Source organism: Amblyraja radiata, chromosome 16 (assembly GCF_010909765.2).
Source record: "Amblyraja radiata isolate CabotCenter1 chromosome 16, sAmbRad1.1.pri, whole genome shotgun sequence".
NCBI lineage: Eukaryota > Metazoa > Chordata > Chondrichthyes > Rajiformes > Rajidae > Amblyraja > Amblyraja radiata.
The window spans coordinates 4,140,196-4,201,143 of record NC_045971.1 but is presented as its reverse complement, the minus strand read 5'-3'; the positions used below and the strand labels follow the sequence as shown (position 1 = coordinate 4,201,143).

The 60,948-nt window shown below is 49.1% G+C and overlaps 1 protein-coding gene across 1 annotated transcript; it reads left to right on the top strand.

The window, feature by feature from the left end:
• Window positions 1–784: 784 nt before the first annotated feature.
• On the top strand, window positions 785–53,455 carry socs7 (suppressor of cytokine signaling 7). Its single transcript, XM_033034921.1, has 11 exons — window positions 785–1,713; window positions 26,208–26,272; window positions 31,853–31,957; window positions 34,426–34,548; window positions 36,228–36,343; window positions 37,056–37,224; window positions 43,043–43,171; window positions 44,810–44,945; window positions 46,079–46,231; window positions 47,758–48,489; window positions 51,934–53,455. Exons 1-9 carry the CDS (start codon window positions 833–835, stop codon window positions 46,197–46,199), a joined length of 1,845 nt encoding a protein of 614 aa, XP_032890812.1. The 5' UTR covers window positions 785–832; the 3' UTR covers window positions 46,200–46,231; window positions 47,758–48,489; window positions 51,934–53,455.
• Window positions 53,456–60,948: the final 7,493 nt, after the last annotated feature.

Below are 60,948 nucleotides of genomic sequence, written 5' to 3'. Positions count from 1 at the left end.
TGATTTGAAATTGTTATCCCTTATATTTTAATGGTTGGTTAGAAATTGTTAGCCCTTAGAATATTTCGATGGTTGGATAGAAATTGTTAGCCCTTATAATATTTAAATGTTTCATGAGAAATTGTTAGCCCTTATAATATTTCGATGGTCAGTTAGAAATTGTTAGCCCTTATAATATTTCGATGGTTGGTTAGAAATTGTTAGCCCTTATAATATTTTAATGTTTCATGAGAATTTGTTAGCCCTTATAATATTTCGATGGTCGGTTAGAAATTGTTAGCCCTTATAATATTTCGATGGTTGGATAGAAATTGTTAGCCCTTATAATATTTTAATGTTTCATGAGAAATTGTTAGCCCTTATAATATTTCGATGGTCGGTTAGAAATTGTTAGTCCTTATAATATTTCGATGGTTGGTTAGAAATTGTTAGCCCTTATAATATTTTAATGTTTCATGAGAATTTGTTAGCCCTTACAATATTTCGATGGTCGGTTAGAAATTGTTAGTCCTTATAATATTTTAATGTTTCATGAGAATTTGTTAGCCCTTACAATATTTCGATGGTCGGTTAGAAATTGTTAGTCCTTATAATATTTCGATGGTCGGTTAGAAATTGTTAGCCCTTATAATATTTTAATGTTTCATGGGAATTTGTTAGCCCTTATTGCACACATTTGAGTGGAAAGGGCTGGCTCGGTGGCAAGTAAGTGTGTATGTGGGCAGGTAAATAGTTAATGCAACAATCGGGCAGCCCACAGACAGAGAGAGGGAGACATAGAGAGAGAGGGGGAAGGAGAGGAGGCATCAGCAGCATCAGCAGCATCGCCAGCATGAATCCGCAGACTGCGGCTGGCTTCATGCTGCTGCACGTTGTGTCTCCGGACCTGCAGGAGGGACAGGAGGAGGAGGAGGAGGCGATGGCTGTGTCCGGCTCGGGGCTGGCGCTGAAGCCGCTGCCCTTCGACCTGAGCCGGAGCCGCCGCCCGGCCGCGCTGCTGCAAGATGCCGCCTGCCGGCTGCAGCACCTGGAGCTGCCCGGCGCCAAGGGAGCGAGGCCGCAGCTGATGGTGTTCCGCAACCTGGAGCCGCCGGCGGCCTTGACCGTGGAGGTGGCGGGGGGCAGCGAGAGGCCCAAAGCCTCGCCCTCTCCCGGACTCTGCCCCCGGCACCGACGCTGCCCGGGCCGGGCCCGCGGTGGCCGGAGAGACGAGCGGGTGTCCGACCTGGCCCGGGACTTCGGCGACTTCACGGTGGGGCCGGGGCCGGGGGGCGAGGACGCGGCCTGCGAGTGCCCGGGCCTGGGCCTGGATTTGGGCCCGGCCACCACCACCTCCTCCTCCTCCTCCTCGGGCCCCGGTGAGGAGACGAGCGACGCCGTGCTGGTGCTGGGCGCGATGGAGGAGCCGGGGGCCGAGGCCGGGCCTGGTGACGGCGACGACTGCCCGCTCCGCCTGCTGTGCCGGGGCCTGGGCGGGGAGACGGAGCCGGAGCCGGAGCCCGAGGCCTCGGCCTCTCCCACCGCCACCGCCGCCCCCCCCGCCGCCCCCCCGGGGGACCCCGACCACCCGCTGGCCGCCCGCTCCCGCCGGAGCTCCCTGAGGAGCCGCCTCACCAGGCTCTTCCGTGCCCGCAGCTGCAACGGGGCGGCCGAGGCCGGAGCCAAGCGACACTCGCTGCAGCTACACGGCCCGGCCGAGGGCCCGGACATCAGGTACCTACCGTCTGCTGAGGAAAGACATTCCTGCCATAGAGAGGGAGTACAGAGAAGGTTCACCAGACTGATTCCTGGGATGTCAGGACTTTCATATGAAGAAAGACTGGATAGACTCGGCTTGTACTCGCTAGATTTTAGAAGATTGAGGGGGGATCTTATAGAAACTTACAAAATTCTTAAGGGGTTGGACAGGCTAGATGCAGGAAGATTGTTCCCGATGTTGGGGAAGTCCAGGACAAGGGGTCACAGTTTAAGGATAAAGGGGAAATCTTTTAGGACCAAGCCATTTTTCACACAGAGAGTGGTGAACCTGTGGAGTTCTCTGCCACAGAAGGTAGTTGAGGCCAGTTCATTGGCTATATTTAAGAGGGAGTTAGATGTGGCCCTTGTGGCTAAAGGGATCAGGGGGTATGGAGAGAAGGCAGGTACAGGATACTGAGTTGGATGATCAGCCATGATCATATTGAATGGCGGTGCAGGCTCGAAGGGCCGAATGGCCTACTCCTGCACCTATTTTCTATGTTTCTAAGCTGGCTCGCCCAGAGACTGAGACCCTTCGGCCCTTCCTGCCGCTGGGGAGCATGTCCCCTGTGTCCACTGTAGAGCAGAGGGGTCCAGGAGAGAGTTTAAGAAGGAACTGCAGGTGCTGGAAAATCGAAGGTAGACAAAAGTGCTGGAGAAACTCAGCGGAATGCAGCAGCATCTATGGAGCGAAGGAAATAGGCAACGTTTCGGGCTTTCAGCGTGTCCAAGCCCTTAACTATGCTCCTGGATAGACACAACATGCTGGACAGGCAGCATCTCTCCTCAATCCCAGGTACACAGAAATGCTGGAGAAACTCAGCAGGATGCAGCAGCATCTATGGAGCTAAGGAAATAGGCAACGTTGAAATAACGGAAGGAAATAAACCTTCAGGGTTTCGGCCCAAAACGTTGTCTATTTCCTATAGTGGAGATTGTTCAACTCTTTGCATGAAGCGAAGCAAATAGACAACGTTGCCTATTTCCTTCGCTCCATAGATGCTGCTGCACCCGCTGAGTTTCTCCAGCACTTTTGTCCACCTGGGATCTAGGAGAGATGCTGCCTGTCCAGCATGTTGTGTCTATCTAGGAGCATAGTTAAGGGTTTGGACACGCTAGAGGCAGGAAATGTTCCCGATGTTGGGGGAGTCCAGAACCAGGGGCCACGCACACACAGTTTAAGAATAAGGAGTAAGCCATTTAGAACGGAGACGAGGAAACACTTTTTCCTCACAGAGAGCGGTGAGTCTGTGGAATTCTCTGCCTCAGAGGGCGGTGGAGGCAGGTTCTCTGGATGCTTTCAAGAAAGAGATAGATAGGGCTCTTAAAGATAGCGGACTCAGGGGATATAGGGAGAAGGCAGGAACGGGGTACTGATTGGGGATGATCAGCCATGATCACATTGAATGGCGGTGCTGGCTCGAAGGACCAAATGGCCTACGTACTCCTACACCTATTGTCTATTGTCCATTGAACAGAGCTACATGATCCCCCCTGGACCATGGTGGAGTAGAAGGCTTTAAAGTAGTCCATTGACCTTCATAATTTGTGGTATTGAGTTGTGAATGTGGACGCTAGGAACTGCAGATGTTGGTTTTAAACAAATAAACACACTGTCCTTGAGTAGCTCAGCAGGGGCAATCAGCATCTCTGCAAGGCAGAATCTGAAGAGGGTGTAGGAAGGAATTGTAGCTGCTGGCTTACACTGAAGACCGACATAAAATGCTGGGGTAACCCAATACAATATACAATACAATACAATACAATACCTTTTATTTGTCATTTGAACCTCACATGAGGTTCAAACAAAATTTGGTTTCTGCAGCCATACAAAAAAAGAATCAAGACACACACCAACACAATTCAATTCACATAAACATCCATCACAGTGAGTCTCCTCCTCACTGTGATGGAAGGCAAAGACTTGCCTCTCCCCTACTCTCCATTCCTCTCCCGAAGTCGAGGTCAAAGCCCCCGGCGGGCGCTAGCAAGTCCGCGGCAATTTACAGCCGCGCCGGGCGTTGTAAGGCCCCCCTCCAGGTCGCTCAACCCCGCAATTCGGGCGGGAGAAGTCGCCGTTGCCGGTGCCCCGCAAAGCGGTCTCCCACCGGGGACCCGCAAGCTCCCGGTGTCACCATCCACCGGAGTCGGGTCGCAGCAGCTCGCCCCCGCAGCTCTCCACACTTCGAAGCTGGCTAGCTCCACGGAGGTAGGTCCGTAGGTCCACGGCTCCACAGGCTCCACAGCTCCACGGAGGTAGGTCCACAGCTCCACAGCTCCACAGGCTCCGTGACTTGAGCCCCCAGGTCGCTCTGGTTGGAGGCCGCTCCACGGCGCTAGGCCCCAATGGCAACGGAGACCCGACAGGGAAAAGGTCGGGTCTCCATGCAGGGAAGAGATTTAAAAGTTTCCCCCACCCACCCCCCACACATACACATTTAAAAACCCATTACAAACTAAACCCTCAACAGGACAAAAAAATAAAAAATACACAGACAGACTGCAGAGGCCGCTGCGACATCGGTCGCGCCGCCCACCACTCAGCAGGTCAGGCAGCATCTCTGGAGAAAAGGAATAGGTGAAGTTTTGGGTCGAAAGTAGGGTACCCGGGTACTGAAATGAGTCTGAAGAGGGGTCTCGACCCAAAACGTCACCTATTCATTTTCTCCAGAGATGCTGTCTGACCCGCTGAGGTACTCCTACTATTTGTGTCTATTTAGTGAAATGAAACATCTCCTATCCATGTCTTCCAGAGTCTGAAGAAAGGTCCTGACCTGAACTATTACCTATCCCGAAGAAGGGTTTCGACCCGAAACATTGCCTATTTCCTAGGCTCCATAGATGCTGCCTCACCCGTTGAGTTTCTCCAGCATTTTTGTCTACCTATCCATGCCTTCCAGAGATGCTGAGTTAATCAAGGATTTTTTAATTGAGTGGAGAAGTTGGATTGTGGTGGCGACGCACTTGTGTTCAGTTTTGGTCACCCTGCTATAGCAAGGATGTCATTAAGTTGGAAAGCGAGCAGAAAAGATTTATGAGGATGTTGCCAGGACTCAAGGGTTTGCTATAGGGAGTGTTTGACTCAAGAGTTTAATCAGGCTAGGACTTTATTGCTTGGAGGTCTGGGTGTGCTCTTATAATTGCATAAAATCATGAGGGGAACAAGATGAATGCACAGTCTTTTACACAAGGTAGAGGAATCGGGAACTAGACGACAGAGTTTAAAGTGAAAGGGGAAAGATTTAATAGCAATCTGAGGGGAACGTTTTCCATACAGTGTGGTGGAATGAGCTGCCAGGAGGTAGGTGAGACAGGTACTACAAAAGCATTTACAAGACATTTAGCCAAGTACATTGATAGGATTGTAGAGGGATGCGGCTAAACATGGGTAGATTTCACTAGTTTAGATGTGGCAACTTGGTTAGCATGGACGGGTTGGGCTGAAGGGCCTGTTTCCATGTTGTATGACTCTATGACACTGGGCTGGGGGGTCCCAACCAGTGGTGGGGTCTTTCCGACAAAGTATTAGACCAAATCCCAGTCCTTTAAGTAGATGCAGGAGATAGCAGGTGTTCATCCATTCATTCCACCAATGCTGCCTGCTTGCTGAGTTGCTCCAACACTGTTTTACTGAAGATTTCAGCATCTGCAGTTCTTGTGTCTCCGTCCTCAGTGTTGTGCAGTCATTTACCCCACTGTTGTTCCTTGTCGCATTTAAGATCGACATTCTTGGTCAAGTTTTTGACCGGAATATACTGCTGCATTTGCCACTACATGCAGCAATGTGTTACATAGAACCGTGCAGCAACCCTGTGGCCCACAATGTCTGTGCCAAAAATGATGCCACGTTAAACTAACCTCCTCTGCCATATCCCTTTAATTCCCCGGATATTCACCTCCCTGCCTAAAAGCAGCTTAAATGGGCCTCTGCCTCCACCATCATCCCTGGTAGTGTGATCCATGCACCTACCACTCTCTCTGTGAAAACAACACTAGCCCTGCACATCTCTTTTAAACGTTGCCCCTGTCACCTTAAATTGATGCCCCCCCCCCCCCCAACTCTTTTGACATTTCCACCTTGGGGAAGAAGATTCTGACTGATGTGCCACTCTATTGCCGCTGCATGCAGCAAAATGGTGCATCTACCAATGCATCTCATCCGCTGCAATGGACTTTGAGCAAGGTGGAGCAGGTTCCATATAAGTGCAAGCCTTTTTTTGATAGAGCCGTCACTTTTCAGTTGCAATGCTTGATAGATCCATCGCCAGGGGTGGTAATTGGGGAGGCTGTGAATTGAAAGTTATCACAAAGGCTACGACTTCAAATCTGTTCAAAATAGTCAAATGGTTACAATACAGTGAATGGGGAGAAATTGTTTCCCGAGCAGGAGAGTCGATAATGAGAGGAAGCAAGTTTAAGGTGTCTGGCACAGGAGATATCTCACACACACTGTGTAGTAAGTTGTCATTTGGAACGCAGTGCATGAAAGGGAAATAAATGTAGATTGGATATTATTCAGAAGAGGCAGGATAAAAGTTGAAAGGGAAAAACAGAGATGTGGACAAAGAGCAGGAAATGGGATTAATTGGAGCTCTCCTGAAGAGGCACAATATTGGACTGCAAGTCCACCCCTGCTGCATCTTTCAGCGAATCTTTGGCAAAGCCCTGTGGAACAGCTGTGTTTTCATGATGAGCAGTGATCTCATGCACTGTCTCCTCTCCAAACAAACCTGTCACCTGCAGGAATGCTGTAAGATTTCAGCACAAGAGTTTTGTACTTGATCCAGCAAAGAAGAGCCAACCAGGCTGGATTTTCAGTTTAGATTAGAGATACAGTGCAGAAAGGGGCCCTTCGGCCCACCGCGCCGACCAGCGATCGATCCATGCATATTAACACTATCCTGCACGCACTGGGAACAATTTACAATTAGACCAAGGCAATTTACCTACAAACCTGCACCTCTTTGAATTGTGGGAGGAAACCGGAGATCCGGAATTCTCTGCCACAGAGTGGAATTCTCTGCCACAGAAGGTAGTTGAGGCCAGTTCATTGGCTATATTTAAGAGGGAGTTAGATGTGGCCCTTGTGGCTAAAGGGATCAGGGGGTATGGACAGGGATGGGATACTGAGTTGGATGATCAGCCATGATCATATCAAATGGCGGTGCAGGCTCGAAGGGCCGAATGGCCTACTCCTGCACCTATTTTCTATGTTTCTGTCCCGGAGAAAACCCACGCAGGAGAACGTGCAAACTCCGTACAGGCAGCACCCGTAGTCAGTGTCAAACCCGGGTCTCTTGTGCTGTAAGGCAGCAACTCTACCACAGTGCCGCTGCCAGGGTAAAAAGCAGCTCGGACAGTATCTTGGCAGAGACAGAAGTAATGTTTTGGGCCAAAGGACAGTTGTCAAACACTTAATCTTAATTAAGTTGATGGCCAAAAACTTGGCAAAGAAAGCCAGCCTTAAACCTTGAGAGAGGTGAGGGTTTGTGGATGGAATTGTAGTACTTGGGTCGACACAGAAGAGTTGCTTCAGTCTGAAGAAGAGTCCCGAATTGAAACGTCACCTATCCTTGTTCTTCTGGCATGCTGCCTGACCTGCGGAGCCACGCCAGCACCTTGTGTCTTCTTGAATCCCTTCCCTATTGGTTGCAGTTCTTTAAAATCAGCAAATGAATTTTTTTTTTTTAAATCTGTAGATGCTAGAAAGCTAAAATTAAATAATTTTGCATGTTGGAAATATGCAAAAGGGAAGGGTCTCTGCTGTGAAATGTTACCTCTGTTTCTCTTTCCACGGAGGTGGCCCGACCTGCTAGCTATCTGCACCATTTTCTGTCTTTAATAACAATGGTGAACAAGAGATGTGTTTAAGAAGGAACTGCAGATGCTGGAAAATGGGAGGTAGACAAAAATGCTGGAGAAACTCAGCGGGTGCAGCAGCATCTATGGAGCAAAGGAAATAGGCAACGTTTCGACCCGAAACGTTGCCTATTTCCTTCGCTCCATAGATGCTGCTGCACCCGCTGAGTTTCTCCAGCACTTTTGTCTACCGGTGAACAAGAGATGATAGTTGTAGCACTGCACACTTTGTGGAGGGTGGGGATGGGGGGGGGGGGGAGGCAGAGCCGGAGTAAAGGAGGGGTGACGAGGCAGAGCCGGAGTAAAGGAGGGGTGACGAGGCAGAGCCGGAGTAAAGGAGGGGTGACTCCACAAAGGGATTTGGTAATGCGGGGTGGAGAATGAGGGTTGTAAAATCAGCTGCTTCTGCATTCCAGCTGAAGGAACCTTCTGAGTATCCCCGGTGTGAGTGAAGGAGATTCATGTGTATTAAACGGTCCATTTTCAACATCTTACTAGTGCATTTTTGCACGTGGCGCAGAAACAAATAAAAGCCGGTGAACCATTTGCATTCTTCTGCCTCCACAATGACAATTTTCTCTACGAAGTTGGGTTTGTGCCTGGCTGTAATTTACTACTCCAGACTTGGGCAGTAACAGCACCTTGGCATTTGCTACAAGCTGTTTAAGAAGGAACTGCAGATGCTGGAAAATCGAAGGTAGACAAAAATGCTGGAGAAACTCAGCGGGTGAGGCAGCATCTATGGAGCGAAGGAAATAGGCAGCGTTTCGGGCCGAAAACCGCCTGAAGAAGGGTTTCGGCCCGAAACGTTGCCTATTTCCTTCGCTCCATAGATGCTGCCTCGCCCGCGGAGTTTCTCCAGCATTTTTGTCTACCTTGGCATTTGCTACTGTGAGTTTGGGATAGTGTGTGGTGTGGGTACTGGCATCGCACATACACAGACTAATGTAATAGAGGTGGCCTTGGGCTCTCGTTCCTGAAGGACACTGCTGTATTTTTTTTACAACAGCTTTTGTGCTCATTCCTGTGTTGTCAGCTCACCAAGGAGAAGGTTTGTGCTCTCCAATTCCCCCTGGCAGAGCAAGGGTTTTATTGAATTTGATTTGTGGAATCAATTCTGGAAGGAGAGTGTTTTTTAAGGAATTGGGCCGTGGTAAATCTGAGCATAAAGCTGTAGAATTGTGACGACCTACCTGAATTATTAATGTGCTCTGGAGAAAAGGTCTGTGTCTTCTTACCGGGTTGGGTCAATGTGTGTCACCAATATCAGTAGGTTGTCTCGTAACTGCCCATTGAAGTGGGCAAACAAGCCGCTCAGATGAATTATTTTTCCATTATTACCTCACCACTTAAGGGTTCAATTTCAAGGAAGTCCATATCAAGTGTAAGCTAGATCATTGAACAATCCAGTTTTCCTGTAACTTGTGTGTAGGAAGGAACTGCAGATGCTGGTTCAAACCGAAGATAGATGGACTCTAAACGCTGCAGAAACTCAGCAGGACAGGCAGCATCTCTGGAGAGAAGGAATGGGTGACGTTTCGTGTCTGAAGAAGGGTCTCAACCCTAAAGGTCACCCATTCCTTCTTTCCAGTGATGCTGCCTGTCCCGCTGAGTTACTCCAGCATTTTGTGTCCAACATTACCTGTAACTTGTGCTCGTCAGCTCTCTGCGTGTCATCACTCACCTGTAGGCGAGGGGCATTTTACAGTTGCCTATTAACGTCTCGCCTGCACAAGGGAGGAAATGCGAGTAAGTGGGGGAAATCCATGCGGCCACGGAGGAAAATATGGAAAGTCCACAAGACACCACCCGTGGTCGGGATTGAACCTGAGTCGCTGGAGCTCTTTGTCCCTCTGTGAGGTAGAAGTTGCAGCAGATTTCTACAAAGATAAATGGATTCTCAAGGCCATAAAGGGAAGGGCAGTAACAGCCGACATTGCCAGTGATGTCTATAACGTGAGAATAGACAAAGAAGTTGCTCTGATGGGACATTAACTCTTGCTCGTCCAATACACTGAATTCTGAGCAATGGAACTCTCCAGTTCTCATTGAGCTGAGCGCACGCATTACCTGCATTGAAAGTGCTGCTCTGCCAGTTCATGGATGAACAACTGTAATCAAGCTCCTCAGAAAGACACAAAGTGCTGGAGGAGCACAATCTTGGAGGACGTGGATAGGTGATGTTTTGCATCCGGAACCTCCTTCGGGGACCCGATCCAAAATATCACCTATCCGTCTTCTCCAAGGATACTGCCCGACCCGCTGAGTTTTTCCAGCACTTTGTGCCTTTCCGTGGTAAACTAGCATCTGCAGTTCCTTGTTTCTATCCGTTGATTCCTTGGTCTCTGTAGTTCACCTGGTTGAATTTCCTATTACTCAGACCTGTGGCAGTGCCCATTGTTACTGCCACGCTCAACTGAGACCAACGTCTGAAGAAGGATCTTGACCCGAAACGTCACCCATTCCTTCCAGAGATGCTGAGTTACTCCAGCATTTATGCGTCTACCTTCAACTGAGACCTTCTCGCCAGAGTTTATTGAAGTTGTGACATTTTATCGTAGTACCTGGATATAGTTTTTTCAAGGTAATCTGCGTATGACTCGGGATTGATATGATTATATAAGATAAGAAAAGATCTTGTGCCTTTGGACAGTCTGTGGTCGAAGTTTAGTTATTGTCATGTGTGCAGAGGTACAGTGACAAACTTGTTGCATGCTATCCAATCATCGGAAAGACTACATGATTACAATTAAACCTTCCACAATGTACAGGTACAGGATAAGGGGAATAACGATAGACACAAAATGCTAGAGTATCTCAGAGGATCAGGGAACATCTCTGGGGGGAAAAGGAATAGGTAACCCTTCAGTTTCGACTCAAAACGTACTTAAATCCTTCTCTCCGGAGATACTGCCTTCACTCGCTGAGTTACTCCAGCATTTTGTGTCTATCTTCGGTATAAACCAGCATCTGCATTGGTTAGTGGAAGGATAAAGCTCGAATTAAAGATAGTCCAAGGGTCTCCAAAGAGGTAGATGGGCGATCAGGATCACGCTCTTGTTGGTGATAGGATGGTTCAGTTGCCTGATAACAGTTGGGGAGCAACTGTCCCTGAGTCTGTCTGTGTGCTTGTTTGATCAATGGTTATTTTGGTTGAAGTAAAATTAAGTATTGAGAAGGGGATGGTAGTCTGGAAATTCAATTCAAGCCAAAATAATCTGGCAAGGACTCATTACCTTGTTGCTATGGAAATATAGATTTTCAAATATAATACAAATGAGTTAATGATCCCCATAGCTCATCGGGTGTGTTATTTACAGAGCTATCAGATAGAAGAGTTCAAGAGTGTTTTTGTCATATGAACTGAAACAATGACGTTTTGACTTGCTGAAGCTTTACAGGCACATTCAATACAATACAATACCGTTTATTGTCATTTGAACCTCAAATGAAGTTCAAACGAAATTTGGTTTCTGCAGTCATACAACAAGAAAAGAACCAAGACACAACACAATTTACACAAACATCCATCACAGTGAATCTCCTCCTCACCGTGATGGAATACAAAGTCTTGTCTCTCCCCTGCACTCCATTCTTCTCCCGATGTCAAAGTCAAAGCCCCCGGCGGGCGATGGTAAGTAAGCCTCGCAGCCGGGCGATGCAAGGCCGCGCTCCAGGTCTTGACGTTGGAGCCCCCGGCGGGCGCTAGCAAGTTCCCCTGCCGTTAAAGCCGCGCCGGGCGATGTAAGGCCCCGCTCCAGGTCATTTTCAACCCCGCAATTCGGGCGGGAGATGTTTCATACAACAACAACAACAACAAATAAATATACCATAAATGATCAGTTATTCTACATTAACCAGACTGTGGCAGTGCAAGAACCAATGTTTGTAGAGATTGCCACATGCTTTGGGTGGCGCAGAGGTAGAGTTGCTGCCTTACCGGGTTCGATCCTGACTACGGGTGCTGTCTGCACGGAGTTTGTACGTTCTCCCTGTGACTGCGTGGGTTTTCTCCGGGTGCTCTGGTTTCCTCTCACACTCCAAAGACGTACAGTTTTGTAGGTTAATTGTCTTTGGTAAAAATAGTAAATTGTCGCTAGTGTGTGCGAGCGTAACGGGGATCGTTGGTCGGCGGGGACTCGGTGAACCGAAGCGTCTGGTGCTGCGCTGTACTGTATCTCTAAACCTACAGATTCTGTATGGACAATTAGACTGCCTCAAGATCAAGTGACAGCATGAGATAGATATCAACCAGAAAAGGACACTGGGCATTTGCCAGCTCTGTGCTCATGGTGATACCACTGTTGCTATGAATTATAACTTCAAGTGGCGATTTTGAAAATCCAGTCCCTCAGTATAGCTATTTGTATTGTGGGAAGGACTGTTACTTTTATGGAGGTTTTATGGTTCTGAGCTGTCGGGGACTATTGTACACATTGGGATTTTGTACGAGGGAGGATGATGAGCATTGAGATTTGTACTTTCAATCATTTCACTGTATTGGAAAATTTTGATCCCATCTATAACCGGTGGCATATCTGAACTTGCCTGGTCTCGTTTAGCCATGTCTCCTGTGACCACACCGGCAAAGCTTCAGATATCAATTTATATCATCGTCCAATCCTTCATACCTTTTCTGTTGCGTTGAGTTTTCTCCGTTGTTATAAATCTATTTAAAGGATGATTCTGGAGTCTTGAGGATTTCTCACTTGCTTCATTGCTTGGGAGCTGTGGGTCGGACATACAAACCCCCTCTCATGGACCTCCATATTTTAGAAAAATCTGCCCTGGACATTCTATTTAACACTTCAGAATGTTGGTTACCTGGTCTGGAATCTCCCTTTGTAGGAAGGAACTGCAGATGGTGGTTTATACCAAACACAGGCGCAAAGTACCGGAGTAACTCAGTGGGTCAAGCAACATCTCTGGAGGTAAAGGATAGGTGATGTTTCGGGCCAGAAACCTTCAGACTGAAGTAGAGGGAGAGGGAACTGGAGGTAGGAAAGGCCTATCTTGTACCTGCAATTTCCCCCCCCCCCCCACCATCCGCACCTTAAGTCTGAAGAAGGGTTCCGACCCGAAACGCCACCTATCCATGTCCTCCAGAGATGCTACCTGACTCCCTGAGTTACTCCAGCAATTTGTGTGTTTTAGTGCAAACCAACACCTGCAGTTCCCTGTCTCCATTCGTAACTGGCCATGTAATAATAATAATGATGGATGGGATTTATATAGCGCCTTTCTAATACTCAAGGCGCTTTACATCGCATTATTCATTCACTCCGTCACACTCGGTGGTGGTAAGCTACTTCTGTAGCCACAGCTGCCCTGGGGCAGACTGACGGAAGCGTGGCTGCCAATCTGCGCCTACGGCCCCTCCGACCACAACCAATCACTCACACACATTCACACACATTCACACACAGGCAAAGGTGGGTGAAGTGTCTTGCCCAAGGACACAACGACAGTATGCACTCCAAGCGGGATTCGAACCGGCTACCTTCCGGTTGCCAGCCGAACACTTAGCCCATTGTGCCATCTGTCGTCCCGAGTAAATCAAGAACTTGTAACTGATTACGCATTTAAGCATTTAAAATATTTTGATAATATTTAGATAGGACTTTTGAAAGAGTGAGCTGGATCGACAATGGTCTAAAATGTTAATTAAATCGTGCATTTCATTGCCTTTTTAAGAATTGTAAAAACACTCCACTGGTCAATGGTGCATCCATGTACAGAAGCTGGCTATGTGTACACGTTAGATGTAAAAACAAAGTACTACAGATGCTGGTTTATACAACAGGTAGGCACATAGTTCTGGAGTAACTCAGCACATGAAGCAGCATCTCTGAAGAAAAAGGATGGCTGCTGCTTCGGTTCAGATCCATTCTTCCGTATGAAACATCACCCATCCTTTTTCTCCAGAGATGCCGTCTGACCCGCTCGCGAGGTACTCCAGCACCTTGTGTCTATCTTGCACAAAGTGGAAGTTGTTTCTGAGTGATTGTTCCCCACTCTGAGATGGCTGTGAAGTGCTTTTGGACGTCTTGGTGTCATGAAAGGGAAATATGCTGTCATGGTTCTGGGGCAATTGCCATTTGACCTTTTATTGGTGTCTGGAGTTTTATAGCCACATGCAGATTGACTGAAGTGGGGAAGTAGTTAAACATGATGCAGCCCTTGGGACATCAGGCTTCTCTGGAATAGAAAATAGAGGCTGTGGATTTTGACGCCTGTATGGCCGTGAGTAGTCGCCCAAAGAGGCGTACCTTTTTCTGGTCGCCGCTGGATTTTCAACATGTTGAACATTTTCAGCAACCTCCTCTGCGACTGTGACGGGTGTCGGCAAGCCGCCGAAAAAAATCGCGTAAGTGGGACTGGCCCTTAAGTATATCTTGCAGAGGCTGTCAAACCTGTTATCCATTTCCAGCCTAATGGTTGTCAGAGCCAGCAAATGCCCAGCGTGACGGCAGCTATTGATCACTACTATTACAGCTAGACTCTGCTGGTTGTGAAGTCGTGGCGGGGTGTGAATTGGAAGGAAGGAGAACGAGAGAGCCAGCAGGACAGCAGCGTGCTCTTATAATTGCCAGCAGAACCGGGGGGGGGGGGAGGTAAAAGAAGGGTAATTTCTCTTCACAAATAAGGTTATTTGGATCTGCAAAAACCCACAGTAGATGCAGACTCTTGAGTCTGAAGAAAGGTCTCGACCCAAAAAGTCACCCATTCCTTCTATCCAGCGATGCTGCCTGTCCCGCTGAGTTTCTCCAGCATTTTGTTTTTGTGTCCCCATCTTCAGTGTAAACCAGCATCTGCTGTTCCTTCCGACACAGATGCAGATTGAATGGTGGCTTTAAAAATACAATCCGTAACGAGTGGGTGAAGAGGGTAAGTTTATGCGGCTGTAGGGTAGGGACAGAAGATTGGGACTAATTGGAGGATTGCCTGAGAGGAAAGGCACAGTGTCACTGGGCCAATGTTACAACCCTCCCTGTTCTGTGTGATCCTCAAGCTGATTCTAAAGGTTGAATTTCACACTGAGCATTTCTAAATTGGCAGCAGCGTCTTTCTTCCCTTGCTCTCGTCCCTGATCCTTCCAAACCCCATGGGAAATTAATTGGGGAGGAGGCAGTTGCTTCAGATGGTCTTTGCAGCGTAATCTGATTTAATTCAGGATAAAGTGGTGAAACGACGCAAGCATCTCCCACGTAATTACCCTGGAGTTGACCTTGGGTCAAAGCGAGTCGTATATGGAGTAGATAATGTAGTCGCTATGAATTTACACATTCATATAAACAATGATGGACTACACAGCCTCTTGGTTCTTTGTGGTGTGACGTGCAAAATGTATAGCATTATATCGTGGCTTATTGGCCCATCTAATATGCACTTGCCTGCTTGTATAAAAAGGAAGCCGGCTAATCATTTAATTTGAAAGCAGTTTTGTGTCAGATACTTACTTGTGTTCCGGGACTCGGTCGGTGAGTGTGCTGATTGTGAAGGCCTGCAGTGTTCAATGCAGGTGAAAGATGTAGGCCATAATTGCTCATTGTTCTGCGGTGTGAGGCAGATTTAAATCATTTTGTTTTGAACAAGCACCGAATTGCTTGGTGAATTGCGGACAATCAAATTGCCGGCATGTATCAATCGGTAGTTTTGCCCAGAGTGCTCCCTGCAATCACTCACTGAGGCCGTCTAACATTCCAGGGCTGACTCCGCTAAATACCAATAAATGTCCAATGATTTGAAAAGGAAATAAAGACTTGCACCAGCTATTGCTTTCAATACCCTTGGAGTATTGCAAATTTGCTCTGTAATGTATCCCACATGTCTAAAATCAGATTATTTGATAGATAATCCTGTACATAACCTACCTTTTTAAAATTAGATCACCACCCTAGCTAGAAATGTAGGAATTCAATGACTCATGACATTTTGCATACCATTTCAATCTTTCCTGGTTAAGGCTAAAGGATATAGTCTTATTTGGTTTAGAGATACAGCATGGAAACAGGCCCTTCGGCCCACTGAGCTTGCGTCGGCCAACAATCACCCCGTACACCAACACTAGTCCTATACACTAGGAACAATTTACAATTTTACCGAAACTAATTAACCTACAAACCTGTACATCTTTGGAGTGGGGGGGAAACTGGAGAAAACCCACTTGGCCACAGGGAAAATGTGCAGACTCCATACAGGCAGCCTCCGTAGTCTGGATTGAACCCGGGTCTCTGGCACTGTGAGGCAGCAACACTGTGCCGCCCCCAATAGTTTTTGTGAACGTTGTCAAAGTTGAAGCTTGCTGTTACCATGCACCCCTTGTGCTGCTTGGTGGTAGAGATGACATGTTTGTGAGGTGTTCTTGGAGTAGCTTGGGCGAGTGGCTGCAGTACATTTGTACATTCTGCATCTGTTATCAGAGATGAGTGCGTATGGTAGTGGTGTTTGTAAGATGCCAAACAAATGGCCTGCCATTTCCTGGGGAGAAGCCATCTGCTTCAGAAGCCTGGTTGTATCTCTGCTAATACATGGACTCTTCAATCTCTCTCTCACTGTCCTAAGGCAACGTGAGGTTGGAGTAGATAATGGATCATAATATCATAAATGATAGGTGCAGAATTAGGCCATTCGGCCCATCAAGTCTACTCTGCCATTCAATCATGGCTGATCTATCTCTCCTTTCTAACCCCATTCTCCTGCCTTCTCCCCATAACCTCTGAAACTCGTACTAATCAAGAATCTATTTATCTCTGGCTTAAAAATATCCACTGACTTAGACTCCCTAACCTTCTGTGGCAAAGAATTTCACAGATTCACTAAAGAAATTCCTCCTCATCTCCTTCCTAAAAGAACGTCCTTTAATTCTGAGGCTATGACCTCTAGTCCTAGAATCTCCCACTAGTGGAAACATCCTCTCCACATCCACTCTATCCAAGCCTTTCACCATTTGGTACATTTCAACGAGGTCCCCCCTCAAGGAGATGGAGTAGAGCAGTGGAACCCGAGGGGTAACTTTTTCACACAAAGGCTGGTGGGTGTATGGAACCGGCTGCCAGAGGAGGTAGTTGAGGCAGGTACTATAGCAACGTTTAAGAAACATTTGGACTGATACATGGATAGGACAGGTTTAGAGGGATATGGGCCAAATGCAGGCAGGTGGGACTAGTGTAGATGGGACATGGTGACACTTGGGCTGAAGGGCCTGGTTCCACGCTGTAAGACTCTATCACTCTAGATTCTCATCTGGGGGTTTTCTTGTCGAGGTTTCCAAGGAATAGAGATTTTGAACATTACCAAAGCCGCATTTGACAGATGAGAATCCCTTGCGTTTGACCGCTCAAAATGGTCGAGGAAGATCTGAGGGCCTGGGCACCTCTGTTCCCTTTGTAAGTGCCTGGGTGAACAACTGCAGGAGCAGAGGACCTCCCTTGAACCTTCTCCTGCCCCTCTGTGGCACAGTCACACGTGTTCATCACTGGCCCGATCGAAAACCGTGAGACGGAAGCGGAAACCACAAGGTGTTTGAGAAGGAACTGCAGATGCTGGAAAATCGAAGGTAGACAAAAATGCTGGAGAAACTCAGCGGGTGCAGCAGCATCTATGGAGCGAAGGAAATAGGCAATGTTTCGGGCCGAAACCCGGAAGGGTTTCGGGCCAAAACGTTGCCTATTTCCATCACTCCATAGATGCTGCTGCACCCTCTGAGTTTCTCCAGCATTTTTGTCTACCTTCGAAAACCACAATGGCCTGTTTGGAAAATAACCTAGAGGATATCATTAACTCTAATTATACCTTAAACTGTCTCGATGTCATGATGAAAGATGAAATAAAGGCTTTTTTTGGGGGCACCTACTGAAGTAATCTATTAACTTTTTTTTGGGCTTCTTTCTTTGTACACCCTCCCCCTTTTTGGTTTCAAAACTAAGACTCTGTTGAGTAGAGTCCCTCAGCACTGCAACCCCTCTACACTTTGCCCAAGACCTTAATATCCTTCCCAAAGAGTGTGGCCAGATTTGAGGCAACATATTAAGACAAAACCAGAGGTTCTAGACAATAGGTGCAGGTGTACTCGAGCCAGCACTGCCATTCAATATGATCATGGCTGATCATCCCCAATCTGTACCCCGTTCCTGCCTTCTCCCCATATCCCCTGACTCCGCTATCTTTAAGAGCCCTATCTAGCTCCTTCTCGAAAGTATCCAGAGAACCGGCCTCCCTCTGAGGCAGAGAATTCCACAGACTCGCAACTCTCAGTGTGAAAAAGTGTTTCCTCATCTCCGTTCTAAATGGCTTACCCCTTATTCTTAAACTGTGGCCTCTGGTTCTGGACTCCCCCAACATCGGGAACATAGATCGGGTTCCCACTAGTGGACATCGGGTTTATAGAAAATGCTGGAGAAACTCAGCGGGTGAAGCAGCATCTATGCGAAACGTCACCTATTCCTTCGGTCCATAGATGCTGCCTCACCCGCTGAGTTTCTCCAGCATATTGTGTCTACCTTCGATTTTTCCAGCATCCGCAGTTCTTTCTTAAACAGAGGTTTATAAAGGTTGACCAAAATTACGTGGCATGTCACAACTGCATCACCAAGAACGCAGGTGGAATATAAGATGGGGCTCTTGCCAGACTGCCCATAGTGCGCTTAATTTGTAATAGAGAAAAGTTAACCAATCTGGTACGGAACACCAGGGCAAGTATCACTTCATTGTAAAACCAGAGAGATTTCAGATACACCAAATGGAAGAGGGATGGGTGCAGATGTATCAAATCATTCCTAATCCCTTCCAGCTCCGTTTCCTGGCACGACTGACAAGGGAAATCATCTCCATTCTGGCCAGAACTACTGGTGTCATGGTTTGTGTTGTAAAATGTATAAGAGACCTGATAAAGTGCAGATGGCACAGTGACACTTATGACGGCTGCCTACAGTGGCAAGATTCCGGAAGGCAGACAGTTAGTTAATTGTAAATATCTGCAGTGCATCGCACTCTGTGTTTGACATTTTGAATGGCTACTGGGATGGGTAAAATTTAATTGGGACACATGTTTGCCTTGCAGTGCTTGCCTCCGGGGATCTTTATTGGCACAATATCTTCCAGTTAGTGCTGAGCGTAGAATTAAACTTCCTTGGTCACGCAGTGCTTTTTTTCCTGTGACCTCGAATGGGCTTTAATTTCAGGGTTGTACAATCTCCAATACTTTAGACTTTAGACATTGTAAGTAAGTAAGTTTTACGTCAACTCGCATTGACACCAAAGTGCGTTACATAAAATAGCTAATAAGTTTCCATACCATAGAAAAAGGATAACAAAAAAATAAATAAAATGGACACAACACATTATAGAGTTCAACACAAACGTCCCCCCACAGCAGAATCAAAAATTTCCACTGTGGGGAAAGGCACCAGAAAGTTAAGTCCTCTTCTTCTGAAACACCCGAGGTCGGGGCCCATTTGTGGCCTTGCAGCCAGTCCGATGATTTTCAGGGCCCTCTTGCCGCGAAAGATGGAACTCCGGCGTCGGGTGAAACAATTCCTCAAGCGGCTTGAGTGCAGAAGCAGGCACTTCGGCCCATCGACTCCACGCCAACCAGTGATCACCCCGTACACTAACACTATACTCCACACTAGGGACAGTCTACAAAATACAGCATGGAAATGGGCCCTTCAGCCCACCGAGTCCACGTGGACCATCGATCACCCGTTCACACTAGTTCTGTTAACCCACATTCGCATCCACTCCCTGCACACTTGGGCAATATACGCAAACCAACAAATCTACAAAATGCAGTAGCTTGGGATGCAGGAGGAAACCGGAGCACCCGGAGGAAACCCACGCGGTCACGGGGAGAACGTGCAAACCGCACCTGAGGTCAGCAAAGTTCTAGGGGCTGAGATTGCACTGTTCATAAGTGGTAGGAGCAGAATTAGGCCATTTGGCCCGTCAAGTCTACTCCGCCATTCAATCATGGCTGATCTATCTCTCCCTCCCAAGTCCATTCTCCTGCCTTCTCCCCATAACCCCAACACTAATAACTGACCTGTGAGAAGGTTCAGTCTCTGGGATGTGCTGTTTCACTCGGATTCCATCAGCTGTCTCCTGTGCCTGTGACTCTATTCTCTAGTACTGGGAATTGTCCTTGATCAACATCGTACTGATCTGATTATCTGGGCAGTCATCTGGATACTGTGTACAAATTGGCTGCACGTCTGAGGCATTACAGCCTTGACTGCACTTAGAGAGTGCCACAGATCCATTACTCAATATCGTCTGTTTCCGTTTTGGGCATGGGTCTGGTCAGGTCGAAGATGCATTTATTGTAACAGTCTTCTTCTTATCGAGCCCACACACAAGATTAGAAGCTGTTCAGCCACTTCTCGGCATCTGTATACATTGGTGTCTGTCTTGTCGCTTCTTGTGCGTGGTGGTGGAAAGATTGGTGGAAACATGGCCGCGACGTGAATGCCCTTTCCTTGACCCCTATCGAAACACCGAGCACACAGTACAGTGAGTGTGTTGGGTAAATGCTGTCCGATCGTGGTGAGGGGATGCTCTTTGGCTGATGGGGTACAGCAAGTGACAAAGGCTACAAGTGTAAAGGAAACGGAGGGATGTCAGATTGTGGTAGCATCGAGCCACAGAAGGTAGTGCTGCTGTCTCACAGCACCGGAGACCTGGGTTCAATCCTGATCCCGGGTGCTGTTTGCACGTTCTCCCTGTGACCGCTCACAGTTTCCTCCCACATCCCAAGCAAGCATGGGTTTGTAGGTACATTGCCCCTCGTATGTAGGGAGCGGATGAGGAAGTGGGATAACAATATAGAACAAATGGTGACAGCCTCTTGCATGTGGGACTCAGTGGGCTGTACTGTACTAACCGGGCCGGGATTGTGTTGATGTATGAGGATAGTCTTGCTGAGCTGTATGCCGAAAATGTATCACTCCGTACCTGGTACACGTTGACAATGGAGAAACTGAGACAATTGAATTGATAGTCAGCATGGAGTCAGTGGGGCAAAGGGCCTGTTTCCATGCTGTATCTTTCGATCAATCAATTTACTGGAATGTCAGGAAGGAACTGCAGATGCTGGTTTAAAGCGAAGATGGACACAAAAACTGGTGGAACTCAGCGGGTCAGGGAGGATCTCTGGAGAGAAGGAATGGGTGACGTTTCGGGTCGAGACCCTTCTTCAGGTGGACCCGAAACGTCACCCATTCCTTCTCTCCAGAGTTGCTGCCTGTCCCGCTGAGTTACTCCAGCTTTCTGTGTCTATCATCAGTTTAACCAGCATCTGCAGTTCCTTCCTACAAATGAATGAAAGATATGTATGAAAGGAGATGAAGCCTGGCAGTGAAAGAGTCTGTATAATCCCTTCAGCTGCCGGCTGGCTGCTTGCAGTCCGAATGAATCGGTAAGTAGCTTTGTGTTTCAAGCTTGTATCGGAGGAAGCCACGTTTGACCTCGACGGGGGCCTTCAAGCTGTTCCCAACTCTCACTGTTACACAAACCTGTCCTCTGCCTCGGCATTGATTGCCCACTCACTTATTCATCAATTCAGCAGAGAGAGAGGAAAGGATTTGCTTTCACTCTAAAGTGTTCAGATTGCAATCGGAGGATCCGACACCTTTCTGAATATTACATTTCTTTAAAACAAAAAAACTCTGAATTTAAATGAGGATAAAAGAAGAAATGATATTCAATTTTTCCCCTCTAAATTTAAATTCCAAAATGACCACCAGGTGTGTCCAGAATATAAAATGGTTCTCTGCTGTTGCAGACTGATTTTGAAATGACAGATGATTTTTACAGACACACGTTTCTTTACTGTTCTATGAGATATCATTCATAGGATCATACAGTATGGTAAACAAGCTATTCAGGCCAATTTTAGACACAAAATGCTGGAGTAACACAGCGGGACAGGCAGTATCTCTGGAGCGAAGGAACGGGTGACGTTTCGGGTCGAGACCTTTGTTCTGACTGAAAATCACGGGAAAGGGAAACTGGAGATATAGATGATGATGTTGAGAGATATAGTTCCAATGAATGAAAGATATGCGAAAATGTAACAAAGGCAAAGGTTTGCTAGGTGAGAATGAAAAGCTGGTGTGACATAGGTGGGGGAGGGTTGGATTCAGGGGGAATACAGGGGTTACTTGAAGTTAGAGAAATCAATATTCATTACCACTGGGGTGTAAGCTGCCCAAACGAAATATGAGATGCTGCTCCTCCAATTTGCTCGGGGCTTTACTCTGAACATGGAGGAGGCCCTGGACAGAAAAGTCAGTGTGGGAATGGGAATTAAAAGTGTCCAGCAACCGGGAGATCGGGTAGGTCCAGGCGGACTGAGCGAAGGTGTTCAGCAAAACGATCGCCCAGTCTACGTTTGGTCTCGCCGATGTATAAGAGTCCACATCTCGAACAATGGATACAGTAGATGAGGTTGGAGGAGGTGCAAGTGAACATCTGCCTAACCTGAAAGGAGAGTCCTTTCACTTGCATCTCCGCCAACCTCATCAGGACATCAGTTAAATGTCCTTAAGTTCCTGGCGGTGCTGACTCGAAGGGCCGAATGCCCTCCTCCTGCACCTATTTTCTATGTTTCCTGATTGGCCTGAACCATAACCACATTTGCAATCATTAGTAGGCCAGCAGGATAAATTTAGCAACCTGTGCGGTCAAACCAATGACGTGAGCAGCAGGGTGGAAGTTCTGCATTGTAACCCGTCGCTGACCTCTGCAGGTTGGTTTGTTGCTGAAATAAAACCAGAAAGTGCTGGCTATCTCGGTAGGTCAGGCAGCCTCCGTTGAGAAGGTTGACCGGAAATGCTATCTGCAGAGCTCTCTTCAGAAGTGGCAGGAGAGTTTTCAGAATTAATTGAACAACATAAAATGTTGTTGCTCACTCTAGTTTACCGCGTGGAAACGTGCTGAGTCCGCGCTGACCAGCGATCCCTGTACACGGGCACCACCCTAAACACCACGGACAATTTACATTCTTTGCCAGAGCCAATTAACTTACAAGCATGTACGTCTTTGGAGTGTGGGAGGAAACCCGAGCACCGGGGGAAAACCCACGCAGGTCATGGGGAGAACGTGCGAACTCCGTACAGACAGTACCCGCGGTCAGGATGGAACCTGGGTCTACTGGAGCTGTCTGTATCACCATAGTTTTGTAAAAATGTTTTACTTTTTTTTCCTTTATGGATTTAGTGAAATGCTCAGGGAACTCTCTCCTCCTAACCACATGTGAATTAACACGTGACAATCTCCCTGGGGTCAGCTTATCCCCTCTTTGCTGAATCTGAAGGAGGCATATTTACTGGGGGGGGGATGGTTAGAATGCTGGCTGTTGTTCCTTTGGGAGAGGTTGCAGTGGAGTGTTAATGTGCCTGGGGAAAGCTGAATAAGCAGCTACGGGAGAGATAAATGAAGGGTGTGTTGCTTGGGTGTTGGAGGCTTGTGTGGAATAAACATGCCAACAACTGGGATAAATATAGACAACAGGAACTGCAGGGGCTGGTTTGCAACAAAAAAAAGAGAGAGAAACAGCTGGAGTAACTCAGCGGATCAGGAAGTGCGATCTCATGATGTGTATGAAGGAGGTTCAGATGCCGGTTTACACCGAAGATAGACACAAAATACTGGAATAACTCAGCGGGTCAGGCAGCATCTCTGGAGCCGCTGCCTGTCCCACTGAGTTACTCCAGTATTTTGTGCCTAGCATCTCCCGTGGTGTTTGGTCAGGACCCTTCAGATAGATTGTATCAAGGGGGAGAAAACTGGAGGGGGTAATGACAGGACAGAGCTGGACAAGTGAAACGTGGATGGTTCTGTATTATCAGTGTTTTAGGAAAGAAAGGCAGATGCTGGAAAAATCGCAGGTAGACAAAAATGCTGGAGAAACTCAGCGGGTGAGGCAGCATCTGAGGAGAGAAGGAATAGGTGACGCTTCGGGTTGAGACCCTTTGCCTATTCCTTCTCTCCATAGATGCTGCCTCACCCACTGAGTTTCTCCAGCATTTTCGTCTACCTTTGTATTATCAGTGTAACCTTGGTGCAGCAATAATCCATCCCCTGTTGGTTCTCTGCTTCCCAGCTGGTGAGTGAGCTTCGAACAAGGTGACTGTGTCCTTTAGGCAAAGACTGGCTGATGGTTCTCATCTCTCTCCCGTTGTCTGTGGCCAGTCTTTAAATAAGAGCCAGGCACAATGCTGACTCCAATGACAACTGAAGTGGGAGCAGGTGATACTCAAGAGCTAGGGGGGAGGGAGGGTGGGGACAAATATCAGACATGGATTGGTACAAAGGCGGGTGTTGAGGAAGTTTCTTGGGGAAAGGGGGAAGAGGCAGGAGGAACAGCATCTCGTATTTCGCTTGGGTAGTTTACACCCCAGCGGTATGAACGTTGACTTCTCCAATTTCAGGTAGTCCTTGCTTTCTCCCTCTTTCCCCTCCCCTCCCCAGCTCTCCCACAGCCCACTGTCTCCGCCTCTTCCCTTCTTCTTCCCACCCCCACACCAGTCTGAAGAAGGGTCTCGACCCGAAACGTCGCCTATTCCTTCGCTCCATAGATGCTGCCTCTCCCGCTGAGTTTCCCCAGCATTTTTGTCTACCAGACGTGAGATAGAGCCGCTGGAAGAGTTGTACAATTGCCTGACGTCTGTGTCAGTAATCTGCCGCTCAGAAACACCTTCAATATGCACCCAGACAGCAAGCTGATCCGAAACAGGATTGATGGATGTCAGTACAAGAATGGACACTGAGATGCAGTTACTGTGCGGTAACTAGTTCCTTGCCCGACTGACTCTGTGAGAATCCCTTCTGATTGAAGCTCAGTGCCACATCTTGCTCCAAGATTTTATTTTTCTGCCATTATCTTCACAGTTTGGGGAAATATGGTGATCATTGGTTCTGTTTGTCCTTGGCCCATGCAGTTCAGTTTAGTTTATTGTCGCGTATACTGAGGTACGGTGGAAAGCTGCTGTTGCGTGCTATCCAGTCAGTGGCAAGACAATACATGATTACAATCGAGCCATTTACAGTGTACAGATACATTTAGTGCCAGATAAAGTCCGATTAAAGATAGTTTGAAGATATGCAATGTGGTAGATGGAAGGTCAGAACCGCTCGCTCGTTGGCGAGGACGGTTTAGTTGCCTGATTACAGCTGAGAAGGAACTGTCCCTGAATCTGGAGGTGTGTTTTTTCAAACTTCTGTACTCCTTGCCAGATGGGAGAAGGGAGAAGAGGGAGTGACTAGGGTGAGACTGGTCCTTGATGATGCTGCTGGCCCTGCCATGGCAACGTGGTGTAGATGGAGTCAATGGGAGGGAATGTTTCTGTTTTCTGTACATACGACAACGAAACAATCTTGGAAGTGCAGATTTGTGCAATAGCATGCTTGATAAAATATTAAAGACTTTGGGAAGCATTATCCGGGCAGCGCGTAGCCGGAGAGGCGCTGCCTCGCGGCCTGGGTCAGACACCCCTGGATGCAGCGTGCATGCAGCGACTCCACTCAGCAGCCAGCCAGCGCGCAACCTGATTTGTAAATTATTTATAGCCTTGCTAAGTGTAGTGAGCTAATGCTTCCTGCTGTTGCTGCGCTGTGAATCATTCTGCCTGCACATGGCTCTCCGCTGTCAGGGGGCTGCTCCTCTGCATTTCACACACACGGCCAGGCAAAGCCTTTCTAGGTGAGCTATTTATAAACGGCATTTTAATATCTTGCATTTGAGTAGCAAACCAGTTAATTCTGTAATTGTAGGCCAGCCGATAGATGTGGGCACATTTACTCAGTCAGCAATGGTTGCAGCAAGGCCATCTGGTGTGAACCAAGTGACGTGTAGATTTAGATTCTGATAGCGGCTAATCTTTCTTGTAATTGTTGGTCATGTCACCAGCATTTTATCTGGGTCTGTTCCCCCCCCCCCCCCCGCACCTCTCACTATCCGTTTCGCGCTTGTCCTGAGCAATGTTCTGTGACCCTGACCTATTGCCCTACATGGGGTGTAGGGGAGTTATTCTGCCCTTGTTCACGCCTCTACTCTTCCTGTCCCTGTGGTCATATAGCCGTCTCCCTCCCCCACCCCGCGCACACACACACAGCGTGGAGAGTGCTACAGTGGTGAGCTTAGCTGCCTTCCAAGCAGGTGACCCAGCTCAGGGTGGCACGGTGGCGCAGCGGTAGAGTTGCTGCCTCACGGCGCCAGAGACCCAGGTTCTGTCCTGACTACGGGTGCTGTCTGTATGGAGTTTGCACGTTCTCCCTGTGACCTGGTTTCCCCCCCCGGGAGCTCCGATTTCCTCCTACGTTCCAAACCATGTACAGGTTTATAGGCAAAGTTGTAAATTGTCCCGAGTGTGTGTAAGATGGAGACCGTTGGTCAGCACAGTCTTGGTGGGCCGAAGGGCCTGTTTCCGTGCTGTATCTCGAAAACTAAAACTAACAGGACCTGTGCTAATGGTAGAATGTGTGGCGGAATGGGCTGCAGATTCCGAGCATGTTCACCTTTGAACATTCGACCCATCTATGGACATCTTTGTTGCACGTGTCTGAGATCTTCCCTTCCAACCGCCTGAACTCTCTTGTCTGTTCCTTCGCAGCAAACCCAGATTGACCAGGACACAAAGTGCCTTCACTCCGGTGTCTTTAGCACCACCTTTCACAGGTAAGAAGTTTTCAAAAGTAAAATCCTGAATAAATGCTGGAAATCTGTGGATGATCAGCCATGATCACATTGAATGGCGGTGCTGGCTCGAAGGGCCAAATGGCCTACTCCTGCACCTATTGTCTATTGTCTATAATCTGAAATGTGTTGTCGAAAAGTTTTGTTTATTGTCACGTGTATCAAGGAGCATTGAAAAGCTTTTGTTGCGTGCTATCCAGTCAGCGGAAAGACAATAAATGATCACAATCGAGCATTCACAGTGTACAGATACATGATAGGTGTACACTTATCATCTAATCAAGTACTTGATCAGTGCGGGTGACAAGGGTTATGTGAAGAAGGCAGGAGAATGGAGTTAGCAAGGAGAGATAGATCAGCCATGATTGATTGGCGTGGTAGACTTGATGGGCCGAATGGCATCGTACTGCTCCTGTCACTTGTGACAAGATAAGGGAATAAATAATCCATAGATCAGGCAGCATACGTGGAGAAATAAAAAGTCAATGGTTTGGGGTGATAACCTTTTTCGGATTAACTGTTTCTCCCTCCATAGATGCTGCCTGATCTGCTGAGTACTTCAGCATTTTCTGCTTTTGTACTATATTATAGAGTCTTCAAACTTGACGAGAGTTTGCCCTTTATCTCTTCCTCCACCTCATTTGTTCTCTCCTGCTCTTTTTTTTTTCTCTTCCTGTTGCCTACAATATCTTGGCGTCATGGTCAGCCCAGACATTGTGGGCCGAAGGGTCTGTTCCTCTGCTGTACTCTTCTATGTTCTAAGCAGACACTGCCCCACATTGATCAGATACCATCCAACACCCTGCGCTGAAGTCCATTGATGTTCAAAGGGCACTTTGCTGATTTGAAGACACTCTTTGTTCCAAAGGTTTTCTGGTGCTGCTTGGTCTCTGAAGGAATAATTTTGCCCAACCCAGGAAGAACGGGAGCCGGCTCAAACTGAAGATTGCACTGGGCTGTTCATTGAAGGGATTTGTATCTCAGAACCAAGGTTTGTCAAAGTTCAAAAAGCCATAACCTTAACTCAACCCAACTAAGTTCTATCTCTCTATCATTTATTCCTGTCGCTCCAGAGTCCAACTAATTGCCTCTTCTGTCCATGGTTTACTCATTCATGTGTAAGATAGTGCTAGCATACGGGGATCGCCAGGTGGGTCGAAGGTCCTGCTTCCGTGCTGTATCTCTGCTGTAACTAAACAAAAATCTCCCTGGTCACTTGTTTCAGAGCCGTTTAACTTCTTCCCTCTGGACTCCTAGCTCTCTTATTTTCAGGGTGTTTTTTTTGTGCCGTCATCTTCTGTAATGAACCACTGTTGACGCCCATGAGCTCTCCAGGGTAATTAGAGCGACGAGGAATTTAAAACAAATTCCCAAAAAGCTTGTGGGAGTTTAGTTTAAAAATCAATGGACCTCCTCAAGCTTAACTCCTTCCATATTTTTGGCTGTGGGGACTGCCTCAGTCCGAAAAAGGGTCCCGACCCGAAACATCACCCGTCCCTTCTCCCCAGAGATGCTGCCTGTCCCGCTGAGTTACTCCAGCATTCTGTGTCCATCTTCGGTTGAAGCCAACATCTGCTGTTCCTTCCTGCGCAATTTGTCTGCTCCACCCAGAAATGTCCTCTTGCCTGCTTTGAAGAAGGTCTCCAAGGAGAGTTTTCCGAGGAGAGCAACATCCTCTCTCGCTGCTCTCCCTCTGTGCTTCCTCCTGCTCTCCGACTCTACGACTGTTTTAACCCAGGCCCGCTACCACAGCCACGTTGTGCTTTACATTTTATCTTTGTTTCCTTTGGTGTTACCTTCTCCTAGGTAATAATGATCTATTCTTGATCTCCACCCCCTTTGATGTTTCATTCTCACACCTTACACTTCCTTATCTCTGTATCCCCTCCCCCTCGCTCTGAAGAAGGGTCTCGACCCGAAAAGTCACCTATTCCTTTTCTACAGAGATGCTGCCTGTCCCGCTGAGTTTTAGTCTTTTAGTCTTAGATATACATCGCCCACCGAGTCCGCACCGACTAGTGATCCCCACACACTAACACTATCCTGCACGCACTAGGGACAATTTACACGTGCACCAAGACAATTCACTTTCAAACCTGTACATCTCTGGAGTGCGGGAGGAAACCGAAGATCTCAGAGAAAACCTACGCAGTCACGGGGAGAACGTACAAACTCCATACGGACAGCACCCCTAGTCGGGATCGAACCCGGGTCTCCGGCGCTGCAAGTGCTGTACGGCAGCAACTCTACCTCTGCGCCATTGTGCCGCCCACCCCAGTTACTCCAGTATTCTGTGTCTATTTGAGTTACTGAGGTAGCTTTGTGCTTCTGGTCTCCCGAGTCATGGACCATGGAGCAGTGCAGCTCAGGAAGAGGTCCTTTGGCCCACAATGTCCTAGTCAAACATGATGCAAGTGAAACCAACCGCCTTAGCTTGCACATGATCCATTTCCCCCCCCATTCACTGCTTATTAATCTTCCGATCTAAACAGTCTCTGGAATGCCACTACCCTATCTGCCTGCACCACCACCCACACACCCACCACTCTGGTTTAATAAAAGAAACCAAATACTTGCTCCGCTCATCTCCGTTAAACTTTGCCCCTCTCACCATAAAGCCACGGCCTCTAGTCCTTGGCATTTCATACGTTCTATAGACAATAGGTGCAGGAGTAGGCCATTCGGCCCTTTGAGCCTGCACCGCCATTCAATATGATCATGGCTGATCATCCAACTCAGTATCCCGTACCTGCCTTCTCTCCATACCCCCTGATCCCTTTAGCCACAAGGGCCACATCTAACTCCCTCTTAAATATAGCCAATGAACTGGCCTCAACTACCTTCTGTGGCAGAGAGTTCCACAGATTCGCCACTCTCTGTGTGAAAAATGTTTTCCTCATCTCGGTCCTAAAAGACTTCCCCCTTATCCTTAAACTGTGACCCCTTGTTCTGGACTTCCCCAACATCAGGAACAATCTTCCTGCATCTAGCCTGTCCAACCCCTTAAGAATTTTGTACGTTTCTATAAGATCCCCCCTCAATCTTCTAAATTCTAGCGAGTACAAGCCGAGTCTATCCAGTCTTTCTTCATATGAAAGTCCTGACATCCCAGGAATCAGTCTGGTGAACCTTCTCTGTACTCCCTCTATGGCAGGAATGGCTTTCCTCAGATTAGGAGACCAAAACTGTACACAATACTCCAGGTGTGGTCTCACCAAGACCCTGTACAACTGCAGTAGAACCTCCCTGCTCCTATACTCAAATCCTAGGTAAATCCCTCTGCCTCACCCGCTGAGTTTCTCCAGCATTTTTGTCTACCTTTGATTTTTCCCGCATCTGCAGTTCTTCCTGAAAAGTTTCACATCCGTGTTTGGTTCCCCTTTCCGTTGCAGATTTTTTCCGTTGACTCGACATACTGACGATGTGTTTTGATTTCGCCATCAGCAAAAAAAAGTTAGCTAGGGAATTTTTCAGTTCCTTTTCACAAGTCGCTGTGGAACCTGTTTCCAGAACGCCGTCGGGCACCGCACCCTGATGACGGCTTTATCTTTTGTGCAAGAAAGAACTGCAGATGCTGGTTTAAATCGAAGGCAGACACAAAATGCTGGGGTAACTCAGCGGGACAGGCAGCATCTCTGGAGAGAAGGAATGGGCGACGTTTCGGGTCGAGGCCCTTCTTCAGTTTGAAGGGTCTTCTTCAGTCTGAAGAAGGGTCTCGACCCGTAACGTCGCCCATTCCTTCTCTCCAGAGATGCTGCCTGTCCCGCTGAGTTACCCCAGCATTTTGTGTCTATCTGACGACTTTTATCTTGTCCCCTTCTCTGGGTTAGACAATAGACAATAGGTGCAGGAGTAGGCCATTTGGCCCTTCGAGCCAGCACCGCTATTCAATGTGATCATGGCTGATCATCCCCAATCAGTACCCCGTTCCTGCCTTCTCCCCATATCCCCTGACTCCGCTATTTTTAAGAGCCCTATCTAGCTCTCTCTTGAAAGCATCCAGAGAACCTGCCTCCATCGCCCTCTGAGGCAGAGAATTCCACAGACTCACCACTCTCTGTGAGAAAAAGTGTTTCCTTGTCAAGGAAGACTCTCTCTAACTTCTACAGGTGCACAGTCGAGAGCATGCTGACCGGTTGCATCGTGGCTTGGTTCGGCAATTTGAGCGCCCTGGAGAGGAAAAGACTACAAAAAGTAGTAAACACTGCCCAGTCCATCATCGGCTCTGACCTTCCTTCCATCAAGGGGAATTATCGCAGTCGCTGCCTCAAAAAGGCTGGCAGTATCATCAAAGACCCACACCATCCTGGCCACACACTCATCTCCCTGCTACCTTCAGGTAGAAGGTACAGGAGCCTGAAGACTGCAACAACCAGGTTCAGGAATAGCTACTTCCCCTCAGCCATCAGGCTATTAAACCTGGCTCGGACAAAACTCTGACTATTAACAACCACTTTCTGTTATTTGCACTTTATTTGCAGTTTATTTATTCATGTGTGTATATATTTATATCATGGTATATGGACACATTTATCTGTACTGTAGTAAATGCCTACTATGTTCTGTGTGCTTAAGCAAAGCAAGAATGTCATTGTCCTATACAGGGACACATGACAATAAACTCACTTGAACTTGAACTTCTAAATGGCTTACTCCTTATTCTCTGGAGGTTGTGTTGCCAAACGGTGTTAAATCTCACTCCTTTTGTTATTTGCTGACTGACCATCTTTCAGGCTTCACAGATGGAATTTGCAGATGTTTGGGGTGTTAGTATTTTGGGGGTTAGCGCGGTGTGAGGATGGGGGTGAAACTGCTACTCACTGGAGTACTGCGTGCAGTTCTGGTTACCTCAATGCAGGTAGGATGTGGAGGCTTTATTTAGTTTAGAGATGCAGCACGGAAACAGGCCCTTCGGCCCTCCGGCCCTCCGGGTCCGCGCCAACCAGCGATCCCCGCACATTGACACGATCCTACACCCACTAGGGACAATTAAAAAAAAATATTTTACCGAGCCAATTAACCTACAAACCTGTACGTCTTTGGAATGTGGGAGGAAACCGAAGATCTCTGAGAAAACCCACGCAGGTCACGGGGAGAACGTACAAACTCCGTACAGGTAGCACCCATGATCGGGATCGAACCCTTGTCTCCGGCGTTGCATTCGCTGTAAGGCAGCAACTCTACCGTTGTGCTACTGTGACTGCAAGAAGGGGTGCAGAGGAGGCTTACCAGATGATGCCTGAATTGGAGGGTATCAGCTATAAGGAGAGGTTAAGGAGAGAACTTGGGATTGTGTTATTTGTACACAGAGGGTAGTGAATGTCTAGAGCGAGCTGCCATGCTAGGTACTGGAGGCAGATACGCTCGTGGCATTTGGATATGGAGGGATATGGATTATGTACAGGCAGATAAGAGTTGGGTTTGGCGTGATGTTTGGCACCGACATTGTGGACCGAAGGGCCTGTTCCCCATGCTGTACTGCTCCATGTTCACTGGGGGTGGGGGGAGGGAGGGGGTAAATTCTCCTCACTGATCTTTGCTTCCGTGTGTTTAAACCAACAGGAGAAACGGTGTCACTGGTCGACCTGGACATTTCTCGCCGCGAGCCGCCGTCCCCTCACCCGCCGACGCCGCCGCCCCCCCCTCGCCGCAGCCTCAGCCTTCTCGGTAACGTACCCGCATGTCTGCCGCTCCGTGCCGCGGCATTGCACCGTCACACGCGGCTCTTTACTGGCCGGCGCAGCGGTAGAGTTGCTGCCTTACAGCGCCAGAGACCCGGGTTCCATCCTGACCGCGGGTGCTGTCTGTGTGGAGTGTGTCGAGCTAGCACCGCCATTCAATGTGATCATGGCTGATCATCCCCAATCAGTACCCCGTTCCTGCCTTCTCCCCATATCCCCTGACTCTGTTATCTTTAAGAGCCCTATCTAGCTCTCTCTTGAAAGCATCCAGAGAACCGGCCTCCACTGCCCTCTGAGGCAGAGAATTCCACACACAGACAGATTTAAAAGATGTGCAGGTTTGTAGGTTAATTGGCTTCGATAAACTGTGGAGAAACTCAGCGGGTGCAGCAGCATCTATGGAGCGAAGGAAATAGGCAACGTTTCGGGCCGAAACCCTTCTAACCGTCCCTTGTGTGTAGGATAGAACTAGAGTATGGGGTGATCACCGGTTAGTATGGACTCGGTGGGCCTGTTTCCACGCTGTATCTCTTTTAAAAAAAAATAAATAAATATTAGCAACTGAAGTGCTCCCTTGTTTTAATGAGAGTATTCCAATGATAGACACAATGCTGGGGTAACTCAGCGGGACAGGCATCATCTCTGGGAGAGAAGGAATGGGTGACGTTTCGGGGTCGAGACCCATCTTCGGACTTTCTTCACACACAGTATTCCGATGTCCGGTTTGAATAATGTTTAAATTAGGGACGACAGATGGCGCTAGGGACGACAGATGGCACAATGGGCTAAGTGTTCGGCTGGCAACCGGAAGGTAGCCGGTTCGAATCCCGCTTGGAGTGCATACTGTCGTTGTGTCCTTGGGCAAGACACTTCACCCACCTTTGCCTGTGTGTGAATGTGTGTGAGTGATTGGTGGTGGTCGGAGGGGCCGTAGGCGCAGATTGGCAGCCACGCTTCCGTCAGTCTGCCCCAGGGCAGCTGTGGCTACAGAAGTAGCTTACCACCACCGAGTGTGACTGAGGAGTGAATGAATAATGCGATGTAAAGCGCCTTGAGTATTAGAAAGGCGCTATATAAATCCCATCCATTATTATTATTATTAATGTGTGAGTAACTTTGACATTCTACAAGACTGTGAAAGAGGTAACTTTGGCTCTGCTTTCTCTGCCCCCCCCCCCCCCCCCCCCCTTCTCCCCCTCTCCCCACTACACCATTGTGATGTCCTAAATCCACCCCGTTTTAGTTTGAAGTTGTGGCCCAGATTTCTCGGTGCAGTAGCATTAATTCTCTTGCATTCTACATTTGAGCAACCTATAGCAGGATAGCAAGTAGGAAGGGGAATTCACCTCATTTAAAAATAAATCCTCTGATCTCCAAGTGATGCAGTTTGCCTCGCTGTTCACTTACCTGCAAAAAATATCCTGCAGTTATGCCTTGAGTTGTGGAAGCCTTGCCCCTCCAGTGTAAGGTATGCAGAGATAGCTCTCCACACAGAGTCAGTGAGTGAGTAGCCTGTATCCCTCCGAGTCCTTCATTCTACCATCATTTGTGGGTGGGGCTGTGGTCATTGCTCCAGGGATACAGGAGGGGTGCTTGACTGTCGGGGGGGGGGTGTAAATTCTCAGACCCCATCGGAAAAGAACGGGCAGTTTAACCCAGGCACAGGCAGTTGGTTAGTTGTCTGACACTTGCTGCACTACGGTTTACTACAGTTAATTCATTCACGTCAATCAGCCAGAAGCTGATGCAGGTGATTCTTCTGTGCCAGTTCATGAGGTGTTAGCTAACTTTAGGGCAGAACAGTGGCACAGCTGGTAGTGTCAGAGACCCGGGTTTGATCCCTGCCGCAGGTGCTGTCTGTGTGGAGTTTGCACGTTCTCCCTGCGACCTGGTCGGCTTTCTCCGGGTGTTCCAGTTTCATCCCACAACCCAAAAGACCTGCGGGTTTGTAGGTTAATTGATCCTCTAAATCGCCCCGAGTGTGGATGTGAAAATGGGATAACATCGAACTAATGGTGGCACAGCGGTGGAGTTGCTTGCTGTCTTACAGTGCCAGAAACCAGGTTCCATCATGACTATGGGCACTTGCTGGGTTTTCTCCAGGATCTCCAGTTTCCTCCCACACTCAAAAGACGTACGGATTTGTAGGTTGATTGGCTTGGTATAATTGTAAATTGTTTTTAGTGTGTGTAGGATAGTGTTAGTGTGCAGGGATCGCTGGTTGGCACGGACTTGGTGGGCCGAAGGGCCTGTTTCCGCGCTGTATCTCTAAACTAAACTAATGTGAACGGGTGATCAATGGTTCGCATGGACTCAGTGGGCCGAAGGGCCTGTTTCTATGCTGTATCTTTCCATCAATGCAAAGCTCTGCTGTGACTAGAGCTCCTCTGCTGGTGTTTAGTTGTTACCCAGTCTTCACCTCGGTGTCTCAAGCCTCCTTGTGTTGTTTTCCAGATGACATTGGAGGGCCTCAGCTTCCGTTTTACCCGGTCAGTCCGGCTGCCGCCAGCCTACAGTCGCTACCTTTGCCGCCTCCACCTCCACCGCACACCATTCAGCTCAGTCTCAGCTTGAGCGGTAAGACAGAGGCGCAAGGAACCGCAGATGCATAACGCAAAGCGCAGTGGGTCAGGCAGCATCTCCGGGCGACATGGACAGATGACTCTTTGAGTTGGGACTCTTAAGACTGATTGTAGCAGGGGAGGAGAAAGAGATGGGATGGTGGGGGGGGGGGACGGGGGACAAAACATGGCAAGTGATAGGTGGATACAGATGCTGGCTTGAAGGGCCGAATGGCCTCCTCCTGCACCTATTTTCTATGTTTCTATGATAGACAGGTAGGTGGAAAGAGGTTGGAGATCAAAAGAGGACAATGAGAGGTGAGCGTTTGATGGATTAACAATACATGATTTACAACACACAATGCAATCCTGCCATAGAATAATTTGACTTTATAAAGCATTAACTAACTAAAATTTGCCTGTGTGCCCAACAATAGCACCATGGTGGCAGTTGGATAAATTAAGCCGGGCTGACAAAGGTTTGGAGAGAGGGAGGGAGGGGGGGAGAGAGAGTGAGGGGGTGAGGGGGAGAGAGAGAAAGGGAGGGAGGGAGAGAGAGGGGGAGGGGGGGAGAGAGGGAGAGAGAGTGAGGGGGTGAGGGGGAGAGAGAGAAAGGGAGGGAGGGAGAGAGAGGGGGAGAGAGAGATCCATGGAATATGATCTTCTTTCGTGTCCATCTTTCAAATGTTGGCATTGCTACGGTGACAATCAGTGGGAGCCATCACTTGTCGCAATAGATGATGGTGGTAGCAGAATCAGCTCGAGATACTTCCAGTTTCCAGCCCCGCCAAGCTATGCGGCCATGGAATATGATGATGATGATACTTTATTGTCATGTACCTGGGTGCAGTGCAATTCTTTGTTTTTTCACACAAAGTGCACAAAGGAGTCGCCACGAAGGTGCTGACAAAGTTACTAAACGTACTCGTCCCTTCTTCCTGATTGAGAAGAGGTCTGGTGTTTTGAGGATTGTCGGGTGTTGGAGGCGAGAGGGGACAGTGAGCGTGGAGAGAGGGGAGGCAAACAGAACGAGAATGTGAAACGATGCGATACTATAGAACTATATTTACCCCAGGGGGGGAATTGATCTGCCAACGGTCGTAAAAACACACGATACAGTTTGTGTTAATAAATTAAAATTCTGAAAATGAGGAGAAGATTTTTACCAAATAACTTTTACGAGGATGTTTCCGTAACCTGCTCCCGTCTCCGCACTAGTATCCTACGGGATCTTTGGTGCGGAGACGGAAGCCGGTTACGGAAATGGGGCCGAAAATCACCCATGAATCTGCCCATGACCGTACTACGCTTTTTTCGTCGAGTGGACCATCTTGCTCGCTGTAGGATCTTTGGTTTGTTAGCCACAGGGAAGAAGGATTTCCTGTGGCATTCTGTGCTGCATCTTGGTGGAACCAGTCTGTTGCTGAAGGTATCGGGGCATTGTTGAGACTGGGAGCCCCTGTGGTCAGGGGTTGATTGACCCTGGGTGGAAGTTAAAACCTGGGTGGAAAACGTTCCTCTGGCACATTCTGTTGGGAAGCTGCAACGTGAAAGGATTGTTTCTTCCTCTGACCCTGCAGTGAGATTAAATGCTCGTGTTTTAACTTGCGTCCAAGGCCTCCATCTTCCTCTGTGCTCTGGGACATCTATCGTCTTGGGTGCTAATTGGGATTTTTTCTTTTACTTGTCACCCAGACACTTTGCAGAGAAACTGTCCCCAAATCCGACCGATGACTCTACAGAATCAGCCTTGCCCGCTGACCAGGAGAGACTCCAACACCTTTGCCGCCAGCTTACGGGAACTGGAGAAGGTACGAGACTTCGCTGTTGCACGCTTGGGGGGGAGGGGACGGTCTTCCAAACGGGATGCCCCCTCTCCCAGGTCTTTACAACTAATCCCAGGTCAGTATTCCCAGAAAGCGTAGGAGGGTTTTACTCCAGTCTCATGGCCAATACCTACCCTTGAGCCAGGTGCTTCATAAGTGATAGGAGCCATTCGGCCCAACAAGTCTACTCCACCATTCAATCATGGCTGATCTATCTTACCCTTTTAACCCCATTCTCCTGCCTTCTCCCCTGACACCCGTTGTAATGAAGAATCTTTCTCTATCTCTGCCTTAAAATATCCATTGACTCCACAGCCTTCTGTGGCAATGAATTCCACAGATTCACCAACCCCTGATGAAATAAATTCCTCCTCATCTCCTTCCTAAAGGAATGTTCTTTAATTCTGAGGCTATGACCTCTGGTCCTGGACTCTCCCACTAGTGGAAACATCCTCTCCACATCCACTCTATCCAGGCCTTTCACTCTTGGGTAAGTTACAGTGAGGGCCCCCCCCCCCCCCCCCCCTCATCGTTCTAATTTGGAGATTGTTTTAGTGGGGTTTTGCTGTGCGCCAGTGTCTGCCGCGCCACTACGCGAGCCATCAACGCAACCTTGCCCGTGGCGCGGCAGCGTGGGGTGTCCTGGGGGCATTGTCAGTACGTGAAGGACCAGCGTCTGTCCTGTTGCCCCCTGCAGTGCGGCTGGTACTGGGGCCCGATGAACTGGGACGACGCGGAGATGAAGCTGAAAGGCAAGCCCGATGGCTCGTTCCTGGTGAGGGACAGCTCAGACCCCCGCTACATCCTCAGCCTCAGCTTCCGATCGCAGGGAATCACCCACCACACCAGGATGGAGCACTACCGAGGTGAGGACCTGGGGCTTCTGACAAACTGTCCCGCGGAGGGAGGTCTTCAAATAGAGGGGCGGCCGGAGGTGATGCTTCACGCGGATGTTGTTTCAATCGGAGCCTCGAGGGAAGATTCCTGGCCTTTTGTGCCGGATGAGCTGGGAAGGATGAACGAGGAAGGAGGAGTGGGAATTCACAAAAACATGATTAGGACGGCGCAGCTGTTGGAGCTGCTGCCTCACAGCGTCAGAGACCCAGGTTCAAACCCGACCTTGGGTGCTGTCTGTGTGGAGTCTGCACGTTCTGGGTGCTCAGGTCTGCTCCAACTTCCCACAGACGTGCGGGGTTGTAGGTTAATTGGCCTCTAGTGTAAATTGCCCCTAGTGTGCAGGGATAGTGGGACAACGTGGAACTAGGGTGAACGGGTGATCGATGGTCGGCACCGACTCTGGGCCCATCGACCTATTTCCATCTCTCAACTCTAACGATGACACTGAACCCTGTTTCTCTCGTGGTTCACAGACTCGCCAGCCGCCTGCCACTGTTGTGAGCTGGAAGAGTCTGTGTACCACGTGTACATGGAGTGCGTGAGGTTGCAGCCCCTGTTCCACTATCTAAAGGGGCTGCTCCTTGCCTTCTGGCTGCATTTCTCATCCACCACCCTCATCTTTGGACACCCTGTGCGTAGGGGAGAGGGGTTTGGGGCTGAAGATGTCCTGGTTGGGTTGCTCTTGGGCCTGGCCAAGCTGGCCATCCACGAGTCACGGGGCCAGGCGCAAGCGGGCTCTGCCCGAGCCGGCTGCCTGCCCCTTTTATAGGGTTACGCTCTCGCTCGGGTTGTGTTAGCGAGGGACTACGCAATGTCCACGGGCGCCCTGGGGGATTTCCAGGACCGCTGGGCACCGCGGGGGTTGGAATGCGCCCTTGACAAGGAGTGTAACATAGTTGTATAGTAGTTTATTTAGTATATTTGTTTGTCGTGGATTATGGTGGTGGCTTCTGCTTTGTTTTGTTGTACTGCAAATATTGTTTTTAATAATTGAATACATTTTTTGATTAAAAAAAAAAAAAAAGTGACACTGAATCGGGCAGAGGGTGGGTGAGTGAGCATGGCACAGTTTCAATGACATTGGTTTAAAATGGGAAATAGGGTGAGGCAGCGGAGAAGTTAGTTCAGGGGTAACAAAGGGGTAGGCGAGGGTTTGGTAGCAGACTGGTCAATAATGTCACAAACTGTTTATGAAATGCAACAAATCCATACGGCGGGTGCAGGGTATTTGGCTGCCAGAGGAGATGCAATAGCATTATAAAACAAACATTTGGGTCAGTACATGAACAGGAAAGGTTTCGGGGGGGGGGGGGGGAGATGGTGTGACTGGTGTAGATGGGGCAACTTGGTCGACTGGGCATGGACCAGTAGGGTCAGAAGTCGTGTTTGTGTGCAGCTTGACCCTCAGCGAGCACCATCTTTACAGCTGGCCTCTGTGGCATTGACCGGGCCGCATGGAGCCATGTTGAAGCCAGGTTCTAATCCTTGGTCACCCTGACACAGTGTGGTCGACAGCGAGGGTACAGGGCAGAAGCTGCTTGGGCTTTGCCACCCATGCCCGTCTGTGCCAGGAGCTCGTTTGGCATCTGGTCTTCTTTGGGATCCCACCCATCAGAGTGAAGGGTTAAAAATCAGAGGAGTCTTGCTCTGCAGATTCATTCTCGACAGCCTAATGCCTCCTGCACTGACTGTGTCACTGCCACTCTAATTTTAAAAGACAAGTTCAAGTTCAAGATTATTGTCATGTGTCCCTGATAGGACAATGAAATTCTTGCTTTGCTTCAGCACACAGAACATAGTAGGCATTGTCTACAAAACACATGAATAAATAAACTGATAAAGTGCAAATAACAAATAATGGGTTATTAATGTTCAGAGTTTTGTCCGAGCCAAGTTTAATAGCCTGATGGCTGTGGGGAAGTAGCTATTCCTGAACCTGGTCGTTGCAGTCTTCAGGCTCCTGTACCTTCTACCTGAAGGTAGCAGGGAGATGAGTGTGTGGCCAGGATGGTGTGGGTCTTTGATGATACTGCCAGCCTTTTTGATGCAGCGACTTCGATAAATCCCCTCGATGGAAGGAAGGTCAGAGCCAATGATGGACTGGGCAGTGTGCTGTGGAGGCCCAGTCAATGGATATTTTTAAGACAAAGATTGACAGATTCTTGATTGGTAAGGGTGTCGGGGTTACGGGAAGAAGGCATAAGAATGGGGTTGAGAGGGAGAGATAGATCAGCCTTGATTGAATGGTGGGGTAGACTTGATGGGCTGAATGTCCCAATTCTGCTCCTATCACTTATGAACATGTGAAACCCTTGTGGCTGATGTAATGGAAGATGACATTACTGGAAGAGCCTTTAGATGGTTCACCCTGTGGTTGGTAAATTTCCATTCCTCGCCTACCATGAGGGGCTGATTTCCTGGCAAATGTCACGTTTGTGGGAGCTCGCTCTGCAGGCCCAACCTGTTACATTCCATGCATTGCATGCTCCACGTGTTTGGTTTAGCTGCAGCTTCTGCAGAGCTGTCGCTGAATGCAAGCGCCTCCGTTTTTACAAGCGCTGTGAAAGACGCGCTTGTCGCAGGGGTCAGTCTTGCTTTTCATCTCGAAAAACGGATGAATTTTTCATCTGGTGCTGCCGTCCTGCGGGGTGGTGCGTGTATGTGTGTGTGTAATGTGTGTGTAATATGTGTGCGTGTATGTGTGTGTGTGTGCATGTGTGTGTAATATGTGTGCGTGTGTGTGTGTAATATGTGTGCGTGTATGTGTGTGTAATGTGTGTGTAATATGTGTGCGTGTGTGTGTGTGTGTGTGTGTGCGTGTGAAGGCTGCAATGTGTAGGTGATGGGCAGGCAGATGGTGCTGGCAGTCTTTGGACTCTGCTGTTGTGATTGATAAGCCACGATTACCGGGATTGTTTTCAGCAACAGCAAGCCATCTGTGCTCTCTCTATCCACCATCAGTGTTATTTATGCTCTCTGGAAAGGCCTGTGTTCGGTACCTGAGAATAGTCCCTTGGCGGTCTACCTCCTTCACCAGTACTGTGGTCCTTGTGATATTATGGTGCTTTAATATATTTGGGAGATTACTTGATGACCATTATCAGTTTAGCCCAGTTTAGTTTATTGTCCCGTGCATCATGAAAAGCTTTTTTGTTGCGTGCTAACCAGTCAGCAGAAAGACAATACATGATTACAATCGAGACATTTACAATGGATAGATACATGATAAAGGGAATAACGTTTAGTGCAAGGTAATACCAGCAAGGTCCGATCAAGGATAGTTCGAAGGTCACCAATGAGGTAGATTGTCACCTCAGCATAGGTTTACAAGGTTAATTCCCGGGATGGCGGGACTGTCAAATGCTGAGAGAATGGAGCAGCTGGGCATGTACACTCTAGAATTTAGAAGGATGAGAGGGCGTCTCATTGAAATATATAAGATTGTTAAGGGTTTGGACACGCTAGAGGCAGGAAACATGTTCCCGATGTTGGGGGAAATCCAGAACCAGGGGCCACAGTTTAAGAATAAGGAGTAAGCCATTTAGAACGGAGACGAGGAAACACTTTTTCTCACAGAGAGTGGTGAGTCTGTGGAATTCTCTGCCTCAGAGGGCGGTGGAGGCAGGTTCTCTGGATGCTTTCCAGAGAGAGCTAGATTGGGCTCTTAAAAATAGGGGAGTCAGGGGATATGGGGAGAAGGCAGGAACGGGGTACTGATTGGGAATGATCAGCCATGATCACATTGAATGGCGGTGCTGGCTCGAAGGGCCGAATGGCCTACTCCTGCACCTATTGTCTATTGTCTATTGTAGTTTAGCACTGCTCTCTGGTTGTGGTAGAATGGTTCAGTTGCCTGATACTAGCTGGGAAGAAACTGTACAGAAAATGCCAGATCAGTGGGTCAGGCAGCATCTCTGGAGAGAAGGAATGGGAAACGTTGCCCGTTCCTTCTCTCCAGAGATGCTGCCTCACCCGCTGAGTTACTCCAGCATTTTGTGCCTACCTTCGATTTAAACCAGCATCTGCAGTTCTTTCTTACACAGATAGTAAATAGGTGACGGTTAGGATCGAGTCCCGACCCGAAAAGGTCGCCCACCCATGTTCTCCAGAGATGCTGCCAGTCCCGCTGAGTTACTCCAGCACTCTCTGTCCACTCTCCTCTCTGAGTTGCCTGACCTGCTGAGTTTTCTAGCGTTTTCTGATTTTATTTCAGATTCCCAGCATCTGCAGTTCTGATCTGATCTCCCTGTCACGGAACAGTGTGGCTGTGACCTGATTAATTGGTTTCTGAGCAAATTGGGTTGTGGGGATTGTAGACCTTGCTGCCTTTCCACACCCTGCCTTTTATTTTTTTAGAACCGTTATTGTTTAAACGTCAAAAACCCCGTGGTATGTACTAAATTGCGTTGGCACTGTGCTGTATCTTGCCCCAGATCTAGTTCTGAGTAATAGGTGCAGGAGTAGGCCATTCTGGCCCTTTGAGCCAGCACCGCCATTCAACGTGATCATGGCTGATCATCCACAATCAGTACCCCCCGTTCCTGCCTTCTCCCCATATCCCTTGACTCCGCTATCCCTAAGAGCTCTATCTAACAATGACTATCGAACGACACTGGAGCCTGGAATTAGTAAATGGCGGCGTTTCATAAGCAGCCAGTCTGACAGTCGATGAAGCAGGCTGATTGTCTGCGGCATTGTGGCTTCTGAACATCTTTGTGAACTTTGAGGTTTTAATTACTTGGAACGACACCGCACAGGAAGAAGCTATTTGGCACTTCATGTCTGTGCTGGCTCTTAAAGTGTAGGAGGGAACTGCAGATGCTGGTCGGTTTACACCGAAGATAGACACAAAATGCCGGAGTGACTCAGCGGGACAGGCAGCATCTCTGGAGAGAAGGATTGGGTTTCAGATTTGAGACACTTCAGACACTTTTAAGGCTGCTCCCCAGTTAGTCCCGGCCCTTTTGGCAGGGTCATCTTTTCCCTTTTTTGCCAAACATTTAAGTTCCGGTTGAACCTCCTTCCGTTGCCCCCCCCCCCCCCCCCCCCCCCCCCCCCGAGGCAGTGCTTTGCAGCTGACAGCAGCTCTGTGTGAAAGTGTCCGCTCGCCCCAATCGGCCTCTGCAGAGTGTCACCTCGCCCTGTGGCTGCCCACCAATCTGTCGCACCAAATGGTTTCCCTTTATTTACAAATTAAATCTTTTGGGGCAAGAAGGAGTGTTGTGAATCATCCATCTTCCTGGCGTCTGTGCCCTGCACAGAGATCAACTTTGTCCCAGTCAAATGGGGCCTTTTGTCCCCTTCCATTCAAGTACATTTGAGCTCAGGAAGATGAGGGGTCATCTTATAGAAGTGTACATAATCATGAGAGGAATAGATCGGGTAGACGCACAGCCCAGAGTAGGGCAATCGGGAACCAGAGGACTTGGGTTTAAGGTGAGGGGGGGGGGGGGGGGGAAGATTTAAGGGGAACCTGAGGGCTTGATTCGACAGTACAATTGATCTTCTACGAATAGGTGGTCAGCGAGGACTCGATGGGCCAAAGGGCCTGTTTCCATGCTGTATCTATGGTCTACGGTACAAATGGCACTGGAAACATGGTGACTCTAATCCACTGCTTCAGAATCCGCTGTCTTACTCTTGTCCTGCGAGTGTGATTTTGCCAATGTACAGTAAGATTGTCACTGAACTGATCGAGTGTTGCTGCCGTGGTACAGTTAGCAGTGAAGTGCCACTGAGCCGTTCGTTACCTGACTGCCGCTCACTCTGCCCGCGCTTTCACCGCAGGTACCTTCAGCTTGTGGTGCCATCCAAAATTTGAAGACCGTTGCCAATCTGTGGTGGAGTTCATCGAGAGGGCCATCATGCATTCCAAAAACGGAAAGTTCCTCTACTTCCTGCGTTCCAGAGTTCCTGGTAAATACCTTTTGTAGCTTGTAGCCTTGTATTTTGTATAAAGCACCTGCTTTGTGTAACCTCTGGTCTGTCCTTGACACTCCCTGAGTGGGGCCAGTGTGCCTGGGATCTAGGTGTGTTGTGCAGTCCTTGTGTAGACCTTGTGCAGGCCTCTCGTCTTCCAACACTTCACACCACACCCATGGTCACAAGTGTACCTGCACGTGCACACACGCACATACACGCACTCGTACACGCACATACACCGCGTACACGCACATACATGCACGCGTACACGCAGTGGCGTAGCGTGGCGGGGCCAGAGGAGCGGTTGCCCCGGGTGCTAAATTTTTAGGGGCGCAAAAAAATAGTTGGATATTTTTTTTAAATAAAATGGCAAAAAAATTGGTTCCAAAGGCACGCTGCACCTCTTTAGCAGCCTTCCCCTGAATTATTGTAATAAAATGTAATGTTTTTTGCCATTTTATAAAAAAATGTATCTAACAATTTTTTTGCGCCCCTAAAAATTTATCCAACAATTTTAACCGACCAGCAATCTCTGCGCCGAGGCCACTGCCACTGCCACTGCCACTGCCACTGTCCATTAGGCCTCGGCACAGGCGGAGACGGGGGATACGACAAAAGAAGTCGCATCCCCCGAAGGAAGAGACCAAAAACCGCTAATGAGGAGGCGCAATATTTTAAACTGCCCCGGGCACGCAAAACCCACCCTACGCCACTGCGTACACGCACATGTGCACACTCACCACCTGACGTCCGTGACCAGAGCTTTCTCCACACAAAAGAGACAAAATGTTGGAGTAACTCAGCAGGTCAGGCAGCATCCCTGGAGGACACGGATAGGTCGGGACCCTTCCCCAGGTCCTACCTTGGTGAACCAGCATCTGCCGTTCATTCTCGCACATAAAATGAAATTCAGCAGATTGTGCTGCACCCGAGGTTAAGGGAAGGACTTGCTAGTCGGTGCGCTGGGATTTTCAATTAGGAAGGCGAGGATGGCCCCAGGTTTGACCCTTTGTCATTAAGGGGGAGTCAGTGCAGGAACACCAGCAGGCACGGCTAGTGCTGGATATTTTTACACGTGTTCTTTCCTTGAGGTCGATGATGATTGATTGACTTTGACAGGTTGAGGTTTCAGCCGGCGAATGACCCGGGGCTTTGATGAGCCTGGTGGTGTTTGAGCGAGTCTCCACTTCATTACGTGGAGCTGTCTGTTCCCAGACTGTGGCATCTTCGGCACAACACACAATGCTGTAATGGTGCTGCCCCTCTGCCCACGTGCCCCCTGCCCACATGCCCCCTGCCCATGTGCCCCATGCCATCTCACCCCTCTGCCCACGTGCCCCATGCCATCTCACCCCTCTGCCCACATGCCCCCTGCCCACATGCCCCCTGCCCACATGCCCCCTGCCCACATGCCCCCATGCCCACATGCCCCCATGCCATCTCACCCCTCTGCCCAGGTGCCAATTATATGGGGTGTGGGGAGGGGGGGAGTGTGTGGGGAGGGGGGAGTGTGTGGGGAGGGGGAGGGGGGTGTGTGTGGGGAGTGTGTGAGGAGGGGGGAGTGCATTATGGGGGGGTGGGGTGTGGGTCCACAGCGCTCTTTGACCCGCTGCATTTCTCCTCCTGCTGCAGGTCTGCCTCCGACTCCAGTGCAGCTCCTCTACCCCGTCTCCCGTTTCAGCAACGTGAAGTCCCTGCAGCATCTGTGCCGCTTCCGCATCCGGCAGCTGGTCCGGATCGACCACGTCCCCGACCTGCCGCTGCCCAAGTGAGGAAACGGCCAGTGTGGGGGGCGAGAGGGCGGGGGGGTTGGATGTGGGTGGGGGTCAGTGTGGGCGGGGGGGTTTGGCGTGGGTGGGGGTCAGTGTGGGCGGGGGGGGGTTGGGCGTGGGTGGGGGTCGGTGTGGGCGGGGGGGGGTTGGGCGTGGGTGGGGGTCGGTGTGGGCGGGGGGGTTGGGCGTGGGTGGGGGTCAGTATGGGCGGGGGGGTTGAGCGTGGGTGGGGGTCTGGGCGGGGGGGGGTTGAGCGTGGGTGGGGGTCAGTGTGGGCGGGGGGGTTGGGCGTGGGTGGGGGTCTGTGGGCGGGGGGGGGTTGAGCGTGGGTGGGGGTCAGTGTGGGCGGGGGGGTTGGGCGTGGGTGGGGGTCAGTATGGGCGGGGGGGTTGAGCGTGGGTGGGGGTCAGTGTGGGCGGGGGGGGTTGAGCGTGGGTGGGGGTCAGTGTGGGCGGGGGGTGTTGAGCGTGGGTGGGGGTCAGTGGGCGGGGGGGGGTTGAGCGTGGGTGGGGGTCAGTGTGGGCGGGGGGGTTGAGCGTGGGTGGGGGTCAGTGTGGGCGGGGGGGGGTTGAGCGTGGGTGGGGGTCAGTATGGGCGGGGGGGTTGGGCGTGGGTGGGGGTCAGTATGGGCGGGGGGGTTGAGCGTGGGTGGGGGTCAGTGTGGGCGGGGGGGGGTTGAGCGTGGGTGGGGGTCAGTGTGGGCGGGGGGGGTTGGGCGTGGGTGGGGGTCAGTGTGGGTGGAAGGTGAGTGTGTATGATGGTGTGAGTATACGCGGAGCCTGTGCAGTTCATTGTTTCTGCAACAACAGGATCGGGTGGCTCATGGGATACAAGGAGCTGTGGAGACTGGGAATAGAGCGGGTCGTCAACCAGTGAGCCAGCATGGGTAGTTTGGGCTGAATGGCCACACCCCATCCACCTGTACTAATAATTTCTTGATTATTGAGGTTATGGGGAGAAGGCAGGAGAATGGGGTTAGGAGGGAGAGATAGATCAGCCATGATCGAATGGTTGAGTGGACTTGATGGGCCGAATGGCCTAAGTCTACTTCTATTCATTATGACCTGATGACAGAGGCGTGGGATACGTTGCGGTCGGCTCCCAACTGACTGTCACCCGTCTTGTCCAGGCCCCTCATCTCGTACCTGCGCAAGTTCTACTACTACGACCCCGAGGAGGAGACTTACCTGTCTCTGAGAGAAGCCCGTCTCAACACAGCCCCCGAACACGACATGGACACGCAGACGTAGCGGGTGCGGAGTGGCGGCTGGAATCGTCTACAGTAAGACAGCACAGACCTCCGCGTGGGCCGGTCCTCGCTTTGATTCTCTGCCATGTCTTCCCGGCTTTGGATAACTTGGCTATTATTTGGTGTGTGACAGCATGGTACTGATTGGGTTCACGTATGATGAGTGTTTGACGGCACTGGGCCTGTACTCACTGGAGTTTAGAAGGATGAGCGGGGGGGGGGGGGGGGGGGGGGGGGTGCGATCCTCATTGAAACTAACCGAATAGTGAAAGGCCTGGATAGAGTGGATGTGGTGCGGATGTTTCCACTAGTGGGAGAGTCTAGGACCAGAGGCCATAGCCCCAGAATTAAAGGACGTAGCTTTAGAAAGGAAATGAGGAGCAATTTCTTTAGTCAGAGGGTGGTGAATCTGTGGCCTTCATTGCCACAGAAGGCTGTGGAGGATGTCAGTGGATAGATTTAAGGCGGAGTTGACAGATTCTTGATTAGTGCGGATGTCGGGTTATGGGGAGAAGACAGGAGAATGGGGTTAGGAGGGAGAGATAGATCAGCCATGATTGAATGGCGGAGTAGACTTGATGGGCCGAATGGCCTAGATCAATTATGAGCGCTAGAAGTACAAGCAGGAGGAGGCCACTCCAGGCCGTTCAGTACCGAGCAAAGATCCTACAGCGGGCAAGATGGTCCACTCGACGATAAAGACGTCGTACGGTCATGGGCAGATTCATGGGTAATATTCGGCCCCATTTCCGTAACCGGCTTCCGTCTCCGCACCAAAGATCCCGTAGGATACCAGCGCGGAGACGGAAGCCGGTTACGGAAACATCCTCGTAAAAATAAGAGTTATTTGCTAAATATATTCTCCTCATTTTCCGAATTTTAATTTATTGACACAAACTGTTCCCCCCGCAACGTTGATTACACTGCGAGTCGGGTCGGGTTGGGTCGGGTTACTGAAATGGATGAAAAAAAAGGCCCACGTTCCGCTCCGTTGCGTACGACACGCCAGCCCATTGCATTTAGCAGGAGTGGTCTGTCTTGCTCCACTATAGGGATCTTTGGTACCGAGGGAGTGCAGCATTGTGGGGGGTAGCCAGCTGAGCTGGGCAGCACAGTGGTGCAACGGTAGAGTTGGTAGAGCTCATCCACTCTATCCAGGCCTCCGCCGATTTGCTTCATTGGACGTTCAACTTTGCCCCTTGGTGACGAGGGTTCAGTGCGGAGGTCGGCGTGCGCGCGGCCCCGTGCGTTTGGGATACGCTGGGACTGAGACAAAGTGTTGGAGAATGATGATTGAAAATCAAAGGTAGACAAAAGTGCTGGAGAAACTTAGCGGGTGCAGCAGCATCTATGGAGCGAAGGAAATGGGCAACGTTTCGGGCCGAAACCCCGGAAGGAAATAGGTAACGTTTCGGGACGAAACCCTTTCGGGTTTCGTCCCGAAACGTTGCCTATTTCCTTCGCTCCATAGATGCTGCTGCACCCCGCTGAGTTTCTCCAGCACCTTGGACTGAGACAGTGGGGTTAACCCTGCCTCTCTCCACCCCCCCCCAACGCAGGTCCGATCGCTACTGTGGGCGGCGGGAACAGCAGAGCACGACGGGATCGCCAAGCCGGCACCGATGGGGGGCTCACCGATCTTCTGGAAGTGCGCGCTCCCCACTCCCGACGCTGACGTAGACCCATCGTGGCGCGAGTGGCTGTGGTGCGGAGTGGGCCCGGAGGCCGGTGGACATTCCTCCCGGAACAGGTGAAGACGGGGAAACGGGACAATCAAGCGACCGATGGTGGATTTGCACTTTCTGCTGAGACAGATTGGCGTTAGTTACTAACAGCTTTATACTGGAGAGAGAGAGAGACACACACACACACAAACACGCACAGATCTTCTGCTTCCAGAGACATTCTACAACGCCGACATCCCTGAGAGGGATCGAATGTCTGGAAGGGTTATATTGCACAATGTTTGTTTTTTGTTTTGTTAAGTCATGGATTAAACTACTGGTTATATGTTTGCAGGCTATTCAACTTGATAATTTATGGAAATCATTTATAAGTGACTCCTTGATCTGGCCGGATTTCACCTTCTCTGCCTGAAGGCCAGCGTTCTCCCTGTGCCACGCTCCACAGACGCTGACTCAGCCAAGCTGCCACCCCCAGGGTGAAGCTGCCACCCCGGGGTGAAGGTCCCAGCCAGAGGTGACGATACTTTATTGTCACACGTGCAGCGAAATGCTTTGTGTTTTCCTACAAAGTACACAAAGGGGGTTGCCACAAAGGTGCCGACAAAGGTACAAAAGGATATCATTCCTTCTCCCCCCCCCCCGGTCACCTGCTCCCCCCTTTGTTCACAATCGACAATTCACAATAGACAATAGGTGCAGGAGTTGGCCATTTGGCCCTTCGAGCCTTAAATGTGATCATGGCTGAGATATTGTTGAAATACAATTATGTTAAAGAAGTGACGGGATTGAAAACAGTGACAGTCTCACCTCTGTTAGAAGGAGGAAGGCAAAATGTGTAACTAGAAGTCTTATAGACAATAGACAATAGGTGCAGGAGTAGGCCATTCGACCCTTCGAGCCAGCACCGCCATTCAATGTGATCATGGCTGATCATCCCCAATCAGTACCCCGTTCCTGCCTTCTCCCCATATCCCCTGAATCCGCTATTTTTAAGAGCCCTATCTAGCTCTCTCTTGAAAGCATCCAGAGAACCTGCCTCCACCGCCCTCTGAGGCAGAGAATTCCACAGACTCACCACTCTCTGTGAGAAAAAGTGTTTCCTCGTCTCCGTTCTAAATGGCTTACTCCTTATTCTTAAACTGTGTGTGGCCCCTGGTTCTGGACTCCCCCAACATCGGGAGCATGTTTCCTGCCTCTAGCGTGTCCAAACCCTTAACAATCTTATATGTTTCAATGAGATACCCTCTCATCCTTCTAAACTCCACCCGGCCAACACCTGGCACAGTCATTGTGCCCAGAGTAAAATGCCAGTGGTTGGCCTTGGACTGTAAACATCCCCCCCCCCCCCCCCCCCCCCCCCCTCCCAGTTACACGGGAGTTTGCTGGAGAAACAAGGAATCAAACTGGATACGGGAAGTTGGAAATTGAGCGCAGAGCGACAAGGGATCAAGTTAGGAGCTTTCCAGCTCTGCCCTTGGTGTTTTGGGCACCCGGTCGGTCTCCCCCCTGTAACCTGCGGCTGTTGGTGCGAGAAGGCTTTGGGGTAGACTTCCTGACTCCCCTGGTGGGACATAGTCCATGCGGTTGCCCTGTGCTCTGTCAGCTGCCCTGCTACTGGCCATTTGACACCTCCATCCTCACGACATACAGCCAATCAAAGAATAACATTTAGCTGATTTCTGATACAACTAAAACAGCTGTATTATCCGTCCTGCAATGTCTGTGGAACTGTGAGAGGAAGTGGACAAACAAATCTGTTGAGATACTTGACCCCCATGGTCCATTACCCAAGTGTTATTCAGAATAGCCCCAACATGAATCGCAGGAGAGTCCAGTGCAGGGCTGGAGTTAGGGTGAGGACACAGTTTATCCACTGAACCGGCTCATTTTAGACCCTAGGTACACAAAAATGCTGGAGAAACTCAGCGGGTGCAGCAGCATCTATGGAGCGAAGGAAACAGGCAACGTTTCGGGCCGAAACCCTGAAGGAAATAGGCAACGTTTCAGGACGAAACCCGGAAGGGTTTCGTCCCGAAACGTTGCCTATTTCCTTCGCTCCATAGATGCTGCTGCACCCACTGAGTTTCTCCAGCATTTTTGTCTACCTTCGATTTTCCAGCATCTGCAGTTCCTTCTTAAACATTTTAGACCCTTTCTGAAGAAGGGGCCTCGATGTTGTCTGCCCGGCTGAGTTACTCCAGTGTTTTGTGTCTACCTTCGGCTCATTTTCGGGTCGTACACGTGGAGCCAGGCCCTTCGGCCCAACTTGCCCCTCGTCCTCCTGCGCTCCAAGGAACGAAGCCCTCGCCTGCCCAACCTCTCCCCATAGCGCGGGCACTCGAGTCCTGGCCACAGCCTCGTAAACCACCTCCGCCCCCCTCTGTATCTCCTTCCATCTTCATTCTACGAAGGGAAATATCAGCAGTTATTGCCCCAGGTTGATTTTCGTAGAGGACGGGGAACCAGCTAAAAATCTCAGACCATGTGTGAAACTGAGTTTCAGTTGCTGGCCTGTGATGAGAGGCTTCTGGACCTTGCGACTTTATTTTGCAATGAAGCCCAGTGCCCACATAATTGATCAATAATTTCCATGCGAGGGGCCTGAGGGTTTTATAAATGCACGACTCAGGACTGTGAGTGAGACAATAGACAACAGGTGCAGGAGTAGGCCATTCGGCCCTTCGAGCCAGCACCGCCATTCAATGTGATCATGGCTGATCATCCCCAATCAGTACCCCGTTCCTGCCTTCTCCCCATATCCCCTGACTCCGCTATTTTTAAGAGCCCTATCTAGCTCTCTCTTGAAAGCATCCAGAGAACCTGCCTCCACCGCCCTCTGAGGCAGAGAATTGACAGTCCCGCCATACCGGGAATTAACCTTGTAAACCTACGCTGCACTCCCTCAATGGCAAGAATGTCCTTCCTCAAATTAGGGGACCAAAACTGCACACAATACTCCAGGTGTGGTCTCACTAGGGCTCTGTACAACTGCAGAAGAAACTGAGTGAATATGTGAGCAGGGGGCAGGCGAGTGCAGGGGTCGGCTACTCTATGCCTCTGCTTCCAGGTCTCCAGAACTCTCCTGCACTCTGCAGGCTAAAGAGCAACCTCTCAACAGTAAAACAATCAGGCTCTTATCATCACCACCTCACCCCAGTCTCTGTTGCAGATCCTACCTCTCTCCGATTGGAATCAGGTGCTGATCTCTCCTCCACATCCACTCAAAGCTGCTTCCGCCAATAAATGACGTTGCACAGAGACGACTAGTCTAAACACGCAGACCACCAGACAACATAAAGACGTTCGAGAAGGATCTGCAGATGCTGAAAAATCGAAGGTAGACAAAATTGCTGGAGAAACTGAAGAAGAGACTGAAAAAGTGTTTCGGCCTGAAACGTTGCCTATTTCCTTCGCTCCATAGATGCTGCCGCACCCGCTGAGTTTCTCCAGCAATTTTGTCTACAGACCATTGGTAGACACAAAATGCTGGAGTAACTCAGCGGGTGAGGCAGCATCTTTGGAGAGAAGGAATGGGTGACGTTTCGGGTGACCCGAAACGTCACCCATTCCTTCTCTCCAAAGATGCTGCCTTCACCCGCTGAGTTACTCCAGCATTTTGTGTCTACCTTCGATTTTATCCAGCATCTGCAGTTCTTTCTCAAACGTAAAGACCATTGTTTGCAGGTGGCCCTCGGGTCACAAACGGGACTGTGTTCCTAGAGGAGGGTTTCCCTAACGTGTATCTGCATCATCCACCCACACCTCAAGAAACTCGGGTTGATAAAAGGATATTTATCCAAACCCGAAATATTGTCTCCACAGATGCTGCCTGACCTGCCAGCTAGGGCACTTTAAAGATCGCAGAGTCGGGAGATATGGGGAGAAGGCAGGAACGGGGTACTGATTGGGGATGATCAGCCATGATCACATTGAATGGCGGTGCTGGCTCGAAGGCTACTCCTGCACCTATTGTCTATTTCTCCAGCATTTGTTTTATTTTACTGTACATAAGTTTTTTTTTTTTTTATAATCATTTTTCGTCCATTTCAGAAACCAATGCTAACAAAGAGGGGGAATATGGGTGTGGATGTGACTTGTGCAGATGGGGCATGTTGGTCAGAGTGGGCACGTTGGGCCCAAGAGCCTTTTTCCACACTGTATGACTCTAAAGCAGGGGTTCCCAACCTGTTTGGTCCCGTTTACCCCTGGCAACTTTAATAGCACATAACTACTTCATTTCACTTATTTATGAACAACTAAAGATGAACAGATGCCAGTATACCAGAACCAAACACACTCAGTCAATGAGAAAAGATATGTACAAATCCATAATCAACTAATGTACCCCCTGGGTTGGTGAAATTGACCCCCTGCGGGTAAATTGACCCCAGGTTAGGAACCCTTGGTCTAAAGACTTCTATCATGTTTTATTTTGTTGCAGATTCCAGCAGCCGCTGTCTCTGGCATGTATATTTTGTGTTTATTTATTTAATGTTTTTTTAATCACTCCTGAGTAAAGTTTTATTTTGGGTATTTAAGTTTTAGGATCGTGATTATATGAATTCTGTAAGGAAGAATTTCTGTTGCCCAAACAGCTGTAACGTTGGGAGGGGCGACTGATTGCTTCAGCTGAGCCGTCAACTAAAGTCATCCCTCTGTTTGTTTTGTGGGTTGTGTTAAACTTGTTTGCTTCTGGGTGAGAGGCAGGACAGAGGTCCCTCGAGCACCCTGCCCTGTCCTGGAATCCTAGCGTGGAATATTGGAGTCTTTTCCATGGCCCACACTTCCCTTAGAACGAGAGAGATGGGTCTCGACCCGAAACGTCACCTGTCGAGTCTGATGAAGGGCCTCGACCCGAAACGTCTCCCATTCCTTTTCCCCAGAAATGCCGCCTGGCCCGCTGAGTTTCTCCAGCTTTTTATTGTGTCTGCCTTCCCTCCGACCGGCCCCGTTCTGATGCTCATGTATTTGGTGGGTGTTTGGTTTTGCACTGGGGTGGGCACATGGAGAATGTGGAGAGCGCCCACTGGCACTGGCACTGGCACTGGCACGGGTGGGCCTTGCACCGCCAGCCCAGGCAAAGAAATCTGTCCCCCAGATGAAAGGACAACCTCTGCTACAACATTGATATTGTCCAGTGTTTGTTGCGACCAGCTGGCTGGCATCTTTTTCTCATGTGGAATTAGTCTGGTCGAACCTCAAAGCAAAAAGCTGTACCCCTTTTAAGAATGGCCTTGCCTGTTAAATGGAGATATATTTTGTGATTGTTGCAAAACCAATGCAGATGGGCAGTAACTGTCCAGTCCACTGCCCCTTGTACATACCCTGTTAATACGCATGTATGTTCATTCTCAGTATATACAGGACCATGGAACAATCAGTGCTGATGTCGGCAGACGTCAAATGTATATGTTTCAACCCATGTTTTGTAAATGTTGAACAGAGAAGGTTGATTATGTATTGTGCATTTGTATCGGATTTCTATTCTTGAAACTACTGGCATAAAATATTACTTGTACAGACTGGGGGTGAGAGTAAAAGGTCACTGAATTAAAAAACCTGTTAATTTAAAGATGTGTCGGGCTGTGTGTATGTGTGTGTTTTGTGGACGGGCAGAATTGATATTTGCTTGCTTTATTTTAAACGTTTTCTTCATTTAAATCGTGCAGGAGCTGCAGCTGGTCTGCCGGCCCCTTCACTGTCCCAGTGCCTCTGTGTCACGGTCTGTTTAATGTAAGCACAGCTTTTGTTTCCTGTCCCCTGTGTTTTCACCAACTTTCCCCCTTTTGATTTGCCACGCCCGTTCAACACGCAGCTACAGAGAGTCCGTGCCGACCAGCGATCGCCCCTTCACACTAGTTCCACGGATATCCCACTTTCTCATCCACTCCCTACACACACCAAGTACAACTTACGGGGCCGATTAACCTGCAACCCTGCATGTCTTTGTGATTTGGGAGGAAGCCAGTACACCTGGAGAAAACCCACACAGTCACAGCTCTCACTGAAGGGTACCAGGAACAGAGGCAATACACCCCCCCCCCCCCATCCTTTGAAGGACCACAAGGCACTGGGTGGATTGTTATGGTTTTCACAGACAGAGTCTCCTAAATTCCAGATTAATAATTGAATTACAATTCCATGCTCCCACTAGTGGAAGCATCCTCTCCACATTCACTCTATCCGGGCCTTTAACTATTCGGTACGTTTCGTCACATGTTAACCCAAACATTCCTGGGATCGTTCTCGTGAACCTCCTCTGGACCCTCCCAACGCCAGCACATCCTCGAGTAGTATTGATTAGTAGGACTGGATGTTACAATCCCTAAGGTTCTTCACCACAACTGACACTTGGGGGGGGGGGGGGGGGGGATGACCACTAGGTGATTTTGCTACCAATCAGACACATCCTCAGTTGTGTACCTCAACGTCACTGGGTGTTTTGGCCTTTTATCACAAGACGCCCTCAGTCGAGGCAGGCCCACCGCAGGGTGATCAGCCCTGGGTGTGTGTCTTGTGGTTAGGAAAGAACTGCAGATACGGATGCATCCTTCCTCAGATATGGGGCCCAAAACTGCTCACAATACTCCAGATTCAGTCTGATTCTCCAAATGCAGTGGTGTCTTATACAGCCTCAGCATTACATCCCTGTTTTTATGTTCCACTTTCAAAACTTGGGGCCCCTGCAGCCAGAAAATTGCCCGTGGAAGTGTGGTCATCGATGGAAGACAGTGAACCATGTCTACACAGCAAGATCGCACAGGTAGGCACAAGAAGGCTCGATACACCATCTTGATTTCAACCTGGCAATAAATGATTTACTGTTAAACCCCTGTCCCCACGGTACGAGTTCATTCCAAGAACTCTCCCGAGTTTGCCCTGATTCGAACTCGGAGATTTACGGTAATGGCCACTCGTCGGTACTCGGGGCTCTCGTGGACATTTTTCATCATGTTGAAAAATCTTCACGAGTCTTCCCGTGCTTACCTGCCGTTAGCGAGTATTCCCGAGTACCTGCCGTTAGCGCTGAGAGACGTCCCCGAGCTCCGACGTACCCGCTACGTTCATTCTCCGTGCTTACCACGAGTTTGATTTTTTTTTAAACTCGGGGGAGCTCTTGGAATGAACTCGTACCGTGGGACAGGGCTATTGGACTGGGAAAAGCTTTAGTTTATAATTTATTTTTAAAAGCATGCCCATTCTCTTTGCATGCCCCTCGTGACAGCACCATTCAGAGTTGGATGATCAGTATTATCCAGACATGCTGCAGGAGAAACAGTGGCGGGCTCCCTGTGTATTTACAGCAGATCTTTGCTGCTAAGTTAATACCACATGATCAGAGCTGTTCACAGTCGACGAGTCTTGGGTGACATTTGCAACGTACAAAGATGACACGTATTACAAAGATGGAGAGCCATGTTTAGTTTTAATAATAAATTACATCAAAAATTGGTGACAGTTTTAAATTAAGCTGAATATTATTACATCTATTGAATGACACTTGTCGCACCTGGTTACATGTCCCTGAGATTTCTGCAACGATGTTTTGATCCCATTCTGCCTGCCCCGCTGATCTTCCTGTGAGTGCCGCCAAGTTAAATGTCAAAAAACAGAATATTGATCAGCTTTTAATGCCTATTTGATGCCTTTTGATGCCTGAGAGAAAGAGAGAGAGAGGGATTGTGGGCTGTAATTCACAGTCAGCCTAGGGTGTGTGTGCGATTGCTAGACTAAGGGCTAGAGTGGGAAGGGTGTCTTTTATAAAACCATAGAAAATAGATGCAGGAGTAAGCCATTCGAGCCTGCACCGCCATACGATATGATCATGGCTGATCATCCAACTCAGTATCCCATCCCTGCCTTCTCTCCATACCCCCTGATCCCTTTAGCCACAAGGGCCACATCTAACTCCCTCTTAAATATAGCCAATGAACTGACCTCAACTACCTTCTGTGGCAGAGAATTCCACAGATTCACCACTCTCTGTGTAAAAAATGATTTTCTCATCTCGGTACTAAAAGACTTCCCTCTTATCCTTAAACTGTGACCCCCTAGTTCTGGACTTCCCCAACATCGGGAATAATCTTCCTGCATCTAGCCTATCCAACCCCTTAAGAATTTTGTATGTGTCTATAAGCAAAGCAAAGGACAGGCAGACTTGCATGTGTGTGAATTTCAAAGACAGGAGACCTCATTCAATCTGTGGTGAATGAATGGGTGGTGAATCTGTGGAATTCATTGCCACAGAAGGCTGTGGAGGCCAAGTCAGTGGATATATTTAAGGCAGAGATGGATCGATTCTTGATTAGTACGGGTGTCGGGAGATATGGGGAGAAGGCAGGAGAATAACCATATAACATTTACAGCACGGAAACAGGCCATCTCGGCCCTACTAGTCCGCGCCGAACACTTATTCTCACCTAGTCCCATCTACCTGCACTCAGACCATAACCCCCCATATACCTATCCAATTTATTTTTAAATGATAAAATCGAATGGGGTTAGGAGATTGAATGGCGGAGCAGATGATGGGCCGAATGGCCTAATTATCACCTATGATCTTATGAATCCCAAGGAGGGTGAATGTGGAATGAATGATTCCTCTTGTGAGAGAACGTAGAGCATGGAACAGTATAGCACAGGAAACAGGCCCTTCGGCCCACAATGTCTGTGCTGAACACGATGCCAAGTTCAACTCATCTCCTCTGCGTGCACGTGATCCATATCCCTCCATTCCCTGCTTATCCCTGTGCCTACCTAAAAGCCTCTTCGTATCTGCCTCCACCACCAAGGCAGCGTATTCCAGGCACCCACCACCCTCTGTGCATTAATGTTCAGTTAGTTAATTACAACAATATGCAGAAGTCAGTGGCTGTGTGTTGTCAGTAGGACAGGTAACCCACCACTTCGTGTAAAAAAAAAAACATGTCCCACACATTTGTCCTTTAAAATGAGCCTCTCTGACCTTAAAGCTATGCCCTCTAGTATTTGGCATCTCCACCCTGGGGAAAACGTTCTGACTGTCTACCCTATCTATTTCTCCCACATCCAGCCCGTCTTCCCCACCATCCCTCTCCACGTATATTCCTCCCTCTGGATTTATATTTCACTTCTCTCCTTGTCTGACTCCCTTTTGTCTCCATTTCACCTCCAGCCCTTGTCACTTGCTGCACCCTTCTGTCATTCACCCCCCCCCCCCCCCCCCCCCCACCAGTATCCACCTATCACTTTCCCCGCTTTGTACCCCCCCACCCTTAGAATCCTGTATCCGCCTATCACGTGGTAGACACAAGTTGCTGGAGTAACTCAGTGGGTGAGGCAGCATCCCTGGAGAGAAGGAATGGGCGACGTTTCGGTCACCCATTCTTGGTTTCTTGGTCCTCCAAAATATTCCAAATGGAATTTAAACTGGAGGTGGTGAAGGGAGGTCTTAAGCCAGAAAAGGGTTATTGGGAAGAAAGAGCTACTTTAAATGTAGTTGCATCTGGTTGGGTAACTATAGCAGGGTGGAGATTATTCCATGCTTTAATTGTGTATGCGGGGGAAGAACGAATTGCTGTACACATCTGTCTTTGTAGCTGGGATCACAAATTGGATCGAATGCCCTCGTCTGCTCCTAATTGGTTTGGGTTTGGTGTAGGTCTTGTAATCTATGTCGAGCTGACCATTTAACATTTTGTAAAAACAGGTCAAACGGTGAGCTTCACGTCTGTCTTGGAGAGGGTTCCACCCCAGAGAATTCAGAAGTTTGGTGACACTCGCTTCTCTCTCATAGGTGTTAGTAACAAATCGAGCTGCCTGTCTTTGGACACGTTCGATGGAAGAAATGTTTTTATTTGTGTATGGGTCCCATGCTGCAACTGCGGAGTCCAAATGAGGTCTAACGAGGGTGAAGTATAGCTTCTCCTTGACAGAAGTTGAACAATGATGAAAGTTGCGCCTCAGAAAGTTTAGGACACCTGTTGCTTTCACCGTTGCATGATGAGTGACCATTCCAACGCAGATCATTCTGCAATTTGATGCCAAGATACTTGGTTTGTTTGGATTCTTCAAGGGTGGTACCAAGTATATTGTAAGATGTTTCCTTCTCTTCAGGGATGCTGCCTCACCCACTGAGTTTTATGGCCCTGTCCCACGGTGCGAGTTCATTCCAAGAGCTCTCCCGAGTTTTAAAAAAAAAATCAAACTCGTGGTAAGCACGGAGAATGAACGTAGCGGGTACGTCGGAGCTCGGGGACGTCTCTTAGCGCTAACGGCAGGTACTCGGGAAGACTCGCTAACGGCAGGTAAGCACGGGAAGACTCGTGAAGATTTTTCAACCTGATGAAAAATGTCCACGAGAGCCCCGAGTACCGACGAGCGGCCATTACCGTAAATCTCCCGAGTTCGAATCAGGGCAAACTCGGGAGAGCTCTTGGAATGAACTCGTACCGTGGGACTGGGCTTTTACTCCGGCATTTTGTGTCTACCTTCGATTTTAACCGTCAGTTCTTGACACATTTTTTCCCGCCTGTCACTGGCTTTGTGTTTCCCCCCCCACCCCCCATCTCTTCTTTCCAGCTCTCTGCCCCCCCAGTTTCAATCATTCTGAAGAAGGGCCCTGACCTGAAACATCACCTATCCATGTTCTCCAGTGATGCTGCCGGACCCGGTGAGTTCCCCCAGCACTTTGTGCATTGTTCAAGATTCCGCAATCTGCAGTTCCTTGCGTCTCTGCTCTTAAAGATCGCTCAATTTCAATAAGCGGTAGGAACTCGCCAACTGAGTCAATTTTAATTGACTTTTATTAAATCTCTTTTTTTTCCCCTATTTTGCAATTGAGTCTCAGCTGTTGATTGTTGATTTTACCTTTGTTATTTCATTCAGGATTTTATTACATTGGTGGCGTTTTGTGCAGGGGGTCACACACACACACACACACACACACACACACACACGAGTCAGAAACCTTCAGTGTATGTGGGTACACAAAAAAGCTGGAGAAACTCAGCGGGTGCAGCAGCATCTATGGAGTGGAGGAAATAGGCAACGTTTCTGGACGAAACCCTTCCGGGTTTCGTCCCGAAACGTTGCCTATTTCCTTCAGGGTTTCATCCCGAAACGTTGCCTATTTCCTTCAGGGTTTCGTCCCGAAACGTTGCCTATTTCCTTCATGGTTTCGTCCCAAAACGTTGCCTATTTCCTTCGCTCCATAGATGCTGCTGCACCCGCTGAGTTTCTCCAGCTTTTTTTGTCTTACCTTCGATTTTCCAGCATCTGCAGTTCCTGCTTAAACACTTCAGTGTAAGTGGACCAGGCCTGCCACCTTGTGGAATCATGTAACTATTACACCTGAATTTAGTTTTGTTTATCACTATTGTAATGTGTACCAACCGAGGTACAGTGAAATGTTAAATTTTTGTTACGAGCGAAAAGGCGATGCATGCTGATTACAATCAAGCCTTCCACAGTGTGCAGATGCAGGATATCATCATCATCAGCGGTCACTCTAAACGAGTATGAGGTGGCCTGTGCGTGACTTTGTTTAACGTGGGGAGACTGGAGCACAGACAGCCACCCCACGGTCCTTGACAGATCTGGGTCGGGATCCAGTGGCATGGAGCCCAAGACGACCGGAGACCCTTTTCTGCCGCAGCCTTCATCCGCCTTCCCAGCCGTTGTGACGCTCCACTAAGGTCAGCCATCGTCCTCCGCCTGTTCCACCGTTGAGGTCTTGGTTGGGTTGCTCTTTGTCAGAGACCACCCCCTCGACCTTACCGCCACGGGTGGCCCTACCAGGAGCATAGCTCCAGACGGCATCGCTCGCAGGATCTCGGGTCCGCACCACGACAAGGTGACAATCCACAGAGAGGAGATACAGGATATAGGATGTCCTGAAAGATAAAGTCCAGTCAAGCCCGATTAAAGATAGTTCAAAGGTCTCCATTGGGGTAGATGGGAGGTCAGGACCGCCCTCTAGTTGGTGAGAGGACGGTTCAAGTGATAACTGATCAAGTGATCAGTTGAACAACTGATAATAAATGGGGGAGAGGTGGAATTTGATTAATGCCAAATGAAACCAATTTGGGTCCCGACCCAAAATGTCACCCGTCATTTTTAACCAGAGATGTTGCCTGACCCGCCAGGTTACTCTGGCACTTTATGTCCAGCTTTGGTACAAACCAGCGTCTGCGGTGTCTTGTTTCTACTGTTTCTTAATAACATGGTACCTTGCCTGGCATCGTGGTCAGGTCAATTATGCCAAAGCACCCTCTCAAAGAGGAAGGGATTTAATCTTTGTGTCCTGCATATTCTTTATCCCTCAACCAATTTCATTTAAACAGATCATTTGTTCTTGCAAAAAATTGGCGTCTTTATTATTCATCAAGTACCATTTCACAGCGCTGGGGAAGGTTGATCTCACCTTGTTCCTGTTTCCATTTCACACAGAGTCTATTTTAGGATGTCTCAAGGTACCTACTGAACCCCACTTGAAGGACAGTCACCGTTCACCAGCCTGTGCTGGATCTCTCCCTTCTGACTGAAGCCCCCATTGAACTGATTTGAAGACTATCTCTAGCACGAGTGCTGTGCGAGGCAATGTTGCCCCATTGTGTGTGATCCCACCAGTGTGGCACTCCCTCTAGGGACCTTGAGAGACACTGCATTGGTAGTGAAGGTCATTTAGAAGAACCTTCTCCTCCATCATACTGAAAAAGAAGGGTTTCGGCCCGAAACGTTGCCTATTCCCTTCGCTCCATAGATGCTGCTGCACCCGCTGAGTTTCTCCAGCATTTTTGTGTACCTTCGATTTTCCAGCATCTGCAGTTCCTTCTTAAACACTTCTCCTCCATTTTATTGCTCTTTCACGGGGTACAGCTGGAGGCAGAGCAGGAGATTGCAGGCGAGGACACTGTGGGCGAGAACCCTGGTGGCAGTGCTGAGAAGATGGCCGATTCCAAATGTTGCTTTTGGAGATGATGTGGAGAGGAGGCACGGCCCTGTCTAAACCAACACTCCGTCACTGAGCTGAAGTTGATGGACTAAACAATGATTAATAAATATGTCTTCAATTCCTGACTGAAG

Coding starts and splice junctions, on each gene's coding strand:
- socs7 (XM_033034921.1), top strand. CDS start 833: ATGAATCCGCAGACTGCGGCTGGCTTCATGCTGCTGCACGTTGTGTCT. Junction 43,172..44,809: donor CCTGCGTTCCAGAGTTCCTG/GTAAATACCTTT, acceptor CTCCTGCTGCAG/GTCTGCCTCCGACTCCAGTG. Junction 44,946..46,078: donor CCCGACCTGCCGCTGCCCAA/GTGAGGAAACGG, acceptor CGTCTTGTCCAG/GCCCCTCATCTCGTACCTGC.